Source organism: Melozone crissalis, unplaced genomic scaffold (genome assembly GCF_028551555.1).
Source record: "Melozone crissalis strain CALT ecotype California unplaced genomic scaffold, PUWL_Pcris_2 ptg000061l_1, whole genome shotgun sequence".
Lineage (NCBI taxonomy): Eukaryota > Metazoa > Chordata > Aves > Passeriformes > Passerellidae > Melozone > Melozone crissalis.
Genome location: NW_026535839.1, coordinates 2,682,333 through 2,753,302, shown reverse-complemented (window position 1 = coordinate 2,753,302; position 70,970 = coordinate 2,682,333). Strand labels below are relative to the sequence as shown.

Below are 70,970 nucleotides of genomic sequence, written 5' to 3'. Positions count from 1 at the left end.
GAGGCTGAAAAGGCAGGAGGGGACTGAAAGGGAGGGAAGGAAATCTGGGGGAAAAGGATTGAGAAATGCAGAAATGCTGCTCAGAGCAGGGCATGCTGCTGCTCCTCAGGCTGTCCCATGTGGGGCTGGTCACAGGGGTCCCAGGACAAGGGAAGAGATGAGAATGTTGATTCCATGTTTCAGAAGGCTGATTTATTATTTTATGATATATATTATATTAAAAGAAAATTATATATTAAAACTACACTTAAAGAATAAAAGAAGGGATTTCATCAGAAGGCTAGAAAGGAATAGAAAGGAATGATAATAAAATCTTGTGACTGCTCACAGCCTCAACACAGGTGGCTGTCGTTGGTCATCAAGCAAAAACAATTTCACATGCTGGGTAAACAATTCTACAGATCACATTCCAAAGCAGCAGAACATGGAGAAGCTGAAGCTTCTCAGCTTCTGAGGAGAAACGATGCTAATGAAAGGATTTTTCATAAAATATATCTGTGCCATTCCCACAGGGACACGGGGCTCAGGGGACAGCTGTGTGACAGGAAGGGACAGCAAACACCCCGAGTCCTGCCACTGTGCAGAGGGATCTGTACAGGAGCCTAGCTCTGCACTCTGGAAGGAAATGAAAAATGAGATTGTGTGGAGCACACGCAGTCCCTGCACGCTCTGAGGAGGTGCAGAGTTTATTAGCTTGGCACTCTGCGATTCCTGGGTCAGGCCAGTGAGATTTTCCCCAGCATCACCCCTCTCACAAGTGCCATAAGTGCATAACAGCCATCCTACAAGCACAGGAGCATCTCAGCAGCAATCTGCTCTGGAGCTTGCTTGAAAATTGCTGTTTGCTGTAACGGGGCCCAGGGGAGCACTGCTCTCTAATATTTGTTTAAAGCAGACTGGTAAAAGTAAAGTAATGCCCTGACTCACTTCTCAAGGCAGGCTGTTCCCCATAACATTGGGCAAAATTGAATTGCTGAGAGAGAGCAGCAAATGGCTCTGCTCTGAGTGAGGGCTCCTCATCCAACCCAAACGCGCAGGTGGAGGAGCAGAGCTCTGGAGGAGGCAAACATTGATGCTGATAGTGAGGTTCCCTGCCTAAATATGAGCCCAATCTCAGCTGGTTTTGTGCCTGGTTGGGATTTGGGCTTTCAAACACACTCGTGGGTTTATGAGAACCTCAGGAGAGGGTGGAGGGTGAGCAGGGGAGCCTCAGGCTGTAAATGCCAGTGGGAAAGGCCAGGGTGAGGGCACTGGGCTTGCAGGGATTTCTGTGATGAAGGGGCAGGAGAAACAGGAATGGAATTTCCTGAGCAGAGCCAGAGGCACTGAGCTCCCCATACCCAGAGCAGTGAGTTCCCATTTCACTGAGAGGGTGAGGGGATGGAGGGGCTGCTCCACCACTCACAGCTCCCAGGGAAGGGTTGGGAAGCCTGAGGCAGTGAGGAGTCCTTGATTGCCAGGCCTGGAGAGGAATTGTGTCTGCCCAAAATGGGAAAGCAGCAGCTCACACTGTGTATGTAAACTCCATCAACAACTATTTCATATTAACTATATTTGATATTGACTATTTCCTTAACTATTTCACTAGTTATACCCTAAAGAATCACAGGATTACAAATAGATGGAAAATACAGAAGCTAAAATCCTGAGGCATCAACAGTTCGGCCTGGGGAGATTTCCCCTCTCTGATATCATGTCCCTGTCTGATATCACATCCACACTCACTGATATCAAGTCCCCCATCTCTGATATCATGCCCACCCTCTCTCCTGTCATGTTCACCCTCTCTGATCCCAGTGCTGCCCTCACCAGGCCCCTGAGCCCCTCTCTGCCCCTGGAACATCAGCAGAGCTCATCCCTGGCAATTCCCCACCACCCCTGTGCCTCTCAGCATTAATGTTCGCCAAGTGCACCGAGATCCCAGCAGGGAAATTGCATTCCAGTGAAATATTAACCTACACAGATCCAAGTACAACCTTGCTGGTAATCACTCAGTGACCTGAGAGGTTTAGTCCCTCCCCAGCCTCCTGGTTTCTCTGTACAAGCCACGCTTCACTGGGCCAGGATCATCTGCAGTTCAGGTGTAAGGAATATCTCCCCGCCACTTCCAGGCAGGGAGAGGGCAGATAATAGAATGTAATGCAAAATCTTTTCATTGCTCTGGTTGTATTTATCATCAATTCAACTCCCATTTGCAGATGCAAAGAGAGAGCTAAAATGGCTCTCTTTTAAAAACAGATATTGGTGGAAACAATTCTGGGCATTGTTATTGCCATTGCTGTCTGCTGTGTTCTTGTTCCCAAATGTTTCTGTGGAACTGCTGTGGCTGTTCACGGCCATTTCCATAATTCACTTTTGACACACTGCTGCTTTTGCAGAGGGTTTTCCTCCTTTGGGTGGTGCATTGCTGTCTTGGATTAAACAGAAGGTGTCTGCTAAGGAAGGCAGGAGCCCCGCTTGAAATGGAGATGTAAACACCCTCCCTCTGAATTGTTATAATTTTGAAATAAAGGGGCTCTCAGGCAAAAATATGGGAGCAGGAATAACAGTTCTTTATTAGGGAAAAAATAAAAGTAAAATAAAAATGCAGTAATACAAAATAACCCAGATAGAGTCAGAACAGGCCCTGGCACCCTGTGGGTCAGGGTGGTGGCAGCAATGCCATTAAATGGTGGCTCAGCCCTCCTGCAGAATAGGAAAACCAGTTTTTATTAGGAAAATTAAAAATACAAATTCAATACTACAAAAAACAAAAACAAACCACTGTCAGAGTCAGAATAGACCTGGCTCCCTGTGGGAGGTGGCAGCAATGCCATTAAATGGCGGCTCACCCTCCTGCAGTGCCAGCTGTGGTTCCAGGCAGCTGTGGGCTCAGGAATTCTCAAGGAACACTGAGTCACCCCAAAAATGGTTCTCTCATGCACTTAGTGAGATGTGAATGCTGTGTCTGTGCTGCCCTGAGGTCTCTGAGAGCTGGGGTACCTGCTCAGGTAACCCCAGAGCTCTCCTCTGAACCCCTCAGAGCTGAGATTTGTTTGTGTCCCCACAGCCGGAGTCAATCAGGGCTCTTTAATTCCAGAGCTGCTCCTTTTGTGTCCACCCCTTCCTAACCTTCAATTATGTCTTCATGCTCCCTCTGTAATTGCCCACAAATTCAGTTGTGTGGCCCAAATCAAAGGCAGAGGCACGGAGCTGTGCTAGGGTCAATTATCTCCTGCAAAGTGAGCAGCTTCTGGTGAACTCTGTTATTAAACAGGAGCTCATTCCACACCAAGCTCGCCCTGGCTGTGCTTTCCCCTCCAAGGAGCACTGACAGGTCACCAGGATGCCAGAGCATCTCAGCCTTGGAGGCACCAAGGCAGCCCAAGCCCATTGCTCAGGGCTGGGAGTTCATTAGGAAGGAATAACTGATGTTTTATCTGCTGATGTTTTTATCTGCTTTACAACCCCTTCTTCTGGAGGGTCTCACATCTGAGCCCATCAAAGGGCTGCAATATTAATTAAGCCATTAATACCCTGCTAAATTAGTGAGCATTTCCCAAATGGAAATGGAGCCCTCAAAGTCCAGCGTGTCCAAAGCCACTCTGAACATCAGTGGGCAAAGATCATAAAAGCCAAGGGAGGGGAAAAGCCTGTGAGAGCATCCAGTCACTTCCCTTTTAATGTAGGATTATGCTCCAAGAATAATGGGCTGCACTGCAGGCAGCAGAGGTTTTAAAATCTCCTTTTAAAAAACAAATTAAAACCCTTTGGGTGATTTTTCTGTGCTGTTAAGTGAGAAATCAATGTGGATCCTTATTTTATATCTAAAAAAATGCCCTAGAAACAAAACCTAACCATAAATTTGGGGGACTGTTGGGTGGTTAGGGAACTTCTAGATCTGTGAGAGGTAAATTTTCCCTTCTAGACAGCAGCAGGGGATTTCTGCATGGCATTTCTGAATTGCACCAAGATTCCCAAGGGAGACCCAAACTGAGAGTTCCTCATGTTGGACACCACATGACAGCCCCAAACCCCCTGGGCTGGTGCTTTCCATCCCCAGGCAGGAGGAGGTTTGTGTGCACACTGGATTTTAGAGGCGCTGGAGCAGCCAAGGGATGGTTTCTGTCTGAGCTGGGATCAGTTTGCACCTATTCCAGGCATTCCTCATCTCTCCTGTGTGTTCCCAGCCTGGTATTTGGAGTTCCAGATGATTCTCCTGCATGTTAAAGCCTCTTGCTGTGTGTGACCAAGCATTGGGGTTCATTTATCAGCTGGGAGCACCTGCAGGGAGCAGCTGCATTTCCCATTCTGCTGTGCTGGAAGTGTCCCTCGGATTGATTCTTTTTAATAAACATCACACAGATGGGGGAAAATCCACATGGAAAATGCTGCTGTTTTCATTTGCACAGCCCAGTGCAGCAACTTTTAAGAGAGAGATAAGGAAATTGTACCACTGTGTCAAAATCCACTCAGAAACGGAATCAGAAAATAATCACAGTTTAAGGGAGAACTGCATCCAATTCCAGGAATAAAGGGCACCTTTTTATGAGCTGGAGGTTTCTGAATAATCCATTATCTGGAATCTGCAGAGGATTCAATAGGAGAGCCATTGCTGTATTGCCTTTATACTTACTGGAATTCAATTTCATTCTGTATTCTTCTTTGACATTAAAATATTGATGTTTACATCACTGCTGCACCTCAGTGCCAAAGCTGGGAGAGGGAAGGCAGTGGACTGCAGATAAGATGTAAATTAGGGGGTAATAAGTTCCCTTCTGGGAGATTTATGGCTCCCAGTGGTTTAGAAAAGGAATCTCCTGTTTTTACAGCTCAGGATGGGAATCTGGTTAGGATTTCAGACCTTGGCTGAAAGACTCTTGCACTTTCTTTTTAATTTCCTTGCAGTCAGTGTTTCTGGTCAGGATAATCCTTGAATTGACAGGGCTGGAGAGTGTTATCCCTCTGACAGAACAATTCAGGTTCTGTGTGATGCACATCAAACCTCCCACCAGCTCCCCCAGGCTCCTCAGGGTGAGCCTGGATTCAGGATTCAGTCCCACCTTTCCAAGGGACACCCTGGGACAGTGGAAGGTGTCCCTGCCCAAGGGGGGATATTTGGGGTCCCTCCCCACCCAAACCACTCTGGGATTCCATGTCCCAGCACTTCCCAACCCTGACCCTGAGCAGCTCTGGGAACGCAGCACAGCACTCACCTCATCCTGACCTAAATCAGGATTTCCTGACTGTCTTAATCACTTGTTACAATGGTAAAGTGCCCTAGTTAAAAAAAAAAAAAAAAAAAATTATTTCTAATTTAATTTTGCTAAATTCAGCTGGTAACTCAATGGCTTTGCTTGTTAAAGGATGCTCTTGTATCAAATGTTCTCCCTGTGTAGGTACTCACAAACTGGGATTAAATTGTCTCTTAATCTCCTTTCAATGAGCTTAATTGAACATTGTGATATCAGTTGAATCTCCCCCAAAAAAGCCACCTCTTGATAACTGATTTTCCAAAGAACCTTAAAGCCACAAGAGCAAGGAAAGTGTCCCAATTCCTCCCTCTATTTTTTTATTTCTGGCCGCTACTAAATAAAACCAAAATATTTGGCAAAGAATTTCTCTCATTTTCAGGGCAGGTTGATGATGTGAGGAGTCAAAACATTGGAAATCCCCCATGGAGCCAAGGCTGGCACTGAATCCAGAATTAATGGGAATAATGAAACAAATAGAATAAATTCTGAGAAATGTGGATAGGAGAGATCCTCAAAGATCTCTGGGAAGAGCCATTGAATGCTGGCTGGTTCTCTATTAGCACTTTCACACTTTGTAATTGCTTTTCCCTCTTTGGGGCTGTTTGAGGGATCTCTGGCTCCCATCCCTGGTGGCAGCAGAGCTCCTGCCAGGTTCTCTCTCCTCTCAGAGTGGGAAAATCCTTCCTGAGCACCTCTGAGTGCCTGCCCTGGGATTTCCTGGGGCAGGAATTGCTGTCCTGGCTGTGCCAGAGCCGGGCTCAGTCTGGAATCACAGTTTAATCAGAGCTTTGTGCTGTGGCAGGAGCCTGGTCCTTCACGTTCCACTTCCTCAGGGACTCACAGGGGCTTTTTCTTCTTTTTTTTCCCCTCTTTTTCCTTTATCGATCTTTGCAAAGTCTCTCTTTTTTTCTGTTTGCACTTGTAAGAGACTCCAAGGCATCAAATGCTGGGTGTTGCTGCCTCTGTGATTCCAGGTTAAACACGTGAAGGGACGGGATGTGAACATCAGGAGAGGCTTCATTCCCCAGAGAGGTTTCATTCCCAAAGCTCAGCAGAACTCAGCTCCCAGGCAGCTTTGTCAGGTGTTTTATTGGCACCTGCCAGAGAGGAGAGCCTGCTGACCCCTTCCACTGCTCAAAGCACAGAATCCCAGCATCAGTGAGGTTGGAAAAGAGCTCCAAGGCTCTGTGTTCATCTCCACCTTGTCCTCAGCCCTTCCTTGAGTGCAGCCATGATATTTTCTGAAAAATCCTTTCCTTAGGATTTTTGTTCCTTAGAAGCTGAGAGGCCTCAGGAACAAAATGTAAACATTGATTAACTGCTGCTGTGGAACGCAACAGTGGATCTGTGATTGGTCTCATGTGGTTGTTTTTAATTAATGGCCAATCACAGTCAGCTGGCTCAGACTGTCTTGGTCAGTCACAAGTCTTTATCATTCTTTTTCTATTCTTAGCTGGCCTTCTGATGAAATCCTTTCTTCTATTCTTTTAGTATAGTTTTAATATAGTATATATCATAAAATAATAAATCAAGCCTTCTGAAACATGGAGTCAGATCCTCATCCCTTCTCTCATCCTCAGACCCCTGAGAACGCGGTCACACCTGGGCACCCCCAGGGATGGGCACCCCAAACCTCCCTGGGCAGCCCCTGCCAACCCTTTTCCATGAAAGAAATTCTTCCTGAGGAGGAATGAAGCCTTCAGGGAAGCCCCCCGTGCTGGCATGAACAGACGTCTTCCTGCCCTCTTAAAAGAATTTTTTAGTTTTAAATTTTCCCTCGTTTTGGGAGGTGGCAGGGCTGGTTTTGGAAGCTGACAGGGGTCATTTTTTGGGAGATGACAGGGCTCATTTTGGGGTCTGGCAGAGCTCAGGTCAGCAGCACAAGGTGAGTGGGCAGTGCCTTGTGGAAGGAGGGCTCTTGATGATGCTGGAGGATGCAGGTGGTGGAGCAGCAGGGGAGCCAAGGCCATCCTGCCCTCCTGCAGCATCCTGCAGCTCTCAGGCTAAGGCAGGCAAGGACACAGGGACACTGGGACAGAAGGACACAGGGACACAGCCAGCAGCAGGGACCTTCCCTCCAACACCAACCTGATCCTCCTGGACACCAAAACACAGCAAACAAAGTATGAGGAGCTGATCCAGAACTCTGAAGCTCTACACAGGACAGACAAACTCCCATCTACTCTTTGCCCTGGGGAAAGGAGCAGGGAAGGACAAGGAAAATGTTCCTCTCAGCCAAGAATTTAATTACATGCCATCTTTTGAGCCTGTCCTGTGCCCTGCACCCTCAGGGGCTTTGCTGGTTTCTTTCCTCATTGAAAATAATCCAAATCACTTTGTTTGCATGGTTGAACTCCTTGCCTGGCCCAGATGCCTCCTGCTCCTGCCAAGAGGCTGCTGCATCCTAAAATTCATGTTCATGGCAGGAGAATCCTGGTGTACAGAGGATTTTTCTCAATAAACCAGAGCAATTGGGAAATAAGGAGGAGCCAGCAACAGAAAAGAGCAGTGCCAGATGGTTTGGAGGGTGGCCTGGCCATGGATGTCTCTTTTTCCAGAGGGCAAATACTGTTGTAAAGCAGAAAGTGATGTCCAGGGTGTTTCCTTTCCTTTTCTGGGGGTTTGTTCTTGTCCTTGCACAGCTGAGAAGCTGATCCCTTGTGGCTCAGAGAGAATCACACAGAATCACAGAATTACAGAATTCACAGAATCACAGAATCACACACAGAATCACACACAGAATCACAGAATCACAGAATCACAGAGAATTCACAGAATCACAGAATTCACAGAATCACAGAATCACACAGAATTCACAGAATCACAGAATTCACAGAATCACAGAATCACAGAGAATTCACAGAATCACAGAATTCACAGAATTCACAGAATCACAGAATCACAGAATCACACAGAATTCACAGAATCACAGAATCACAATTCTCACTGCAGCTTTGTCCTTGCTTTGGGTTCAAATTGGGTTAAAATGCAAAAACTTCAGCTCTGCCCTAAGAAAGGGGGATTTTTCTTTGGGATCCATTAGGGATCTCTGTGGGAATTTTCCTTTGGGATCCTTTAGGGATCTCTTTGGGAATTTTTTCTTTGGGATCCATTAGGGATCACTTTCCAAGGGATGCTTTGGGTGGGTTATTCCCAGCTAATGTTCTCATTAGTATGAACTGGCTCCCTCTGACCCTCCCAGCTCTGTCCTGGCTGTGCCCACACTCATCCCTGCCCAGTCAGAGCAGAGCTCTCATTCCAGCTCTGGCTTGGGCTCTGGATTTTGCTGGAATATGAGAAGGGAGACCCCAAAACTGATATCCATGGGCCAGGGAGCATCTGTGAGCTCTGCATTTGTCACAGCTGCTTGGAGAAGGGGCTGCTGTTTGCTCCAGAGCTGTGGCAATCTCCTGCACAGGTGGCCAAAGCCTTCCACCAGCACAGGGAAGAGTAATTGGATAGTCCCTTTTTTAAACTGTATGTAACCAACCATATCAAATTTATCACTAAATGTCACATTTTATCATAATCTAATCACCAGAGAGCAAGAAAAATGAGCAGACTTGTCTCCATCCATAAACAAATGATTACCCAGACAATAACCAGGTTTATTTTCTTTATTTCTGCAAATGTTTGAAGTCTTATGAAGATGCTCTGGAGAAAGGAGTATTATTTATTTTGGCATCCAGACAGTTCAGTGATGGGAGGCTTAGAAAAGCAGAAGATGTTGATTTAGAAAGAATCCTAAAAGTCTTACTCATTTTCATTCTGCAGGAGGAATCTGGGACATGAGATTATTTATCAGATTAAAAATGCTCTGCCTGTTCCATCTTGCATCACGCAAGTCCTGTGCAGAATGGCATCTCTGGAAAGCCAAAATTTCTGCTTTTGCTTTTATTTTTAAGCTCACCCAGCTGTTCTCCAGCCAACTGGCCCTTCTTCCACCTCCCATTTTTGGGACGTAAAATGCTGATGTTGCCAAAGGCAACCCCAACAGGAAAAATAGATTTGATCAGCATCAGGAAAAAAAAAAAAAAACCAAACCACAAATTATAAAATATATGGCTGTGGGAAATGGATTTGTAGGGAATTTTTAAAGCTCAATAGAAGGTTTACATGGTATGTGTTTGTATTTGTGAGCCTTCTATCGAGCTTTGAAAATTTTCAAATCAAATTTGAAATTCTCCACAAATCCATTTCCCCCATTTGGCTGCAGGTGCTGAGGATGCTCTGGCAGGAGGGAAGCCCTGAATTCCCAATGATCTGTGTGCCTTCAAAAGATCAATGAAATAATTAAAAACATGAAACCTCCTCAACCTAAACTTCCTTCTTTGTCAATAATCCCAAAGCCCTCTAATTTTAACAACTCCCACACCCTCAGGGCCATTTCTCACATCTCAGGGAGCCCCTGAGGGCATCAGGAGGCTCTGAGGGCGTCTGGGGAAGGATTTTTGTGGCCAAAAGAGGAATTGGCCAAAAAAGAGGAGCTGGGATGAGTGATGGAAGAGAAGGACTCGTTTTTCTGGCTCAGGTAGAGCCAGCAGTGAGAGCAGCCCAGGGAAAATTGGCCAAATTCAGCTCCCACAGTGCTGGGAGGGCATTGCTGGTTAATCACAGAGTCAGGGCATGGCTGGGCTTGGAAGGGACCTTAAATCTGAGAGCATTTCCCCTCAATTTCCTGGGAAATCCCAGGATCCAGGAGCTCCTCAGCCCTTTCCACTGTGAGTTCAGGGTGAAAACCCTTCCATGTTTCCTTCTCCCTTCCCAAGTTTTCTCCCTCCTGCCCTGAATTTTGAAGCCTCTCTGGACTCAAGATCCCAGCTCAGTGATGGGGAAGAACCAAAATTACTCCTCCCTGTCCCTGCTCCATTTTTTTCTTATTTCAAATCTAAGGAGTTCTTAGTAACAACAACAAAAAATGTTCTTTTCAGTGCTGCTCTGACATGACAAGACTCTTCTGTGTATCTCCTCCTGAGTTTTTCTGCAATTTTCTGTGACTCTGGTTTTCCTGGAAGCACTTGAGCTGGAAAATAGAGGCATTAGTCCTTAGAAAAAGTTAATTTAGAACTGAGAGAAGGTGAAATCTGGGTCTAGATTCATGGCTTGGGTCTGTAGCTGCTGGGGATCTTTGAAAATGACCTTTAACTCCTCTAAAACATTAATTTTAAAGCTTCTGCTACCTGACATTTCTGTGATAACATCACTGCAAAATTTCTCCTAAACAGCTGCTGGCTGCTCAAGGGGGTCTTGGTGACCCAAAAGTTGTTTTTGTGCAGCACTGAGCTGCAAGCAGCAAATTCTCTGGGTTATTTTACACTTCCTAAAGTAAAATAAGGTAAAATAAGCTGGTGGGAAGAGGGGAAATGGTGACAGAAGAGGGGACAGGAGGCATTTCTGCCCCAAAAAGCAGAGTCTGCCCCTCACCTGGGCCAGCAGAACAAAGACCAGGAGGTTTCTGCTTTCCTCTTTTTAATTCCTTCATGCAAAATGAGCTGAATGTCCATTTGATCTTGCCGGGGAACAATGCTTTTCAAAAAGGCACACGGTGCTTTCTTCTTGCCTTTTTCAATTAAGTTTACAACTATTTTCTGCTGCATTTACAAACTACTTCAAAAGCTTGGAATTCATTCACCCCAGAGTCGTTTGGCTGTGGTACAAACCAAGAAATGGAGAGGAAAAAAAAAAAAGTGCAGTGAAAAAATAATTAAAAACCCCTCGACAACTTGCAGGTTAATAAGATTTCAGATGGTAGAAAAAAGCAATAGCTCAGAGCTGCTGTGTGAGAGACTTTGGGCCTCTTTATTTCTGTTCTTTCCCTATTTATTTTAATGCAGCAGGGCTGAATTAGCCTTGGCAGAATGCAAAGCCCTTTTGGTTTGCTGGGTCTGTAATGGTTCTGTGATCTGTTCCTCACCTCGGGGCAGGCAGAGCCCTCTGGGGCTGCTTCCCTGCAAGAATTGTTGGATCTGGGGTCCCCTTTTCTGTGGGGTGTTGATATTTGCTTTTACAAATAAACTTTAGGGTTGCTGATAAACGAAATTAGACATTGAGAGATGAAAGGAACAATGGGGAAGAAAAACGCCGAAATTGCATAAGAATTAAAATTAAAGAATTCAAGAATTCAATTTAATTCAAGAATTAAAGGGAGGGTTGTACATTAGAGGGGAATCTTTGGGATCAGGGCATTTTGGGAAGTCTGAACCTCTCAGGTAGCTCAGAAATGGGGAAAGAGAGAAGGGAAATGTGGCTGGGAATTGGGATAAAAAGGAAGCTGAGTCCTCCAAAACTTTGAGAGATCCCAGGGCAATGCCCCATGGGATTACTCTCCATTTATTGGAATAAAGTAAAAGGATTCTTCTGTCTCCTTTTTGGACATCAGCCTCTGGTGTTTGTGGATTAATTTTCCTGACAAGGAGGGAACGGCCTGAGGCTGGGCCAGGGCAGGCTCAGGGTGGGCACAGCAGGAATTTCCCCAGGGAAAGGGGGCTCAGGGCAGGCTCAGGGTGGGCACAGCAGGAATTTCCCCAGGGAAAGGGGGCTCAGGCCCTGGCACTGCCCAGGGAGGGTTGGATCCCCATCCCTGATGTCCCAGGAAGGATCTCCCACCCCAGTCCAAGCCCAGGATGTTCCTGCCCATCCCTCTCCATCAATGGGGTTAAATGGGAGGGACCAGAGGATGTCTGGGGCATCCCCCATTGAAGAGAAGCACAAATGCTTTTTAAATCTCCTGGAGCTCATCCTGATATTTATCAGGGCTCACACAAGGCAGAACAGGCTGGAACAAAAGAAACCACAAAAAAAAAAACTCTCAAAAAACCCCCAAAAAACCCAAAAAAGTCTCTCTTTTTCCTAACCCCCCTCTGGGAGTGGGTGGAAGCGCTAAACTTTCCAGCACTGGGAGAAAAGGGAGAAGGGTGATGTGAAAAGGGAAGTGTCAGAGAAACATCCTCCATCCCCAGCTCCTCCCCCGGCTCTGTACCCCCTTCCACCGCCTCCTCCCGCTGTGGAATCGCTGGGAACTTTCAGACTTTAAAAAAAAAAAATAAAAATGAGCTGTTCTAAAAAAGGAGGGAAAAAAAAAAAAAAAAAAAAAAGGTGTGGGAGGTTTTCCTGCAGAATTTCCCAAAGTGCTGGGACTGCACATCCTGGTTTGCCGTGGCAAAGAGGAGGGAGAGATCCCATACAATTCCATAAACTTGGAATTTTCTCAACTCACTTGGAGACTGCAGCAAACAGAGCAAGGTCAGAGGAAATGTGTCATTTCATCAGAAATCCTTTCAGCTTTTTCCCTCTGGAATGCCAGAGGTTTAACCTTGAGCATTAATGAAATTAATATGGGATCAACGTGTTTGCTCTGCTACCTTGTGTTGGTATTTCCACAAAATGCAGGTGCTGAGAGCAGAGAATAAAAAGACTTTAATGAACAGGAGGAATAATTGCTCTTTATTGTAAACCTCTCCAAGTTAAATCATTTCCTTTCAGTTTCCTCTGCTCTCGAGCAGGAAGATTGCAGAAAATGGACAAAACTATTAAAGAGAGTTATGGGTGGCATAAAGGGACCTTGGAGGGCAGAAATGATGGGGCTGTATTAGGAAAATAGATCTGAGTGCAGCCCAGTTTGGGTTTACATTGTAATTTGCAAAAGCTGCAGGTGACTGCAGGAATACAGACAGGGGGGAAAAATCAATGGTGTGAATTATTAAAAACCAGAGGGCCTGTGCCTCTGTTAATGTGAATTCACCTGGTCCTCAGCATTGCTAGGATACACAGAGAGCTACAAGGGGATTTAGCAAGCCAATGTTGAAGGGGGATACAGGAATGAGTAAAAAACCTGGCTCGTTGTGTTTGGGGTGAGCACAGAATTCATTAGCAGGGAAGTTGGGAGTAAATCACCCTGACTCTTACAAGGAGCTGAAAATTTCCTTCAGCCACTCTGCTTCATCACAGGCATTGTGTGTGGCACCAAAAACAAACCTGAAAAATGTTTTGTAAAACTAAAAATAAATCCTTTGTGCAGTTTGCCACCGAAGCCTGCAGCAAGGTTTCTCAGCATCAGGCAGAAGCAAAAGAGAAGCATTTGAAACACCTGGAATTACTTAAAAATAATAATTCTATACCTGAAAATCAGGCAGGAGGAGATCTGGGGGGCTTCAGTCAATGGAGGATTTTCTGCTGATCTCAAAACATCCAAGAGCTGCCTCTCTGTCTTAGAGTAGGACAAAAGCTCCCCTAAACTTCTCTCTCCTCTTGCCAGCCAGTGTGAAATTATGGGGGTTAAATGGGATTTTTTTTCCTTTTTTTTTCAATTCTGGAGCCAAACCTTGTTTTTATGGCATTCCTAGTCCAGGTGGATGAGATCCTGGGATGAAAGAGAAAGGAAAAGAAAAAGGAAAAGGAAAAGGAAAAGGAAAAGGAAAAGGAAAAGGAAAAGGAAAAGGAAGGGATGCCTCTCCTTCAGCTTCCTGCTGTGAGCAGCCCAGAACTAAAGGGGTGCATCTGGTGGCGTGGGGTTAAATGGGGATGGAAATGGTCATTCTGTGTCTCACAAATATTAAAAAGTTCAGCCAAAATGAAGAAAATCCAGTGTCAGGTGAGAGCTTTCAGCAGGCTGGGCCTGGTTTTCAGCAGGGAAAGGAAAAGTGAGGCTGTGCCTGGTTTAGGAAATCCCTGCTCAGGGCACCCAGCCCAGAGGGAATGGGTCTGGGGCGGACACAGAGTTTGTGATTTCTCATCCCCCTGTGTCTAAAGGAATTAGGATTGGGACCAAAAGGGGCTCTTTGCCTTCTATTCCTCGGGATGTTTTTAAATCCTGATCCCAGGAGAGGAGGAAGAGCAGACCTACAGAACAAGGTAGAAATTATTTCTGTCAGGGCAAGTGGAACCGTGCAGCAGCAGGGAAGGAAAATCAACTGGAAAGATAAGGAAGGGAAAGAAAACAAACCAAAACAGATGGAGAATTTAATCTCAATTCCAGTGCTCTTCTTTCCAGTGCAAGCTGAAGTGAGTGGTCTTCAAACAGCCCAGAGAAATAGAATTGAAAATGAAATTTTCCATGCCCTGCAGGCAGGGTGCTGTGGGTGCAGGGGCTGCGCCAGACACCCTCTCCTGCTCCTGCTCCTGCTCCCAACCAACCCTTCCCAGGCTCCTTCAGCCCCTGGGAGCCACAATCCCTCCGGCATCGAGCCCCAAACTTTCCCTTTAACCTGGAGTTGTGACCCGAGGCTGCTTTCCCAAAATCGGGTTTATTCTCCGAGCAGGCAATTCCCAGCACAGGGAGCATCCCGGGCAATCAGGGATGCAGGGGCAGCAGCATCCCGGGCAATCAGGGATGCGGGGGCAGCAGCATCCCCGCACCAGCTCCCCCCTGCCACCCCCTGCCCAGTTACAGCCTGTGAAATGCTCTCCCCGAAGGTAATTAGCTTGTCTTGTGTAGTCCCTGCTCAAGTGATTACAGCGAGATCCTCCCTCCTGCGAGCGCTGAAATTACCCTCGGCACAGCCAGATGAAAGCCTTGGCGCGTTTGGAGGGTTTATTGGCGCTGTTTGATTTTAAATAGGCACCAAAGCTCGGGCTGGTGGCACTTCAGTGCACTCACTGTCCCCAGGGACCCCTCCCTGCCTTTCAGAGGAATAAAAGGAGTAAAAGGGGGAAAAAGCCAGCAAAAATGAGTACAACATCATTTAAATGTCTCTAATTCCAGGGGAGCCAGCAAACCTGTCCCCAAGGGCCATCCAGCAGATTCTGTGGGGTCAGCAGCGTTGCTGGTGTCTCACTCACAGATTGACCCTTTTTACCTTTCTGTCTCCATTTCAGGCCAAGGGGGCAGATCGTGGGGTGGGCTGCAGGGAGGGGTGGCACAGATTAATGCAATTTGTACCAGCCAAAGACTTCAACGTATTAATTACTCATCTGAAGGTCTCAGTGATTTGATTGTGCCGATTGATCAAATCCACCAGAAAAATCCCTTCCCAAGGGATGGGATGGAGCAGGGAGGGAATGCTGCATCTTTAAACGTGAGGTGGCTGCAGCAGCTCAATGAACCGAGCCTGACTCAGCTGAGCTGGAGCCCCTCCGGTGCTGGCAGAGCCTTTTCCTCTGCAAAACCCCAGACCTGCCTCTCTGCCCCTGCTGGGCTCCTCCAGACCTCCAGGCCGAGGAGGAGATGGGGAAAAGGAATCTGTAAAGCAATATTCTTCACTCCAGGCACTAAAAATCTGCTTTGTGCCACCTGAAACCTGCCCAGAGCCTTTGGGCCCTGCCAGTGCAGGCTGTGATTGAGTCCTTGTCCCCAAATCGCTGCTCAAGGGTCCCCAAGGATCCACCCCAGGGCAGAAGGGCAGCGACAGCCCTGGCACCCCCAGGCTCAGTCACCAGCAGCAGCTGCGGGCACCTGGCTCAGTGCCCTGGGTTGGCTATGTGATGGTTTTATATGGTATAAAATAAAATAAAATAAAATAAAATAAAATAAAATAATAAAAAATAAAATAAGAGAATAGAATAGAAAATTAAATTAAATTAAATTTAAAATAAAATAAATTAAATACGATAATATAATATAATATAATATAATATAATATAATATAATATAATATAATATTATGTTATATTATATTATATTATATATTAAAGAAAATAATATAAAATAAAATAGAATAAAAAATTAAAATTAAAGAAAATAAAATAAATAGAATAATAGAATATAAAAGAAAATAATAGAAAATGAAATTAAATTAAATAAAAATAAAATCTTTTTATTCATAAAATAAATATATTTATTTTTTTAATTTAAATAAATACATCATATAGTCAACCCAGGACATTCATTTACACCTCTGGCTGGGTGAGGCAGCTGGAATTTGCTGAAGTAAAGAGGGAAAAGTGTTAGGAATGTTGGTGCTTCAAATGTTTTTGGGAAAAGCCAGGTTCAGCTTTCCCTTCATATATGAATTTATGAAAACATATCTGAAAAAAAGGTGCATTTTTTCTCACTATTTAGGTACGTTCATTGCTACCACTATCATTTCAAAATTCCCTTCATCTTTTATTTTTTTCCTCAGCATTTATACTTGTAAATTCCCAAAGATTTTTTGGCTCTACCACAAAAATCCTATTTTTAGCAGGAGAAATCTTCTTCCTCCCCACGGCAACAATTCCTTTTTTTGTTTTATTGATGGTAGGCAGAACCTGTTTTTCCAGTGAGCCAAAACTCCATAATTCACCCAGTAATTCTGCTATAAAAGCAGAGCCAGGCTGTCAGGACCTGTCCCTGTCACCTGGGTGGCAGCAGCAGCAGCTCAGGGCTCTGCTGGGCCCTCCCTGCCAGCCCCACCAGCCGTGGCCACATTTCAGTGCTGGGCAAATTGATTTCTGTGTATATTTTCTATGCCAGGTTATTACAATTACTCTTCAGGATCCTTTGGGATGAAAGGCTATTACAGAGATGAAAGCTCATTAACAATAAATATAAAGGGTCACAACTCCCCATAAAAATGTATTAGAAACAGATTTTAGTTTGGAAATGTAAATACAGCATTTGGCAGCAGGCAGGACTGGCTGGTCTGGTGCGCAAGAGAGCTCAGTCCATGGGGAAGATGGGATTGGGACTGGGACTGGGATTGGGATTGGGATTGGGATTGGGACTGGGATTGGGACTGGGACTGGGATTGGGACTGGGATTGGGATTGGGACTGGGACTGGGATTGGGACTGGGACTGGGACAAGGCCATCCCACTGAGGCAGGGCAGGGCACTGGCTGTGCCAGGATGAACTGTGTGCCCTGTTGCTAAGAGGATTTTCCATGTCCTGTCTCTTTGTTTTTCCCCCGTCACCATCTGCCTGCTGCAGGACAAATCCTGCCCTAATCCTGCCCAGCCTTCCCCAGCAACAGCAGCTCAGCCACAGTGGGGCTGCACTTCCCACCCTCCTGGGCTTCCCAGGGATTATTTCCTGTGAGGAAGCAACCCACAGCCTCTCAAATGCTTGTCATCCACCTCCCCAGTGAAAAAATCATTTTATCATTTTAAATCAAAAGGATTTTTTTTTTTTTTTTTTTTTTTGCCTCTCAAAGGGCAGCAGTGCAGGTGAGAAGGAGAACTGAGTGCCAGAGACCCAGCCCTGCCCCAGTGCCCCCAGTGGGATCCCTGCAGAGCCCCTGCCACTGCTGGCATTTTAAAAAACCAAAGGCCAAAGGGATGGAAGCAAAGAGCCTTTCCTTCCCCCATCTCCTCCAGTAAGTCATTTTCCCTGGCCTATTTTACAGGAACTGAAAATCTATTAGAGGAATGGCTTAATCCGGTCTGACTGTAATAATTAGGGTGCTTTAAAACCCCTGACTAATCGTATAAAATGTGATTGTAGACAGCTCAGTGCACGACCCTTACACTTATCACTGGAGGTATTATTACAAACCAGAAACAGCTGGCAAGCACGGGGGAGGATAAAGGGAATAAAAAATCACATGCAAAGGGACAGGGCCTGCTCCTTCTCTGATCTCAGGCAGCGCCTTGAGCTGTCTCTGGAGCCCAGAGCACAAAGTCACCTCCAGCTCAGCTGTTTGTGCCACTGTGCCCTGCCAGCCCTGGGGGCTCCTCTTTCCCTCTTTGCCCTGGTTTTGCAGGAGGACTGGAGTCAGCCATTCCCCTCAGGGCACTGCAGATGTCTGGAGAGGCTTTTCCAGCAGGGAGGAGGATGCAGAGGCTCAGGGTCATGGGGTTGCAGCACTAAAGCAGCTCTGCTTCCACGCCTTGCCTGATGCCAATCTCCTTTTCTCTTGCTCTCCATCTTCCTCAACTCCAGCAGTTTCTCCCTTCCCTTCTCTTTCTGGGCTCAGCTGCGTTCCCACCACGCCACCACCACGCCTTTGGAGTTATTTTCCAGCCTGCCAGCTGTTCCCAGGATTTCTGCCTGCCCAGGGCGCCCCGTCCTGCCAGCTGAGCTCAGCCCTGTGCTGCCAGTTCTCCTTGCAGCCTTCCCCCTGCTCCAGGGGGCAGACACAGCCCAGCACCCACCCTGCAGCACTGACAGCTCTCCCAGGCCAGGGGAATTTTGGGGAGAGTTCAAACTCTGCCATAAGGGAGGAAATCACCCAAAGAGATCCCTGCTGCAGCAGGGGCAGGTACAGGGTGGGAAGCTGGGGCTGGTGGACTTGGCCAGCACAGAGAGGCACAGGGAGGGCTCTTGTCACAGACACTTTTTATGAAAAATCCTTTCCTTCGGGTTTTTCCTCCTGAGAAGCTGAGAAGCCTCAGGAACCAAATGTAAACAATGGTTATCTGCTGCTGTGGAATGCAACAGGTGCATCTGTGATTGGTCTCATGTGGTTGTTCCTAATTAATGGCCAATCACAGTCAGCTGGCTCAGACTCTCTGTCCAAGCCACAAACCTTTGCAATCATTCTTTCTTTTTCTATTCTTAGCTAGCCTTCTGATGAAATCCTTTCTTCTATTCTTTTAGTATAGTTTTAATATAATATATTTCATAAAATAATAAATCAAGCCTTCTGAAACATGGAGTCAGGTCCTCGTCTCTTCCCTCATCCTCAGACCCCAGTGAACATCATCACAGGGTCTCATTCCTCAGATCAGCCAGGCTGAGGCTGAGCCCTCCCTCAGGCACAGCTCAGGAGAACATTGCTCTCCAGAGCCCCTCAAGGCTGCTCAGAGAGCCCACAGCCCTGATGAGCCCGGGCTGTCACCAACACGCTCCTTAATCAGAGCTGAAAACTCACTATCAGCCTTGAAGGAGGCTTTTAAAGACTGAAATAATAAGATGATGCACTACAATTCCAATTTTCTCGCTGTTCCTGTGATTAAAATACGTGGCTGAATCTTGGAAGCTGAACTGCAGCTTGCACAGGAGCTGGAATAACAATATTCACAGTGGTGGCACTTGCAGCAGGGGTTTGGTTTCTTTTACTTTCCCCCTGATTCCTTCTTGGTTGTTTTTATTTATTCTGCTCTACACAGATTTTGATCTTTCCCTTATTAAATAGGAATGGTTATCCCCACTGACTCACTTATCTAGTAATAGCTAGCACCCTTTTAATTCAAGTGATTTGATTCCTGGGTTTTTCTGATTCAAGTAAACACACAGAGCATTACTGGGAGACTGGCAATAGAATTGCATGGTTAAATTATCCCCTGACTCAATCCTGCACAGCACTGGATCCTTTCAATATATTTCACAAGTCCTCGGTGCTGACCTCTAACACCAGAGTGGTTTCTCTCCTGTGGTAGCTCAATTTCACAACTCTGAATACACTTTTTTTTTTTTTTTTTTTTTTGAAGGAAAGCTATCCGAAGGTTTTACAAAATGTTCTTTAGCCTTTAGGGAATGAGTCAATTTAATGCCAGGCTATCATTCCATTTCAAAGAGCCCAAGGATTTGAGGCAACACAATCTGCTTGCTGAAGCGTGTGAGATGAATACAGCTGTGGGTTTGTTACAAATCAAGCTGTGGAGTTTGGGTACAGAGCTCAACTTTCCCAAAGTTCAGCTGTGGCCCTTGGGTTGCCAGCTGGATTTCCTTTAACCCCCCATTCCAAGGAATGCCTGCAGCAGGAAAAGATGGAAAGGGGGACATTGCTGCCAGGAAAAGCTCCTGGAATCCATTGGTTTTAAAATGGGAAGGAATTCCCATTAAAATGGAATGGAGCTACACTGTAAAGCAGTAGATGAGCTGAAATTTAATTACGATTTTCCTATTGGAAATGGGTGAGAATATAGGGAATAAAATCCAGGCATTAAAATGGGAAAATGGGAATCTCTGGAAATGCCTCCTAAATCCAGAGTCACCTTGGGGCTGGTGCAAGGTGCAGCCTGTGCCACACAAATCCCACACACCACCTGCAAGGAAACCCACGGGAGCCACTCTCAGTCACATCGAACTTTATTTTAATCCCGTCAGAAAAGTTCAAGAATTACACCAAAAAATACTTCAGTCTCTGCTACCTACTGACAAAAAATACACCACAAAATTATAAACTGTTCGGTGGTTTTGCTGGAGTTGGGGTTGTGGGTGGAGGGGGTGGTTTGTACATTTTGAGTGAGAAATGAATTTACAGGTGGAAAGGGAAGGGAGGAGAGGGAGTCAGACAATGGCGTTTGGCACTACAGTTTTAGCTACACTATACAGTTTTTTATCATGATGCCTGCAGGACTGAGGAGTTCTGCCCTCACACACTGCCCAGGGGCTCTGACATGGAGGACACAACTGCCCAATGCGAGGGAAGAAGGGGTCAGTTCCTAATTTCCATCCCAGCCCAGCCAAAAATCTGAAAAAGCAGCTGAGACAAGGTGAGCCTCGCCCTGCCTGTGCACTCTGCTCTTGCAGCTCTGGGAAAAGAGAATCCTTGGGGGTTTTTAAATCCCACCAGCCTGCACTGATCTCAAGTGCCATTTGTGGGGAGAGGATGTGTTACTCTGGTCAGGACTGGATTAAATTTGGGGTCTGCTCTGGGTTTGCAAACAGAGATTTGATTTTTACCTCTCTCTAGTGACCTGGAATGATGGGAAATGCTGAAGGAGCTGAAGCTGAAGGAGGGAAGCAGGAGCATCCCATTTCATGGGAAAATCAGGGGCTGAAAATTAGAGGTTCAATACTATCAGAACTTTTGAGATGCTCTTCTGATCACAATGGCATTTCTTTGAGTTGTGGTGACCCTCAGGAGAGAGGTCCCCAAGGATGAAGCCTCATGGAAATTGCCAAAGCTCATGCAGGGAATCAATGCCAGAAGCAGAGTCCTGAACTCCTGAGTCCTGTGCTCAAAAGTTCATTCAAGATTTCACTTCAGCAGCCTCTGCCTGCTCCCATCCTGCTCCATCTCCATCAGCAGCCTGGATTTGAGCCTCAGAGCCTGGCCAGGACCAGCAGCACTCTGGTGGCTCATTAGGAACACCAGGAACTTTCTAGATTTCTTTGGGGCACTGTGCAGGGTTTGTGTTTGCACGTGAGCATGTCTGGGGAAGGAAGGGATGCCTGTATTTCTCTAGCAGTGAATGAACACTGACACTGGATTCAATCTGACAGCAAAATATCTCCCCTTTGGCAAATCAAACAGCACCACAATGTCTTTGTACCAGGTTCTCTCTACCCCTCCTGAAAGGATTCCAGCTCTTCCTTCACTGCATGTGGAGCCTCTGACAAAACTTGGTGGCATTCTCTTTGCTGCTTTTATCCTCTCTGGCTGTTTACCTAACTTGCTTTTTTTGTTTTTTAATTTATTTTTCTAACAAATAGTTAAGCAATGATTTAAAAATATTTTTACATCGTTAAGGTACAGTCAACATCAAACATGCCTTTGTACAAGAGCTCGACTCGGTTACAAATCAACGAGAACAACGCACAAAAAAAGAAAAATACCCACGAAGCTGCTCCTGCCCTGGCTCGGATCCCTCCAACACCCCGCTCAGGTGTTGTCCCCCCGCCCTCCCGCTCCAGCTCGTCGCCTTTAGTGCCCCTCTGTCTTGGCAGCCTTGTTGTCGTGGCTGGCGGAGCCCGAGGGCAGCCAGGGGGACACGGCCCGGGAGCTGGTCTGCTTGGCCATGCTGTAGTGGCTGATGACGGTGTAGAACCGGCCCCGCGAGTTGGAGTCCTGCGCCGAGTAGTAGGCGTCCAGCGAGGCGGGGATGCAGCGCTTGTGCTGGGGGGGAGAGCAGAGAGAGAAACACGGGGATGGCACCGGGGATGGCACCAGGGATGGTACTGGTGATGAGGTGATGGCACCAGTGATGGCACCGGTGATGAGGTGATGGCACCAGGGATGGCACCTGTGATGGTACTGGTGATGGCACCAGTGATGCTCTCAGGGCACCAGTGATTGTTGGGAATTTAGCTGACTAGAGACTGGAAAAGTACAAGGCCGTGGCTAATTCCAAGTCCTGCACCTGCAAGATAGCGTGTCCTTGGGCCTAGCTGGGTGTGATAACAAGTGGACAGAGAGACGTGGGAAATAGAGAATGTAGGCCCAAAGGAATGAGGAAGAGTTGATGGTATAGTTTAACCAATAGATCGCTTGGCTTACAGAATATTCATAAGCTTATTATTTGCTGTATAGGTGTCTGATGCTCTCTGCAATAAACAGAACTTAATTATCACTCATATTGAGTGTCCGAGTCTCCCCTGACCCACAAATGGCTCATCCCCGACAGAGGCCTCATTCTGCAACAAGTGATGGCACCACTGATGGCACCAGGGATGGCACCAGGGACGGCACCACTGATGGCACTGGATCACACCACTGATGGCACCAGGGATGGCACCAGGGATGGCACCAGGGATGCTCTCAGGGTCCTGTTTGCACCCACACTGCTGCAGTGCCCTGCAGAGCACCTGCTGGGCCTGGCATTCCAGAACTGTTGCTATTGGTAACAGATGGCAGCAATCTCAGAGATCCGGGCTGGGAATGAGGGAGGGACCGAACTGGGCAGACTGGGCTGGGCAGCTCTGCTCACCTGCGGGTCCCAGGCCAGAATTCATCCCCAGACAGGCAGAGGCAGCAAAAGCTGCTTTGTGCTGCTCTGTTAGGGAGGGTCACCCTGAGCTGTGGGGTGAGCACCTGGCTGGGGATGGCAGGAATCACAGCCCAATGGGGCAGCTCTTTTCACAGGTTCAGGTTTGGATTTGATTCTGAAATTCTGAAATATGAAGGGAACTCAAAGCTCATTTCATTCCAAGCCTCTGCCATGGCAGGGACACCTCCCACTGTCCCAGGCTCCAAGCCCTGTCCAGCCTGGCCTTGGGCAGTGCCAGGGATCCAGGGGCAGCCACAGCTGCTCTGGGTACCCTGTGCCAGGGCCTGCCACCCTCACAGAAAAGGATTTCTTCCCAGTATCCAACTAAACCTTCTCTGTCATTTTGAAGCCATTCCCCCTTGTCCCCCCCCTTGTAAAGAGTCCCTCTCCATCTTTCTTGTAGCTCCTTCAGGTTCTGGAGGCCACAATTAGGTAACCCCAAAGCCTTTTCTTTTCCAGTCTGAACAATCCCCATTCTCCCTTTTTATATAACCTAAGAGAATAATTCACAATGATTAATACACCAACTTCTTACTTGATTTTCCAGCTCACATATTATCCCCAGTGTGGTCAAGACTCCTGTGAATTTATGAGTTTATTCACAGTGAGAAGTCAGTGCAAAATGTATTTTTTTATCTCAGCAGACCAGGCAAACAGTCTGTGAATATTCAGTACAAAATCACTGGGTTTTAGCAATTGTTACATGGGTTTGCTCTTGATAAAGGCTCAAGAGCACCTAGAAGTGAACTACTTGGGCAAATCTGGATTTCTTTGACAGAGGACAGAGTGTCAGCACTGCAGCAGTTTGCTTCGCATTACAATGTATGCCAGCAAGCATCAGTTACTGGGGAGTGTGGGAAGCAAATGCAGGATCTCAGCTGCAATAAATCCATTCACAAATATGAGGGATTGTTGCTGAACATCTGTCTGTAGTGTTCACCAAATGCTAATCCCAACAATTACACTGTAACAGTAGCTGATGGGGGCAGATGCATGTCCACATTTCCCAGAACACTTTTTCCATTTCAACACATTCCTGCCAAATGTTCTGTTTGGCCTGGTCAAAATACAAAAAAAAAAAAAGCAGCCTGGGCTGTAACCATGCAGGCAATTAGAGCCTGTCATTAGCTCAGGCAATCCATCCTTCTGAAGTTCCTTACCTTATAAACAAATCCATCTGGGCAACTGTGGTCGTAAGTGAAGGCTTTGTACACCACAAGGAACACTATGCAGGCAAGGAATGCAAGAGCCAGGCTTATGAGGATGGTGACCTAGAAAAGAGGGATAATGTTACTGTACATATGTTAAAATGGCATATGAGCAGCCTCATAATTAAATGACTTATAGGAACAGACATTCTAACAGACTGCAGCCTTCACTCCACCGTGCAGTACTTAACTAAGCATGGTAATTGACTGAATGCTGGATCCAATATCCTGGATTCCCACATCATTCCCATCCCCCCCACAGACTTTCAACATTCCTGTGTTTAACCCATTGCCAATGCATAGATTTTGCTGTAGTATTTGGTGCTCTCTGACCCAGCAGGACCCTGCAGCAGCCAGAATTCCCATTCCAGGTCTGATGTGGTGGATGAAGTGCCCTGTGGGCAGATCCCTCTTTCCTGGGAGCAGAGCAGTGAGCAGGGAGGAGCAATGAGGTCTTTGCAGCTCACATCCCTTTGTGCCTCCTGGGAAACTCCTCCAGGATAAATTGTGCCCTGCAGGACAAAGGGATCCTCCTCTGTACAAGGAAAATATCCTGACTACTGACAAAACCCCACAGCATGCCCAAGAGCAGGTGCTGGGGCTGGAGGTACAAGACACAATTCCCTCTTGGGGGTTCAAATATTCCCCCTCTCCTCAGTGCCCAGCAGGTCACCCTGTCTGTTCCTTTGCTGGAGCTCCCTTCTCTCCAGGTCCCTCCTAAATAGTTCATCCAACAGCAAGTTTTCCATCCCTACTCCATGTCCTGATCACTGATTTTTGTTCAGCTGTCTGTTCCTCAGGGACTGAGCAGGGAGCTGTCAAACACTCCCATCCTCCCCTTTCCCAGAGCTTTCTTGGTCCCATAATTCCACAAAAACCCATCACATCCAAAACCCAGGCAAGAGAGAGCTGTGGAGACTTATCAAGCAGGAGAGATTCCTGAATTCATTGTTAAATCAGAATATTTTAGAATAAAAGGTAAAAAGGTGAGACTGGGGCTAAGAGGCTTTGCCAAGGACAAAGAGCTCACTGAAGCCCAGAGCTGCCTTTTAATGTTCCTGCTTGGATTAACCTCTCCTTGGGGCCTCATCTGCTGCAAAATGGGTCAGTTAAGCCAAAGGCAGCAACAAAGGGAGCAGAATTTAATGCTGGAGCTAGGAGAACTGTGTTAGGGATTCCTGGAGGGCTGCAGAGGGATCTGGTACTAAAGGGGTGCAGTTGTATGAATTGCACCAATCCAACCAAGAAAATTTGGGATTCTCCTCCTCTCAGAGCTCCCTCAGAGAGGTGGACAGAAATATTTCAGAGCAGCTTCATGGCAGCCCTTGGGTTCCCAGCCCGGGGGAATCTGTCCCTTTGTCCCTTTTCATGGTGAGAAAGGCTCAGCTGGATTCAAGGCAGATGCAAATGGAATTTGACATTATTTGTGTCCCCAAAAGAAGGTGTATTACACATGAAAATAAAATTAATTCCCTTTGGTATGGTAAAAAAAGAGAGATTTCCTGAATTAAATCTACTCTACTTTTTCCAACAGGAGACCTGGGAAGAACAGATCCCTCCCCATGAAGAGCCACCACAATCCTGCTGGCAGGTCAGTGTGGAGGAACATTTCCCCTGTAGAACACAGATCCACCACCTCCTCCCCATTTAAAGGGGAGCCTGATGGGCCTGGAATTCCCTCTAATTCCAGTGTAGGTACTCAGCCACAATGACAATGGCACAAATGTCCTTTGAGGTTAATTTGAAGGCACTAGAGCAAGATGTTCATCTTGTTCTACCAAAGCCAATGCTGAGGGGCAGCCCTGGCTAGCAGTTTAGAAATAAGAAATGCTCAGCTCTCCAGTCTGGCTACTGTGCCCCAAATTAAATGTACAATGAGAAAAGAAATGTTGCTTGAAACTCAGCCTCCAGAAGCAGAAAGAACTGAGCTGTCTGCAGTGAGAATTAATGTTTCTTCATGGCTCTTCTGCTAAATCCCACGTGCACGCACAGCCTATGGAAATAACCATTAGAACTGCAATTTGAGGGGTTCTTTCCTCTTGTCCTCCCACTGAGTCCCTAAAAATAACAAATTCCCCTCTGTTCTGGCCAAGTGCTGACACCCAGTTGATCATGGCCCTGCAGGCTGCAACTGAGCCCATTTTCACCCTCCTGCCTTTCCTGCACTCACAGAGTTGCTGTGACAATATTACACCTGCTGATAAATGGTGGAAAATTGCTCCAGATGAAATGTCATGTAAGATGTTAAAACCCAAAGGAAAGGGAAGAGAAATCCACCCCCAGATATTCCTGGCATGCCAGAGCTAAGATCCAGCTCTCCAACTATTCCAGAGCATACAAAACTTCATTAACATTCAAACACCAAAGAATCACAGAGCTGCAATACCTAATAAACCTCCACTTTTTTTTTTATGATTAACACGAACCTTGGCAGTCTCTAAGCAATATAAACACTCACAGAGGGGAAATAAAATTTAGTGAGCAGATAAAACCTAGAAGTGCTGCAGGCATGAATCTGTCACACGTGACTGCTCGAGTGGGTGAAAGAAGGCGGGGATTTGCCTGCCCTCTCCTCAAAATCTCACATGATTCCCAAAGGTTCCCTTAAGAGGGAACAGAGAACATCATCACCACACCAAAACATTCCCCTCATCCTCCAAAAAATGTGGGAGAGGCCCTTAACATCCATGAAGGATCAAGCTCCCCTCAACAGCAGCACACTTGGGGTGTTTCTCCCTTTTCCCACAGATAAAGAACATTTTTTGCATTTTCACACAAGCACAGATGAATAAAAGGCTCCATCCTCATCAGGCAGCAGGAGATCAGGTGCCAGCAGGTTTTGTGCCAGGCAGAGGATGCCTAATTGCAGTGGTGTTCCAGCTAACCTGGCTTTCATGCAGCCCATGGATGCATCCTCCCTGCTCTCTTTGATTTATCAGCTGCCCAGGATCTCCTTTTTCATCAAAAATTCCTTTTTTCCCTCTCTCACTCCAGTACAAAACCTTATTTAAAAGGCAGCCAGAGAACAATGGCACATCCAAACAGCAGGGCATTTATTTAACAGCTTTTTTCCATTGCAAGGTTTTTACAGTTTTAATCCTTATTCATATAGTATATCATCATGGAATGGCTTGGCTTGGAAGGGACCTCAAAGATCAGCTCATTCCATGGGCAGGGACCCTTCCACTGCCAGCCCAATGTCCATCCCAGCCTTGGGCACTGCCAGGGATCCAGGGGCAGCCACAGCTTCTCTGGGCACCCTGTGCCAGGGCCTGCCCACCCTCAAAAAGAAGAATTTCTTGTCAATATCCAACCTAAATTTCCCCTCTTTTAGAGTGGGTGGCACTTCTTAGATACCAGGCACGATTTTATTTCTAAATTTCTGGTAAATCAGTGTTTGACTCTGGACACTCTTCTCCCTGCTTATACACTTAAAGCAGGAGCAGAGCCAAGAAGATGCCAACCAAGAAAAGCCTTGCTGCCTACAGGAAAAGCAGCCAGGCTCAGAGGAGAGATAAAAATCATTTATCACAGAAAAATTCCTACAAAATTCTGCACCATTTTCCTACTCTCTACAGCTGTAATGTGAATTAGGGATCTCAGAAGCTTCTGCTGCCTATTTTTGTTCCTGCACTCTTGTCGGCCTCTTCACAAAATTCCAGTTTCTCTGGAAAGGATCCTTCTGCTGCTGCCATGTCTGGTTCTATAAGATACCTTCAGTGTTGCTGGGTATTGGGAAATTTTGTGACCTTTAATAGGCAATTCAGCTGAAGAAGTTCTCTGGGTTTTAATTTTTCTCTTTGTAGAAGAAGAAAGGCAAAGAACAAGGCAAAATTTGTTATGAACAAAACTGGCAGAAATTCTGTCAAGGTTATTTCAGAGAGGAGCTTAAGAGCTGTGCCTGGAGAGGCAGCAAAGCTTTTCTGTAGTTTATGGCAATTCCATTACACCTAAAAACCCATCAGTCCCTGACAACCCAGTTAACTTGCAGAAAAAAAAATCACAAAATCATCTAAGGGCATCCAAACACATCCATGCACTCCTGAATCCATTATAAGGATTTCTGCTTGACAATGAAAAATTCAGGAGGGCAATTTTTTCCCCTTCATGCCATAACTTGTTCAGCTGATAATGAGATGGAAGACTGATACCATCACATTTCCACATGGAAGGCACAGTTAAAGGATCAGGAGCTCCTGGATCCAGCCAGCCTGGTGGCTTCTGTGTATTCCAGGATGGAATCAAAGTACAAACACTCAAATCCAGGTTGACACTGAGATGGATCAGGCATGATGAGGCACCTCCCAAACTCACCCCACTGTTCAAACTCTGTCAAAGAACTCTTGGTGCCTTGCCCAGCACCCAGACACCCTGATCTACCCTGGCAGTGAAAATGATCTGAATGCGCTTCTTCAAAAATGTCATTTCGCTTCCCACTGTTAAAAATATTTCTGTAATAAGTTGCTGATTTTGCTGATCTTCTGGCAACAGCTTCGCCTCTGAAATTTTGAAAGGCTAACTGCAAAAAAAAGTGACACAATTGGGTCTTCAGATTTGCTTAGTCCTGCTCAAGGAGATGTAGGATTTGTTCTTTATTATTACAGCACAGCTTTACTCCAGATGGTGTCCAGATTCTTAAGAAGAATTGTTTAGGAGATGCTTTGTAAGAGGAAAATGTCCTTAGTCATGTCTCTACATTTTCAGGGCTACAGGAAAATACTCCTTAGTGCTGTGAGGTTTCTTAATGAAGTTTTAAGGTGGATGGGATTTTTTTGGTCCTTTAACTTACATTTCATAACCATTAACCAATCTGGCCCCAGTTCTCATAAGAACAGATGAGGATGGGATCATCCTGAGGGCCAGGAACTTCTCCCATCTGCTCCTGGGCTGATCCCATGGGCAGCAGGAGGGGCTGGGATTGTGTCTCCTCAGGTGAGACCCCACCTGCAGAGCTGCTGAGACCCCAGCCAGGACCTGGAGCTGCTGCAGAGATCCAGAGAGGCACCAGGGCTCAGAGGGATGGAGCTGGCAGAGCTGGGGTTGTTCAGCTGCACAGGAGAAGCTTTGGGGTGACACAGTTGTGGCCTTTTTGTACCTGGAGAGGCTACAAGGAAGATGGAAAGAGACTTTACAAGAGCCTGGAGTGACAGGACAAGGGGGAATGGCTTCACACTGACAGAAAGCAAGGTTAGATTGGATATTAGGAAAAAAAAATTATTGTGAGGGTAGGGAGGCCCTGGCACAGGTGCCCAGAGCAGCTGTGGCTGCCCCTGGATCCCTGGCACTGCCCAAGGCCAGGCTGGACAGGGCTGGGAGCACCTGGGACAGTGGAAGGTGTCTCTGGTGGCACTGGATGATTTTTAAGGTCCCTTCCAAGCCAAACCATTCTGTGAGTCTCTGCTCCACTATTCCTTGGGTTCCTTTCAGCCCACACAGCCCGGCAATGCAATCCCAAAGCACTCACAGAGAGCCTCATTTATCCAAATACCCCAAAGCCTCAGAAGAGTGCACCTGAGAGAGCACTGGCTGTCTCTGAGCCAATTTCCCCTCCCAGCCGTGTCCCCCTGGGCTCTGCCCATCCCTGCACACACCAGCCCACCGCGACAACACCACAGAACCTCTCCAAGTCTGCAAATCTTAAAAAGAAACATCACTTTTGCAGGATAGGCAGCAGCAATTCCTCTGCTCTGCACCTCCTAAAGCTGTGAGAGCAGCATGAGTGTGGAAGGAGCACACCGTGTTTCTAAGCAATTTGTCAAATAATTAAATTATGCACACAATAACTAGCTGGCTCAATTATATTAGCCAGTCTCCATCATGTAATATAATTTCTAGTGGCTGTTTAGGCACTAATAGCCTCAGATCTTTTTAACAGTGTCTGGTGCCAGCTGTGGGCTGCGTGACATCTCCCTGTGCCAAGTCAAACCCCTTGGATGGAAAATTCATGGCTCTGTTTCCAAGCCCCCGTTCCTTATGCAAGTTCTAAATGCCATTTTAAATAAAGCTGCTTCAGCAATGAGTATCAGTGAATTTCCATTTAGGTAAATAAAAAGCTCTGTTGGGTTTTTCTTTTCTGCTATTTAATGAAATAAAAAATTCCTTCATGATATAGGTATAGTGAGATGGGGTGATTTTGTTTCTAGGAACACCAAATAAAGACATGGCCATTTGGCAGACCAGACAGGTTTTTAAAGGTGTTTTTCCCCTCCTCCTATAAGAATATTTTCTTTCTTTTTCAATTGTCAGAAGCATTCCCACTGGAACTGGGTGATATTTCAGCTCCTGGCCAGCCCATGCCATTCAAGGATTCTGTGTCTGTTAACCTCCAAAAGAAATGCAGCAGAGCCCCCAAATTAAACAAAGGGGTGACTCAAGAACTGCTCAGAAAGGAGCTTTTCTTCCCAGAGCCACATCCTGAGAACACCTGGCAGCCCATGTCAGGAGCAATGCTGGAAGAGGCTTCCTTCCAGATCCCTAATTTGAGGTGTTTTTTCAATTAGTGGGACTGCAGCAGACAGAAACATCCTCTGCAAGGCTTCCTGACGTGCAGCCCTCCCCTGCTGCCCTGGCACAGCCTTGGCTGTGACATTTCCTCTGGTCACTCCACGTGGGACATGGCAATGGATGCCTCAGTTCATCCCAGGCCCTTTCTAAATGCTTTAACAGGAGCACAAGATAAATCAAGTCATCAATAAACTGTCTCCTTGCCTGCCCTTTGCCTGCCAAGACCCAACCTCTGCACAGTCTCATGAATGCAAAATCGTCCCTGTCACTCCTCCCTGGTGCTGGATTTGGTGCAGGGCAAGCTTTGGGAGCCCTGAGCAAGAATGGATTCAGGGATCAGCTCATGGAACACACCTGGAACTGCAGTTGTGTTCCCTGCTCTGCCACTGCCTTTTCCTGACTCCTGACATCCCTCCAAACCCAGGTCCAGAGCTCACTCCCCACCCAGACACCCCCAGCCAGAGCCACCCACAGCTGCAAACATCCAAATTCCCCAAATCTTGGCTTTTTCTGAGGCAAAACCACCCAAGGACCATCACCACACCACAGCCAAGGATCAGGCTGGCTCCAGGGAAAAGCTGAGGTGCATTTCTTTTGTGAAATAACCTTCTGCCAAAGGTCAGGCTTGCATGAATTACAGCACCTCTGTTCAGTGCAGTCTTGTGCTTGAAGAAAACAAGCACTTGGAAGTTTGTTCCTTCAAGAAGGGAAACAAATTCACCTGTATTTCAACATTTATGTCTCCCATCATGAGCAGGAAATAATATTTCTGCATTCATGGTTCAGTACACCCATTTCTCCTTAAAAACTTATTATGTGGGTGCTTTATAGGAGAACAAAGTGAGGACTTGGTGAGCAAAGTGTCCCCTGGGTAACTTAAGAATTAAAAGCCTTTCCATTTTGAATTAGAAAGATGAGGCTTTATTGCTGCAAATGACTTACAAGAGCTACTCTTTTAAAGGCAAACAAGAGAAATGAGTAATCGAGGTGATTATGCTGCCTCCAAAGGCACCAGGCCAGTTCCATTAGCTGTGGATCCCACCCAACCGGCTTTAATACATCTGCAAGTACCAACAAGAGGCAGCTCAGCTCTGCTTAACATTCAATCACAGCCTGTGCTGCTTTGGAGAGGGTGAAACATTGCATGGAGAAATTTGTGTCACTGAAGCTTTGCACTTCCTTGATTATTATATTTTTTTCAGCATTCAGTGGTCTGGCTACAAGACTCCAAATGCACTTCCCAACAGGTAATAAACTTTGCTCTGGTTTCACTCAGCTGAAAATTCTTTCCTGCTCCTCCATCCTGCTACAGTGGCCACACCAGCATTAAATATCTTTCATTTCACCTCAAATGCTGACAGGAAAATTGCCCAACACTCAGATTTCCTGTGGGGTGCCAGAGGTAAGTGCAGAGTGGTGCTGGAGACAGAGGTGCAGTGTAAGAAATCCTCCAGGCCCAGTGGGAACTGCAATTACACCCTGGAATTAGCACCAGGGGTATCTCCATGTGGTCACTTATGGAAATATTTTCAAGCATTTTGCTCCAAAGCCAAGAATCAGTTTAGGTTTCTGCTCTGTAAATAATTTTCCTGCAATATATTCCGGTTTGAAGAATGAACTTTCAGCAAGTGTACCCCACAAAAATGTAGGCATGTGAATATTCTCTGTGACTTCCACTTTTAGAGATTTTCTGCAGAACAATTCACTTTCTTCTTCTCTCCAAAAATCAATTAAATGGAAAAAACCCAAACCAAGACTGAACAAGTCTATTCAGCTGACTATTCTGTTAATGCTTACAGATGGCAAAAATAAATAGAGTCAAGGCTTTTCCTGGCTTTGTAAAAGAGTATCTGTGTGTGTAAAACTAACATAAAACAAGAATGCACTGTAAGGAATGGTCCATTTCCTATTAAAAAATTGTATTTGGGGTTTTTTTCTTTGGTTTGTTAAATGGTCCCTGAGCCAGTAGAGAGCATTCCAGTTAAATCAAAATAGATTTTTCTTCTGTGTTTTAGACACAGACATGACATTTTTGGGCCCTTGCCTGTACAAAACAATTAAGGAATTAGCTGGGAGTTCTTACAAAACCCCCAGACTCCTACCCAGACAGAGAAAACCTGCAGGGTTTATAGCAGTACCTGGGGCTGTGATCAGACAGATCTGTTCCCTGGCAGCTGAGCCACAAATCCCCACTCAGCTCATCCTCACAGCTCCTGCTTGTCACTGATGATCACAAACGGCTCCATCAATCTGCCTCCTGCAGCCTGGGAGAGCCACTGGGACAGATGTGACCTGTCCTGTTCCCAGAAATCCTCAGAAGAAGGATTGCTGAGCTCAGACAGGAAGATGAGGAGCACCATTTCTCACCTGCACACCATGAGAGCCTGGAACCACTCAGGTGAGACTTTGCGTCAAGGGAAAAGAGACCCTGTGACCTTCTGAATGCACTGGAAATATTCAGCCTCCACAGAGGCAGCTTTGGCTCCACTCTCAGATCATCCACCACAGTCTGGACAACTTAGGAGCAGTGAGAGCTGCCTGGAACCCCTGCAGGAACTCACCCACTGCATCCTCAGGGAGAGGAGATTGCCTGGAGACAGCTGGGAGCTCCCAAAGGGAGGGAAAATTCCTCCAAATCCATCCCTTCCTACTGACCCTCTCTGAGTGCAAGGTCCCAGAGCAAACCCAGTGCCTGCTCCTTGCCCCATCTCTGCTTTATCCCTGGTTCTCCTGGATCCTGAAAGCACCAGCAGCAATTCCCAGCAGAGGGAGGAATCCCTGCGTTCAGCCCCGGGCACCGCTGCCATCAGCAGGGTAATGGGATCCTCCAGGGCCGCTCCAGCTCTGATAAGCGATGGGATGTGGCAGCTGCCATGGCAACGCTGGTACTGATAGCATTGAGAAGCAGAGGGAGTCCTTTCACCAGGAGTCACTCCTGCGCCGTGGGGACTCAACAATTAAAGGAGAGTTTAAATTTATTTACCTATGAATGGGGACAATGAAAAGCCCCAGCCAGTTTTTCTGGGATTTCCTTGCAGGTTAGAGGAAGAACTGTCAGCACAAAGCAACAGTCAACAGGACATTCCAGGAGGAGTCTGAAGGATCCATGGCATGGATGGGAAGTTTGGGAAGGAGAAGCAGGAATGGCACATTTGGGACTCTGTGTGTGCAGCAAAGTGTGAATTCCCTGGGGATTTGATGGCTCACCTTCCAGTGAGGGCACCAGGGGAGCATCTTCCATTTAGCAAAGCTGTTACCAACAGGAAATTATTCCCTGGCCCAGAAAAATCTTTGTTAATCAGGAGTCAAACATTTCAGGTATTGGCTTGGGTTTGATCATGAACAATTCTTGCATCATTGTTTTGTGGGGTGCAGTTGGAGACAAAGACATTTTGTTCTAAATCTTTCACATTAAGTCAGAGGAAAAGAATTGTTCCAGTATGAGCATTTCAACAACAGAAGCACTTGAATGGATTCCACTACATTTTAAGGACCTGATGAAAAGTGTGGGCAAGAATTACATCCACTGGTCCCTGGATCTGTGTGTGCCAGAGCAGTTTCAGGGTGGAGGGAGGAGAGGGTGATCTAATGATAAGAAATAATTGTCATTGCACACTCAACAGGGACAGATGACACAGCCAGTGACTCTGAAAATGCTTCTTGCCAAATTGCAGCAAGAAGAATGAAGTTCTCAGTCTCCATCAATACTGGCAGATGATTTCTCCAGGTAGATAAATTGCTAGCAAAAAAACATCTTAAATATATCGACTTCTCCCCCGTACACCCACTCCCAGCTTGTTCTGTTAAAGACAAGTACTGAGCTTAATTATTCCAACTCTGAAAACATAAACTTTTTAAAGAAACTGATCCATGAAGAGGAAAGAACTGTAGAAGATTTGAGAAGTCAGATAACTATGGGAGGTAACTATCACCCAGCTAACAGTCAATAAATCATTACCTTCCTGAAAATATTTAATAGTTCTGTGGCAGTGGTGAGGAAGGGCTCAGATGGTGTAACGAAGAGACCAGTTTGTGTAAAACCAGTAGGGGACCAGCAGTTCCAGGTGTCACCCAATGCTCTGTAGGCCTACACAGAAAGGCCACTCCAGACCTATTCTGGTGCTATCCAAATAAATCAATGCTGGATGGTTTCTGGGCTATCTGGACTGGTTGGAAAAGGAGTCAGTGGAAACCCTGTTCTCCAGAAGTAACAAGACTTCATTTGGTGGGGAACCTGCCTAAAAAGCAAAAGGGATTCAATCTCTTCTCAGTACTGATAGAAATAAGGGCAGAATGATTACTCATATATGAGAGATTGTTCTTTAAAGATGCACAATGGGGCATCACTGGTGAGAAGGAGCAGGAACCCTGAGAGGCAGAGGGTTAGAGCTGTCACCCCACAGAGCAATCACAGCCACATTTACCAACCCTCTCTGAGGCACCTCGGTGTTGTCACGGGATGGCAAAGGCCAGGAACAGGAGCTCCCTTCAAAGCACTGCAAATGAAAGGCAAAGAGCAGCCACCCTTCCCCCTCAGCCTGGGAAACCTCAGCTCACAGAGCTGCTGCAGAACGAGATCTCTGCAGCTCAAAAACCTCCTGGAGGAACACACTCCAAAGGAAGAACAGTCTGGAGAAGGCAAGGTCTATAAATCACTGCCTGTCAGCTTAGAAAAATGTTCCCTTTGCTTCACTGTGGAGGAGTAAAATGAAAAAAGAAATTTCTTTTCTGTATAGATGGCTCAGCCATGAGGTTATTTTAGCATCATTTTCTCGTAACCCATCTACACACAACTATTTAAACAGTGTTATAAAGGAGGTATGGGCTGACTCATGCAGCTGAAGAATCAGCCTAATTGGTCAAACTTCCAGGACAGTGTGTGCTGAGCTGGAGAGAATGATAATCTCATCTATTAGGAGATGTGACAAGAGGCAGGAGCTAGCTCAGATTCCTGGAAGAGCTGGTGTGAAATAAGAACCGTTGCCTAGGGACAGTCTCTTCTTTATGATAATTAAAGAGCTCAGATCTGGGCTATTCTGCATGGATGAAAAATATGCAAGCATAAGCTTAAATTCTGGCTTGGGCTTGTTCATGTGAGAAAGTTGTCTAATTATTCATTAGTTTCTTCAATAAAAGATACCCCAAAGGCAGGGAAAAGGGCATCTGTGGACTTGGCTGGCAGGTTCACGTGGTCTCAAAACTTTTTTTAGATATCTTGATCTTCTGTAGCACAAAACCACAGAATTGCAGCCTCTTTTAACAGGCAGCCAGCCCCAGGACAGGAGGAAATGGCCTCAGGTTGGGTCAGGGCAGGCTCAGGGTGGGCACAGCAGGAATTTCCCCATGGAAAGGGGCTCAGGCACTGGAACTGCCCAGGGAGGTTTGGATCCCCATCCCTGGAGGTGGCACTTGGTGCTCTGGGCTGGGGACAAGGTGGGGATGGGGCACAGCTTGGACTCCATTGTCTTGGAGGGCTTTTCCACCCTCAAAAGGACAACAGAGAATATGATGATCACAGTTATATCATCTTTTTTAAAGCTTTTAAAAACATAGCCAAAGTGAGATCATAAAAGTTAAGTATTTACTGTGATTTGCTCTTACAAAAAAACAAATGTAAGATGATTTCATCAGTAGCAGATAACAGGGCAGCTTATAACCAGAGGGCAGGGTTTTTAATAACTTCACTAAAAATATGCACTGAGACAAAAATGTGGTGCAATAAAAAGTACAAAAGGTAATAAATATTAGCTATTATCTCAGCTCATTTTGGCAGGAAATAATACTACAAATTTAATGGGATACATGGAAGCCTTATGAAAAGCAGGCAGGGAGAGGCTTAGAGTCTTATCCAGTATTAGGGCAGAGACTGCCTGATGAATAAGTTGACATTGAAGAGCAGAGAATGAAAATCATACGGATTTGAGGGAAAGGAAATAGCTCAAAGATGAAACTGAGATGCTGCCAGGCTCTATAGGAAGAGGCCCAACTCCCATCTCTGCCAGGGCTCCCAGCTGAAGCTGTGAAATGAGAAAACTGCACCAAAAACAGGATGGGAAGAGGAAAAATGCATGAAAGGAAAGGTTTGAATGCAACAGCAAGTTGGGAATTTGAATAGGAAAAACAAGATACGCAGTAGAAGGAGCAGATGAAATAGGATTTATCCATGAGCTATAGGTGTGCAAGGAGATGTTCTTGAGTGCTTTTTTAAACTAACAAAGCCAGATCTTTCCTGGTTTTACTCTGCCTTTCACACCCTTCAGGGCTGCAGGATTGAGAGTTAAATACCCAGTGAGGCAGCAGAATTTACAACACCAACAAGGCCATTTACTGCGGGTTAAAGCCAACACATCAGTGCAGGAGACTCAATTTATTGCTGGTTCTCAGGCACATCAGGTCCTGTTCTGGTTTGTGTGGGACACTGGAAATGTTTCCAAGACTGGGATTTAACGTGGTTAATTCACTTTACTCTGATACAATAGAGAGTTACCACTGGTGGTAAATAGTTACTACACACAATAAGCTCAGGGAAGAATTCAGTAAGTACCAACAGCAGGTATGAAATTTTAGATCAAACTGTGATGTTCATGGAAAAATAAAACAGCCAAGAATCATAAACATTTATTCCCACAACTCTTACGAGTACGTGATGCTTTGGAAGGAGCAGGAATGTCACTGGGCACTGCTCACTTTCTCTGTTTTCTACTCAACATCATTGCTATTTCCTCTGACTTTGAAAATGAGCAATCAGAGCTCCCATTTCTACCACTGCCATGCTCTGTGGTTTAGAAAAAGCACCAGGTCTTCCCAGTGCAGAGGGAGGAAAAACTGGCAGCTACACATTTGGAGTCTAATTTTAGGAGGAACTGAGCCATTCTAATGTGCTGCAGTCAACAGGAACCGACAGCACTCAATAATTCATGAGTTTCTTGCCATGTTTGAGTAGAGCCTGTTGAAAATTTCCCAAGGAAACATTTTCCATCAGAAAATTCCAATTCCTGTGCAGCAAAACTGCTCGCAGAACAGGATATGCTTGGATTCTTCTCTAATACCTTTTTTCCTATGCATTTTGAAGTAGTTTTTAACTGTAGTAATATAATAATTATAACAAAGTATTTTAAATATGAAAAGGGTTGACTGGCTATGAGACAAAAGGCATATTAAAAGGCTAAACAAAATGTTTCAATCACTCTTCACTTGGTTTTTTTTAATTTATTTTTAAACACCAGTGTTTGAGAAGAAAGAGGATTCAAATTTGGTTTATTTTCAGTTTGGGCTGGAATATATTTTCATCATTTTCTCAGGAAAGAAAAGCATTTTCTACTTAAGATATAGCTAAGAAGGTATTTTCATGCCTGTCCTAAAAAAACTCTTTACACTCATGCAGATAAACCTCTCTTTGACCCTGATGAGTGAAGTGTTAAATTTGTTATGTCTTTCCTGTCACTTTGATTCAGTTATTTTAAAACGAATGGAATTTGCATCAGAAGGCAGCAGAACAACCATTTCTTACCTTTAGTCTTTCTGTTACCCCATCAGTGAAACTGACTGTGAATTCAGCAATTTTGGGCACTCTGAGTTTTCCTTTGTTCTTCTGGTCAGGCTGATATTCTGTTCTTGTTTTCACAATTACCTGGAAAATAACAACACTTTTGAGGCTTCTGCCCACAGCAGAGATTTTTTGAGTTGTTATCACAGCTTTTCTATAGAAAATCTCCTGGACCTACACAAGCACCATAAATGAACACAAGGCATCACCCCCTCAGGAATAAGAGAGGCAGATAAATCAGCAGATACACAGAACTAGGACAGTGAGCTTATCACACTGAGCCCTAAAATAGCTGACAGCAAAATGTTTGACACCCACTTTTGTTTAGGAGTATTTAATTTTTATATCCTGCTCAACAGGCAGAACAACAGCCCATCCTAAAGAAGAGCCTCACTAATTAAAAGCTCTGTCCAAACAATTGGCTGAAGCCAATTTAAATTTAGGCCATTTGGAGTCTCATTCATTCAGCTCCAGATTATCGATATTTATCTTGTTATTATCACCTTGGCTTTTCCCCTAAAATCTGTGTCTGATTAATCCAGGTCCTACTAATCTTATAAAATGAGGTGGTTTACAGCAGTGCAGAGAACCCTTCCACTTCCTGGCTCTCCCTTCTGAGCTGCAGCCTGGTGGAAATGAAAAATTCCAGGAGTGGAGGCTGCTCCAGATGAGAGTGACAAGAGTGATCCTAAAGCTCTTAGTGAGAAACAAAACCGTGGAGAAGGATTGGAACAGATTAAGGGATGCACAAGGTTGAGTTCCCAGCTAATCAAGGACTTATTTCCAAATGGAGACAGCAAAGTCTGCTTTGGACCAAAGAGAACCCCAGGTATTTAATCCTCCTGCATTTAATGCATGTGGAAATCAGAGGGAGAGAAAAGCACTGAGGAGTCATAAGCCAATTTTCTGGATTCAAATGCAAATCATTAAAGACTGATGAATATTTACATCCTCCAGCAAATCCCTCTCAATAGTATTTATCACAGGAGCATTTGCAATATTAATATTTGGTGAGAAGAAGGGATAAAAAGCCACACAAATGTGTTTCTGTGAGCAGCTGGGAGCTCAGGATTTGTGATGACACAATGTTAGAGTTCTAGATACTAAAAAATTTGAACTTTCTGTACTGACAGACTCTGACTCCCAAGAGAACATTACATTTAACCTGAGGCTGTAAAAAAACTTCCAAAATTGATTGATAACACTAAGATTACAAATGTGTAGTTAATTAGAAGTGTGTAATACCACAAGGTGAAAAATGCGGAATTTGAAGTTTTAGAATACAGTAATATAAATTGTTAAAAATAGGCTAGAAACTGTTGTAAAATAGTTGATAGATTTTAACATATATGAAACAAGGTAGAAATTATAGGGTGGAGGCAAGTTGTTCTTCTCTACCTTCTTCCTTCTTCGTCATAAGTTTAAGTAATATTTTGTAACTAGACAGAAAAGTCTGCAGCGCAGACTTCAAGTAATTAGTTACTGAGCTAAAAGAAAAAAATAATTTAAATGTCATTTCTTAATTAGACAGTTTAGCCTTAAAAAACCTTGTAACAAAAAACAGTTAACCATTTTATACCTTATTAATGAAAAACTGTAACAACACAGAGGAGGGGAAATGACCAACAGGGAGAGGTTTGGGGTGAATCCTGACCCTGCTCTGAACCCACTGGTGAATCAAACCCCATTTTGCCCACCCTGCTCAGCACATTGTGGGCAGAATAAAGCAAAGCTTCCTGAGCAGCCAGGACAGAGTGGCCCAGGTCAGCCCTGAGCTCCAAACAAGAAATTACCTCATTTTCTCCCTCCAAAGGAGGAAATGCACCCAGGGCAGCTGGCCAGCCCTCAGTGCTCCCTGGCCTTTTGTACACCCAGGACAGTAAATTACAGAGCATCAGCCAGCAGCACCTGCCAGCCTGTGTTCAGAAATTGCTCTCTTTCTCTTTTCAGACAATATCCAATTCTCCCAAATTCAAGCTTCCTGCTCGATATAAATCTTAGCTGCAGACAATTTTTAAAATTTATATAGGAGCTTTTCCACAAATTGTAACGCTGGGTCTTAATGAAAGGCAGAATATAAGAAAAAAAATAAAATTAAAACTTTCATTGCTTCTAGCTATAATTTGTTTTTCTTCTTCACCAATTTTGTTATGGCTATTTTTTAATTGTTCCATTTCTCCAATGAGCAGGAAAGTTTGAATCATGCTGTAGGGATACAGAGTCTGAAATGAATCCACACAGCCCTTCCTTCAGCAGGCATCAGATTCAGGTCCTGCAGCAATTCTATCACATCTGGGAATAAATAAGCAAGCTCAGGCCCCAGCCAGATCAGAAGGTACTTGAAACACAATTTGCTGACTGTGCCAGCAGTGAAATGAGTGTGCACAGAGCCAGAGCCACCCTGGGCAGTGTTTTGCAAAGGTATCAAAAAGCTTTGCTGGAAGAGGGAAGAAGAAGCACCTTTGCTAAAGGGCTTTTAGCAGGCACAAGCTAAAAACCTGCTCTCCAGAAGTGTCTTTGTCAGACACCCACTGGAATTACTCAGCAGCAGAAAGGGCAGGCAGTGAAGTCTCCTTTTTAGAGGAGAGCACAGAAATCAAATGATAAAGGTCAAACAGAAAACTGAAAACCTGCAGTGGGGGGGACCATTCAGTATCGTGGCAGCAACGATAAAAATGCAATTTTGCTGAGGGCACGGGGTGTACATTGAGAAGAACAGAGCTCCTTCTTGCTCAGTCCCCCACAGGCTAAATAAATCAGCCTGAGCATGGATCCCACTCTTGCAGAGTTAAAAGTGCAAATTTAGAAAAGGAATAATCAATCTTCTAAAGAAACCTTTCTACATTTTTAGCCTTTTTTTTTTGCTTTGTACGTTTTCATTTTCCAGCCTTCTGATTTGAGTTGGGTGGGAAAGATTTGCCTTCCCCCATTCCCTGCCATCACTCCTTTTCCACCTTCTTTTTCCACTTTGTCAGCGAGGAAAAAAAAAAATAAAAATCCTGGCAGTGAAGTGTTGAAGAAATCCTACCCAAATCGCTGCTGAAGGTGGAGCAACCAAAGCCTCCAGTTTTGGCAGTCGGGGCGATGATCAGCGCTCGTTTATCAGCAGCTGCCCCGAGCAACTGCAGCCAGTCCGGATCCCACTGCTCCCGTGGAACAGGGAACATCCATCCCACACCAGGACAGCTTTCCTGGGAGAGCTGCTGCCCCTCATGCAGCCCACAGCACCAGAAGCATCCCCAGCCCCTCTCGTCGGCTGCTCTCTGCTGGCTTGGGAATTGCTCTGGGTTGAAATCAGGGAAAGAAAGGGGAAAATTGGGGTCCTGGAAAGAAATGTCATCTCCTTCCATCCTCTGGGATGTTGGAAAAGAGCTGCTCTAAGGGGGAACTTCCAGATGGATTTAGCTCAGGGAATCTCCCTGCAGATTATCTTGCTCCTGTGATCTGTTCCTAAAGTTTTCACACCATTTCCCAGAGATACAGCACCTTCAAGTTGCAGGAACTGAGCTGTTCTTGCATATGCAGTTAAGGGGACACCAATAAATTACCTGGGACTTTCTTCATCTTACATCCAAAATAAAGCTGTTCAAAGTTGCTTCCTAGATGGGGTTTGCAGATTGTGAGAGTATGAGCAGAGAAAAAAGGGTTGTGGACCAGCAAAAAGTCACATCTAATTATGGAAACCCTCACTGCAGTCCTTGCAGCTTCCTCCTTAACCAGGTTTGTTTAGAATTTGAGCTAATTAACCAGCAATTCAGCAAAGCACTTAAGCATGCAAGTAGTCCTATTAACATCAGCAGGATGAGCCGGATATTTCAAGTTAAGTGTGCATTTAAGGGCTTTGGCCTATGGAGCTGGCTCCAGGCTCCTTCCCACAGCCACTTCCAGCAGGATGCTTGGGGATCCTGGGGAATTCTTCATCGATGGCTCAGGGCTCTGCACACAGCACGACCCCAGCATCCCACATTACTCATGGCGGAGGAGGGAAAAAAAGACAAAAAAAGAATCTCGGTGATGTGCTGGGTCCCACTTGGTGGCTGAGTCAGGAGTTCACACCAGGCTTGGTTCACTGCTCACAATGCACTGTTTTCTTAGACCTTCATTGAGGAGAGAGAATGGCAGCTCCAGCAGATTCTCCATATAAATGTGACGGTTTTGGGATTAGGGGCTAGCAAGGGATGATGGGGTGGGAAGGCAGTCAGACAACCTATGGAAAATGGCAGCTCTGCAGAATTGTCCCCCTCAGCCATCCCAGGCCAGCAGATGCAGCAACATTCCATGTCTGGAAAGGTTTTGACATTCTGTTCTCTTCCTTGGATCTTCTGGTTCCTCACTGCAGTCCCTCAAACTCTTCTGAAGAGCTGAGAGCAGCCTGCAGGGAATGGCCTGGAAATTGTGAAACCCCACCACAACAGGACCACGAGCCACATCCATCACCCTGCTCCACACAAGATGTTCCTAATGATGCTGTTTGCTAATACATTTATTGAGTTGCAAACTTAAATGCTCTTATTATTCCAGGCTTAATGCCAGTGCCACGACTGGGATCAATAGGAAATCTTTCCTCAGCTTTAATGGATGCAGGACCATGCACCCTCTCTGTAGTGATGCTTTGGAAAATTATAGGTGTGCTGAGGTGAGAAACAACAGATGAGAGTCTGCCTACACCAGCAGGAAATCCATCATCCACAACCTTGAGAAGGTAAACAGTGGGAGAGTGCTGGGAAATCCAGGGATTTGGGCTGCTGAAAGGGAAAAGAAAGCAAGCTCCTAACCAAGTGGGCTATATTAAAAGCATTTGCTGTAAGGAGGAAAGAGCAGAGTAGATGTGAAATGTGACAAATTGAAAAATATCCCATTAAGCATGGAACCTTGAAAAGGATTTTCCAGCAAAGGGATGAAGTAAGTGTTTCAGAAAATGAACTGATATGAATTCTGAGCCTTGTCTCCAACTGGCTAAATGTAACATCATTTATTGCCACTTTATATTTGCATTTGAGCTCTATGGTTTTCCCTGAAGAAATGAGTAATAATATTTAACATAACTGGCATTGTGAAAACTTTAAATTATTCATTTGGAAAAGGACATGCAGCCCTGCTGTAATTCCCACTCCACTGCCTCGGTGCATGTAATATATTGTGGTTCAGGTGCTGCAAAGCACAAACCATAAAAATTTAAAATACTACTTCCTGGGATTATTAATAATGAAGAGTCTCTCAGTCAGAGTAGCTGTCAGATTGACAGAAGTGATAAACAAAATGTGTTGCTGCTACCAAGGAGAAAGGTTCCCCCCAAGTTCAAAGCTGGACTTTGTAATCCCACAAAATGGTTGTAACACCCCCCACCCGTTTCCAGGCGGATTAGTCAGGCTCACTTTTAAATGAAAATGAGACTCAGCTTCCTTCCCTTCCACATCTTTCTCCATTCCTTGCAGAAACAGAAGGGGAAACATCAACTTCTCACTGGCACCAATGTCATGGTTTCCTTTGTAACCCAACAAAGCACCAGCAGCTGAGCAGGACCTCAGGGTGCAGCAGGGGCCAGGTGACAGCAAAAGGTGTCCCCAACCTAAAGCTGGCACTAAACGTGCTGGGACTGGGGCAGGTTCTCCCCTGTGTGCTCCAACCCAAGCAATGGCCAGAATCCACCACCTGCACACACAACTCTGCAGCCTAATCCTCACCCAGAGCCAGCTCCAAAGAGCAAATGAGATGTGCACATTGCCAACAGCAGCTGAGTTAAAATACTTAGCACTACAAGAATAGAGGACAAGAGATGGGAAAATCATGTTCCAGGGCTTAAAACAATCTCTGGCCTTGCAGGCTTAGGATGAAACATTGATAGGCATGAGCAGCTCCCTGCAGCACCTCCTGTACCTCCTCCTGACTGTTGCCCTGGCTACTGCCAGAAAATGGATAAAGGGGACAGATCTCAGATTACCTGGCAATCCCCATGCTGCAAATTCCCAGATTTTTAGAGAATTTAGTCTTTAAAGCTTCCTGAAATGATTATGGCTATGTCCCATCCTACAGGAATGGCAGCTATGCTTCCAAATCTACAGGATGGACACATCTCAGCAGGCAGGCTTCCCAAAGGCTGCTATTAAAATTGGCATTTGGGGTATAGGTAATGGCATCCTAGTCATTATTTGAATACATAAAGTGCCTGAAATATCAAGCAACAAACAAAGTTAAAAAAAAAAAAATTAAGAAAAAGATGCCTTGGATCAAATCCATAGTCCCTGGAGAAAGCCAGGGTCAGTACTCTGCTATTTTTTTACCTCTATCAGCTCATTTAATGGGTGTTGTGCTGGAAATGAGTTTCACAGAGGGTGGTAGGAAAAAAGTGCTCTCCTGACTCAGTGCCAGGAGGATATTCCAGGCATAAGGAACATCGCAAAAGGACAAAGACAGCAAATGTAATCAGCCGTGGCATCACCAGTGAAAGGCAGCACAGAATGCAAAGGCTGCACTGGGAGCTGAAAGCAGCTGAGAAGGGCAAGGCACAGCCCCAAGAACAAAAGTGGCTCAGAATTTATTCAGCCAAGTCTCCCTACAAATCCACCAGGAACCCACAGGAGGTGGGGTGAGAAAAACTGATTTCAGTAGGTTCATCCAGGAGAGGGTTTAGCAAAGCAGACAAAAGAATCAATCACAAATTGGCCAGGCTGAATTAGCAGAGCTCCACTGATTTCCCTTCACTGATTTCCAGCAGCCAAGATTCCTGCCCAGTTCTTTCCACACCAGTAAGGAACTGGTATGTGGGGTTCCTTTGACAGCCTTGCTGAAATCACTTCCACCCTCAGTAGTGGGCTTTCATGGTAGAAAAAAGAACAGCTTCAGCCAAGCCTCCATAGCCCAAGAGCCATTCCTGAGTCCATTCCTGCTGTTTCTGCAGGATGCAGCTCCAGGAATTGCAGTGCAGACAGAGCTGGGCTTAAGGGAGGTAATGGAGCTCACACACCCAGGCAGCTTTAAAGCCCCTAATTCAGGCACTGACGGCAGAGCAGTTAAGGAGGGAGATTTCTGCCCAGGCTACACAAATCCTGGGATGTTCAGAGTGAAGCTCTGCTGCAGCAGCACGTTCTCTGAATGATGGGAGGCTGCTGCAAGCTGCTCCAGGTCCCTGTGAACAGCCCTAGTGGAGGGGTTGGTGTGTGAGAGGAACGCCAGCCCGGAGTGACATCCAAACAGGAGCAGGAACTGCCAAGGACACGAGCAGGGCTGTGCAAAACGTGCAAACAACATCAAGGAGGTTCCCCAAATGCTGCCCTGCCCGAGTGGGATGCTGCAAGGATTTACTGCAGCCTAATGAGCAGGGGTGGTGCTCAGTTCTAATTCACATCCAGAGGACAAAGGAATTTGCACAGTGTAGGAGGGGGACATGAGAAGAAGGCTCAGACTTTGCTATTTTTGGGGATGAGGCAGAGTATCCCAAGCGGAGAGAAAAAAGGATGGGGAAAGGCAAGACAGCCTGTTCATTTTTATTTGTTCTTCCCTTCCTTTGCTTTATCCATGTTTTCTTTCCCTTTGCATCCTTCTCCTCCCTCTTCTTTTCTCTCCCTGCCTCATCACTATCCCAGCCTTTTGTGGCATCCCACCAGCCTCACCAGCAGAGGAGCAGGACCCTCCTGTCCCCGGCTCCTGCAGAGCTCCTGCAGCTTCCCAGGAATGCTCAGCTGGGAATGCTGAGCTGCCTGCAGCCCCAGCAGGAGCAGCAGCCCCCCAAAAGCAGCCCCAGCTCCCCAAAAGCAGCCCCACGCTGCCCTGGTACCTCATGCCTTCAGGCTGCACAGAGGGCAGGCTGACACTGCTACCCAGGACTGAGCTCTGAGCAGTCCCCGAGGTACCGGAGCACTCATCCAGCTACTCTGAATTATTCCTGCTCAGCTGGCCAGGACCAAACGTTATTTTCTGTTAAACCAACAGGGACAGGCTGTGAACACCAGGGAGCCTCCCGATCTCCAGGAACTCTGTGTAAATGAATGGCCTCAGCCACTCCGAGAGGGATGTGGCCAGGGGCAGGAGCAGAGGGTGGGGAGAGCATTTGAAGAGAGCTGCTACATCTATTTTCTTTTTGTTTTCCTGGGCTTGTGGCAGGAATTTGCCACTAGAGAAATTAATTCTCGAGCCTCCTGATGCATTCAAAATAAAGAACAATGGATCACATGATAAGCCTTCTGCAGCTTTCACCACAAAAGAGGTGCTGGATGTTTTTTACAGCCTGACAAGAGCTTTCATGCACTTTTGTGTTATGTAAAATTAGGATTTTACTGCCAGAGCAGAGGTATTTCCTGATGGATTACACTGAAGCGAGCCAAGAGACCAAGGGGTCCCCAGTTGTTGGTTTCATTTCACATTTCAGTGAACAGAATGGTCCCTGAAAAGCTGCACATCTTTCAGCATTATCATTGCCAGGATACAATCACAGCTGAAGCTGTTTGTCTGTGCCTTGGAAAACAAGGCAACAGCTCCTCTTTTTCCCTTTGGTCCTAAAAGATAAAAGATTTCTGTTGGGTGTGGGGTTTTTTTTTGTTTTTTTTGCTTTTTGAATCAGAAGAAATGAAATTCAGAGACATAAAAAGCCAGGTCAAGGGCTTGTCATTGTTGATGGGGCTATTATTGCTGTTACATGGATGGATCTCACCTAAAAGGCCATGCAAAACTGATTTAGGAGCACCTGACTTTGCCTTCTGCCCCAGTAAGGGAACAGGGGCAAGGGAAATGCTTGAAGATTGTCAATAAATATAAATGCACAGCAGGCTTAGCACCTGAGGGGGACAATTCCCCGTTTGTCTCCCTGCAGCCACGCAAGTTCTGACAGAAGGGTGAGAATGCTGATGCTGCTGGAGGAGCAGCACAAGGAGGTGACATCCTCCTTTGGTGGGAGAAAAAGACATTCCAGTGGCCTGCAATTTTAAAAAAGAAGAATTTTGCCAAACTGAAGCCTCCTGAAATCCTGCCTGCATTTTTCCAACAGCAGCGAGGCGGGAGTCAGAGGGAGCTGCTCAGCTCTCAGTGCTTTGGAGAACAAGCCTGTTAGGAAAGCACCCTCAAAAGGACAGACAGGAAATTGAGGCACACCTTTAAGAGTTTTCCTTTCTCACCTCCCATATGATTTCTTCAAGGAACTACCTGAAAAGAGCTGGATTTCAGGGTTTACATCACATCAGTAAAAGCCTCATTCCTATCTTCTATCTCTGTATCCTTTCTGTGACAGAGGAACCAGACACAAAAAACAGTTGGCAAGAGATGATGGAAGCTCTGGTGAAACACCTACATAGGTTAATGCTGAGAGTCACTTTGAGTGACTCTCGAAGTGATTCAGCTACAAAAATGTCCCTAAAATAAAGAAAAAAAATCAAGAATTCAAGGTTCTTAAACCACAATTTTCAGTCTGTAGATTCCACAGGCTTTATGGGGTGCTTTTAGGGATCCAACAAACAACAGGTTTGATGTTCTTCCTACCTTGCATGCAGGTATCTAAGACTCAACTGAAACAAAAAGGAACAGAACTTGCAAATACACACCAGGTGAGGGCATTATTGTAGAGACAGCAGCTGAGCTGCTCAGCACAAGCCCTTGTACACTCTTGGATCACTCTCCAAAGCTGTTACTACTCCTCCTCTAGACAGAGCCCTGAGCTGCACCCAAACCTCCCTGCCCTGGTTTTGACGCACCCTGGATTGCCGTGACCCCAGGGTGAGATGCAGGTCAAAAACTCAGAATTTCCTAAATGAAAATCTCTTCTGACAGCGAAGAGAAGCCCAGAAAGGGGAAGGAATACTTAGCAGGGTTGGATTTTTTTTTTTTTTTTAATGTTTCTCTTACAGGGGCTGCCAGGACAATGCAGGCTGTCTGTGCAGTGTGAGGATGCGATGCAGGAGAGCCCCGCGGAGCTGTCCCTCCACAGGGGACACCGGAGCTGTCCCTTCACGGGAGACACCGGAGCTGTCCCTTCACGGGAGACACCGGAGCTGTCCCTCACAGGGGACACCGGAGCTGTCCCTTCACGGGAGACACCGGAGCTGTCCCTCCACAGGGGACACCGGAGCTGTCCCTTCACGGGAGACACCGGAGCTGTCCCTCACGGGGGACACCGGAGCTGTCCCTCACGGGAGACACCGGAGCTGTCCCTCACGGGGGACACCGGAGCTGTCCCTCACAGCCGTAGAGCTCTGCTGGCTCCTGCAGCATCCCATGCACCAGGCACAGGAACCCTCATGGTCTCATTCTCCCGGGCTAAAAATCAACTCCTCGACGAGAAAAGTCAATTTTAGGTGTTTTCTTAACCCAGTCTCCTGACAGCAAGGCAAGTCCAAACAAGAATATACCCTGAAAGCCTTGAAGTCCATGTCCACTCCTCCTCAAGGGGACAGCCTGCCTGAATCCAGCAGCAGCTTTGCTTTCTCAAGAACAAAGCTGCAATTTGCCCCTCTCACTTAACCTCTGCCCAAGCTTTTCACCTGAGGCTCAGCTCCTTATTAGCAGCTCTTTACACAGCCCCTCTGCCCCGGGGTGAGCTCACCCCACCAGAACCCCTTCTACAGAGAGCAAAGGAAACAGGTCGTGAATTATTTTGCTTTTATCATAAATAACCTCTCCTCTTGGTGAAGGGATTTCCAGCCCGTTAACTGCGGGCCTGCTGCAGGAGGAGATGAACCACAGCCTGCAGAAATCAATAGCTCTGACTCTAATGAGTTCTGAATCACGCTCAGCACGCCCGGAGATACATCCCACACTTCCAGCAAAGAAAAATATGGATGTTGGTAGATGCATTGGCAGTAATATATGCTAATGAAGGTAATGTAACCTAACAACACGTGAATTATTGATGTGGGCATGTTTGAGCAGAAAAATCAGCAAGGAATCACACCACACTGATCCACGCCAGTGTTTGCTCACCATCAGGCAACTGGAACACACTCTTAGCACTCGATCAGCTTGGAAATATCTTTGTTGGGCAATCCATGGCTCACCTGCTCCACAAGCCATTCAGATTCCACATTGCCATGTGACACTGGGTGATCTCAACGAGCCCTTTGTATTGGCATCAAAGGTTTTACATACCTACGGTTCCCCTAAACTTTTCAGACATTTGTGACAAATCATATTGCTTTGCCCGAATTATTTTGATTGATCTCATTTATCAGAGTCACAGATAAGGGCTGGCTTAGCCTGTGTTTCACAACAATTCATAGAAGTCCAACTCTCCTGAATGCAGCCAAGTTGCTCCTGATTGCCATGAGGCACGTGGAGAATGGGACCAGTTCCTTTGTCTGGCACAGCTCTGGCTCCCAGGACGTCAAGGAAGTTGACTCAGCTCTATCCTAAAATAAACATGGTTTGTCTACCTAGACAGGTTTATCTCATCCATCACCATGTTCTCCTAATGTATTTAGGGAAAATTCATTTTGTACCACGGTACAAAAGCAGGATATATGTTCAATAACCATCAGTGTTAATTTTGCTGTTATTCCATTATCCTGCAAGATCTAATCATTCTGTCTGTACTTTGGGGTGGGCTGGCTCCACCTCTGTGGTATCTGGGAACTACATTGCAGACTGGCTTTGTTTTGGTGAGCGCTGTTGGGGAATACGGATTTTTACAGTCTCATCATGTCCTCACCAGGTTATACTGATATGCATCATCCCCACGGGGATGTAGACAAAAGATTTCCTAGTTCACGCTGCAGCCAAAAAATCCCAACACAACCCGCAGCCAATCGCACATTCCTGGGGGTTTAGTGCTGCATTCAGGTGTGAGAGACTTGAGAGGGTAAGGGAGAACAATGTCCCCTGCCCGGGGCCAAACGAGTCCCTGGGCTGTCCCTCAGGAACTCAGCCACCGTCCCCAGAGAAATCAGCATCCTCAGTGCCCAAATCAGCTTTTCAAAGCCACAGAGAAGAAAACGGAGCTTAACTGAGATAATTAAAACAGCTGCTTATTTCGGCAGAGTTATCACATTACCTCCTCTCAAAGCAGGCCATTAGTCTTACTGATAATAACATATTGCACGCTGCTCCTCAGTTTCCCCAGCTTTGCAAGAGAAACACACCAAGGTTTTTTCTCCCGTTGTATTTAGGAATATTTGGGGTTCTTTTTTGAGGACGGAATGCACTGGGGGATATCTGCGTGCTTATTTGCCGCGTTTAAACAGATAAACACACAGTGAAAGATAACCCCTATTTATTTATTGAATAAACGTGCCTTAATTCCCATCACCAGAGCCCAGTGACAAGCAAGGGGCACGTCCGTGTGCGCAACCATGCAGGAGCACATTGTGATTTTGTTTTACCTTTTCCGGAGCCGGGAACTGCAGGTGATTTACTTCCAAAGGCGTGATCAAAGGAACTGTCTGAAAACCATCTTCGTTGGATGGTGGTTTGTTGTTCTTGTCGTTCAAATTACTCCCCAGCTTCACCATCCTTGCAGCCGGCTTTCCAGACCTGAAACCGGGGGAGATGAGCAATGTCACCGGGGCAGGGGAAGGGGACAATTCCCTGCTCGCTTTGGGTTCAGGTGTCGGTGCCTGGGTTACAGGGAATGTCACTTCACTACACCAAAGCATTTGCCTTACACAGGCACCCCACAAACACCCTCTAAACCCCACAAACATCCTCTAAAACCCAAAAGCACCTTCTAAACGCCACAAACACCCTCTGAACACCAGAAAAAGCCTTTAAATCCCACAAACAGCTTTTAAACCCCACAATCAGCCTTTAAAACCCTCGCTGTCAGCCCAAGCACGGCGCATCCCGAAGCGCCGGGAGAGCCACCGGCACTGGTGGGAATGCCACCAACACGACTGGGAATGTCACCAGCACCACCGGGAATGACACCAGCATCACCGGGAATGTCATTAGCACAACGGGGAGAGCCACCAGCATCACCGGGAATATCACCGGTGCTGGCAGAAGAGCCACCAGCACCACTGGGAATGTCACCAGCATCACCGGGAGTGTCACCAGCACCGCCACGACCGCGGACACGCAGCGGGACACGGGGACACGGCGCGTCTCCCACTGACCCCAGGAGGGTTTTTAATGCTCCTCTCCCATTTTTGCAGCCCCCTTGGGCGCTCGGAGCCCCCTCCCCTGCGCATCCCGGAGCGCTCGGGGGTCCCCCATCCCATCTCCCCGGGAGCGGCAGCGCCGGCGGTCAGGGCGGGGGTTCTGCGGGCACGGCTGCGTTACTTACTGCCAAGCAGGCGGCGAGAGGCGGCGGCGGGGCCGGTGTGGAGCCCGCGGTGTCCGCGGGGGGAGCGGTGCTGAAGGGACAGCGCTGCGCTCGCTGCGGCTCCGCCGGTGACTGAGGCGGGCGGGGCGGCGGCTCCTTCCCCCCCCCTCCCCCCCCACACCGCCCCTCCGCCCTCAGCGCCATGGCCGCGGCCCCGCGCGCCCCCTGGCGGCCGCGCCGCGAGCACAGCGCACAGCGCCCCCTGCAGGCAGCACGCGTGAGGGAGCGGCCGCGCCGCCATGGCCGGGGAGGGGACACCGGCACCCGCCACGCTTCCATGGCACTGTCCGGGCACGGAGAGCTGCATGGCACTGCCCGGGCACCGACAGCTCCACAGCACTGCCCGGCCATGGACAGCACCGCGGCGGAGGGGATCCTGGGCGGCGTCACGGTGACAGGAGCCCTGCTGTCACCGTCTGGTCATTGAGCGCTGTGTCCTTCACAATAGGAGTGTGTCCCGTTGTGTCTGGGTGTCACACAATGATGTGGGATTGTGGAATGGTTTGGGTTGGAAGGGACCTTAAAGATCACCTGGTTCAAGCCCCGGTGTCCAGCCTGGCCTTGGGCACTGCCAGGGATCCAGGGGCGGCCCCAGCTTCTCTGGGCACCCTTTGCCAGGGAGAAGCACCCTCACAGGGAACAATTTCTGCCCAAAATTCGAACCTAAATTTCCCCTCTCTTGGTGTGAAGCCATCCCTCCAGTTCCTGGTGCAGAGCCCCTCTCCTGCTTCCTTGCAGCCCCTTCAGACCCTGGAAGGTGCTCTGGGCTCTCCGCACAACCTTCTCCAGGCTGAACATCCCTAATTTTCTCACTCTGTCCCCCTAGGGAAGGTTTCCCAATCCCTTTTTCAGCTTCCTGGCCCTCAGGCACTCTCCCTGGTGCTCACTCATTACCTGAGAGGAGGTTGGAGCCAGCTGGGGTCAGTCACTTCTCCCAGCCAGCAAGGATAACAGGAAACAGCCTCAGGTTGCAGCAATGCAGGTTGAGATGAGATATTAGGAAGAGATTGGATATTAGGAAGAATTTCTTCACTGAAAGGGTGGCCAGGGAGAGGCTGCTCAGAGCAGCAGTGGAATCACCATCCCTGGAGGTGTTCAAAAGCCATTTGACGTGGCATTTAGAGTTTAACAGACCTGGCAGTGCTGAGTTGATGGTTGGACTCAACGATCTTGGAGGTCTTTTTCAGCCTTAGGCATTCTGTGATTCTCAAATGCTGGGATGGCAGGACAGCACCAAAGCCAGCATCTCCTGCAGCAGGAGGCTGAGCACTCCTCTTGGAGACGCAGGATACTTTGGGATGACTTCAGCCTGATTTGTTTATAAATTTAGAATTTGCCTCCAGAGCTCGCAACTTGGCATTTTTCACGAGACCTAAATATACTCCTTGAAGGCGTGAACTGTTTCCATAATAAAGCCTTTTAGAATTGACTTGTGAAAACTCATTTCAAGCTGTATTTTGGCAGAGTGAGGGGAAGTGCTGACTGCAGTGGTAGAGCTTGTTCACAGTACAGAGGGAAGAGCTGAGAGGAAGGGAGTAGACAAGGGCAGCTAAAACTACCTGCTACTAACATCACCTTACATGGCCCATTAAAGATCCTATTTCCAACAGTTTCACCAGTTTTTCATGCTTGGGTTGGAATTTTCTCTATCACATTTCTGGATCAGGCCAAACTTCTACAGTAAATTTCACCCAAAAGGTTTTTTTCTGGGTTCCACAAATACAACTTTACCTTGAACAACTTTTGCTTGGAGTGTTACAAATTTTTGGCAAAGGAAACATTGCATTGCAACTCCATGAAAATGGCATTGGGGTTTTCCACCTTTATCTGGTAATTACCAACTTGAGGGCTCTGTTGAAAAGCAAATTGATGTCTTTCATAGCTTTCAAATGCATCCTGTGATCTAAAAGCCAAATCATTTTCATTCACGTCAACACTGGCAATGAATATCCTGCTTAGCCAAAATATTACATTAACGACACCTAAGCTGGTGCTCTGACTTCAGAGAGGTCTTAAGCAACACTTCACAAACACTGTGATGTGAAATCTCCAGAGGCACCTGTGCAAACCCATGGAAACTGGGCTTGCATCATGAAAAAATAAGATTGCAAATAAGGTTACCTGCTTGTTCCACACCTCTACTCAGTTGAACTCACAGAGTTTAATATAATAACTTTTTTTGGTTATGCCTGAATACTCTTCATGGTAACAAACCTAAGGGGTGAGACGAATCCCTTTTCTTCTTGTGTATTGCCCCCACTGACAAACACCTTTCCTGTAGCTGCAAATCTCCTGAAAACTAAAACCAGAGCTCAGCTCAGCTGGAGATATTCCATGTGACCCAGAGAACCCAGCTCAGCATGGCCAGCACTGGCACCAGGAACCACTTTTCCCCCAAAGCCTTCTACTTCTGAGTGCCAGCAGCAAGAACCTGTGAAAAATGAGCAGATGCTGCTTTTACCTTTTGACTTTTCAGGGTGGAAGCACATTTTAAGCAAGCTTTTTCACTGGCACCATCTGAGAATTTTGGCAGCATGATGGAGGGAGATGAGCAGAGAGATCTCCAAAGCCTCCCTTGGAATTACATCCAGTAACTTCCATTTCCTTCATGAGACTGAACAGCCCTGTGACTACTTTGGGTCAGTGTGACCCATTTCAGTTTGAAAATACTTCTTTGCAAAATCCCTCTCTCACAAAAAACAAACAAACAAACAAACAACCAAACAAAGACACTACCAGGAGTACATTTCCTTAGCAGGATGCTTCATGGCAGAAATAGATGTCTGAAGTTGCCAGCAAGAAGCTAAAAGTGAACATTCTGTAGGGACAACATTAAAGCAAGCCCAAGTGAGTATGAGAAATCAGAGTAACACACAGATTTTCTTACAGAGCCAATTCAGAGCCTGACATTTCCGCCCACACAGCACAGCTCAGTGACAGGCAATAAGACACAGCAGCAATATGAGCAACAGGAGACTCCAGAGGAATAAACAATATATTTCTTCTGTCAACAAAAATATATGCCTCTCTTTATTCCTTTCATAAGTCTCCCACAATTATTAATGCTCTGGGTTTGTGTGGCAGGGGGGCTGCAGGGGTGGCTGCTGGGAGAAGCTGCTGGAAGCTTCCCCCATGTCCCACAGAGTGGGTCCAAGGGGGCAACATCTCTGGAAAACAGATTTAAGAATGGGGGTAGAACTGCACAGCTGCAGGCAGGAGAGAGGAGTGAGAATGTGAGAGAGGAACAGCTCTGCAGACACCCAGCACGAGGGGAAGGAGATGCTCCAGGTGCCAAAGCTGAGATTCCCCTGAAGCCCAAGGTGAAGCCCAAGTGAAGCTGAGCCCAGGAAGAAAGGAGGGTAACAGGGCTTGAGTATAAACATTTAATTTCATTGCAGCTTGTAAACAAAACATCAGTCACAGCACAGTTCAGCCTCTCCCCACTTCAAGCCTGAACACATAAATTAACTCCTCTTCAATGTTAATGAATATTATTCTACTCACTTGCTCCTTGATCTATGAAACACTTATTGTCTCACTTCATAAAATACATTTCCTGCACACCAAGAATTTTTCTCCATAATGTTCCTGCTCATTAGTAGAAGGAACAATATTTTATCTGGTTTCATGTATTAAAAATCTGGGGCCAGGCTTTCAATGAAAGCACTGGAAAATGTGTGAACAGGAAGTAGAGGTTACTAAGAAAAGAAACTACAAAACTTAAAGGCACTGAGTGAGGACAAGTTTTCAGGAAGTCACAATAGTCATGACAGGGCAATCCTAGGAGTAACATCATCCACCTCAGACTGTTCTACCAAAAGATTCTTTGTTTCTCAAACTTCCACCTGAGTTCATGTCAAAATGAGTCCAATACAGCACTGAAAACCAGTGCAGTGTTCTTCTCCTTGGGAGATCACAGACAACTTAGCATCATACTCAAATTTTTCACCCTTTCTGTAGCTGAAGGAATTTAAATACAAAGAGGTGTAAAAAGTGACCACGTCTTTCTGAGCTGGGTTTAACTACTCCTAGTCACTGCTGTGAGGAGTTCATCCATTCCACAGAGCTCCACCAGCACCATTGAGTTCCTGTCACACACAGTAGGAACCAGAAAACAATCATACAGAACAGGGGAAAAGCTAAAAGCCATGTTAGTTTATTACTCATTTCAAAATCCAGGAGATTACAAAGATTCTGGAAGAGAGGGAACATTTGTCAGTGCCACCCTGAGCCTTCCTGCACATTTCTTTCAATCTGCCTCTGTTCCTCCTCAAGCAGGAATGCAATAAATCTCACACATTCCCAGCATGGAGGGATTCTGTCCTGACCCCTGGGAGATGACACAGATCAGATTTGTTCACAGCCCAGCCCAGCAACATCCACAGCTCAGCTGAGCGCCTTGGGTGAGACACAAATGTGGAGTCCAAATTTAGAGAAAGAAGAAGAAGAGATCCTCTCTTAATCTGCTCCACATATTCAGCTCAAGAAACAGATAAAAGAGGTGCCACAGTCACTGGGAGGTCAAAGCACTCAGCATCTTCCAGGAGGTGATCACCTCCCTGGGTCAAGGCATATTCCTTTTTCCCCTACGGGCCTCCCAAGGGAAACTTTCCCCCAATAAAATGAAACTGCAGCTACCCACATTAATTTTCCCTAGGCTGAACCTTTCAAATGTGAATTTTTCTGCCTCAGATCAGAGGGTCCTGATGCTGTCACTAATGAGTGAGAAACTTCCAGTGAGTATTTATTAAGAATCCACTGTGGCTTAATATACTTCAATAAAACTACTTCTTTTCCTCCAAAAGTAAAATTCCTCTTAAACCATAGGTTCTCCTGCTGCTTCAGTTTGCTGGAAAGCCCATGATGCTAAACCCATCCATGGCTGCTTTGGTTTTTATGCAAATTCCAACAATCAGAGTTATGTAAGTGCTTATGCAATGAAAAGAAACATAATACACAAACCTGCCCATGTCACTGAGAGTTATTTACAAGAGCTATAAATCAAAGTTCTGTTCTGCTTTATATTTAAGGGCCTACAGCACAGGCAAAATGTCATATATGCCCAAAATTTGCTTTCACTCACTTCCTCCTCCCAAAGAAAAAGAAAACTACAATTCAGCTGCCTGCTGAAGGCTATTCCTTAGTCAGAGTCCATGCAAAATTGTATTAGAAGCTTTGAAGTTAAAACATGAACATTGACTACAAGGGAGGGCCCTAAAGACAAAGACATTTACTGGATGCAAATGTTCAGTGAAGATAAAGGTCACCTTCTACTTTCCCAAAATCAAACCATGTTGGAAACTCCACATCCTGCTCTCAAGTTTTGCTTCAGAGCTGAAATCTTTTCATGGAAGGAATCAGCAGTGAAATACTATTAACCTTGGTGATTGATTATGTTGTAATGGCCAAGTTCTGATAACCTCAGAGGCCATGGGAGTCTCAGCAGAGCCTCAGCTGGTGGGACACAGGAATCTGATTCATCTCAGAGAATCAGATTCATCCAGAGCAGATGCATGAGCAGAGGAGCTGCTGGGCAAGGCAAGCCTCCAGCCTGTAGGAAATGAGGTTTTATCTCAACTGGTGGCTTCGGGCCAAATCAAGCAGGAAACAAACCCTTTTGAAAATGCCCACAAACTGGAGATTCCCAGAAGGGTCACTTCAGAAACATCACCACACCATTCCCAAGTTCCCAAGGCTGCAGCTGATCGGTGACATCATCCCCAGCAGCAGCACAGAGCAGCTGAGGGAGCTCCCAAAGCTCCCTGGCTCCTGTGCAGAGGGTGCTGAGGACACCCTGGCAAGGCTGCCCAGAGCCACAGCCCCACTGTGCAGGAGGGCAGGAGCTGCAGCAGTCTGGCCTCAGCCAAGCTCTCAGTGCTTGCAGCCATGGAGATCACTGTGGAGCTCAGGCTCCCAGCACGTCCCAGCTTTCAGCTTCACAGCCTTGGAAGGGGCAGCCCAGAGCCAGCAGCTGGAGTTTGGAGCCTCCAGGCCCTGGACAGAGCACTGCCAGGCAGAGTTGCCTGGGTTGAGCTGCTCCAGGAACCAGGCAAGAACTCCTCAAATGGGATAACTTCAACCAAAACATGTCAGGATGTTTTGTGGTATTTCCAGCTGAACTTGGACCAATTAATCTCCAGCTAGCATGGAACAGTGACACAAACCCCAAAGGCTTTACTCTCCACTGCTTACCTTCATCCAAAGTCTTTTGTATTTATGGCACACAGGGAAAAGAGATTATCCAGACCAGCTTTTGGATCATGAGATAAGTGTCTGAAACCATTTACAAATAACAAATTCAGCAGCAATGCCTTTGGCTACTCTGTGTGCCTTGGCTGTTCCCTTCCAGTTCTGCATCCCAAGGAGCCTCCTCAGATCTCCTGGCAACTGTTCACAGAGTTGAGATGAAGAAATGTCAAACTTTGGGAACAAGCTGCAGTTTCTGTTCTCTATAGAAAGGTAAATTATGCACCGAGAGCAAGGCAAAGCAAAGACAAAGTGTGACCTCTGTATTTGCACATCTGCTTCAGTTCACACTCCAAGGGAGATTTGTTATTAAAAACTTCAGGTAACTGATCTGCATTTTGAAGAATGTGAAGGAGAAGCAGTGGTGCCCAGGAGTCACAGCAGGACAGTGTGACACTTGTTCTTGGCTCTGCAGTGAAGATCAAAGTCCTCAAAGAAGAATCAGTTTTTTCCTGAATCTCTACTCTGTGATCCAGTGCCCCTGAAGGTTCCTTATTTACTTCTCACCCCTTTTAACAGAGAGGGTTTCAATGAATTTTTTAATGTTTATCCAACCCTTTTTCTCCTTGTTGAGCACATTACTTACTTGGAGATATTTTAATGCAACACTGCAATTACATTTATTTTGCATTTTACACTTAAAGGATCACATGAATTAAAAAGGAATGCACAGAGGTCTGAGTGGATTGGGATGGTGATCTGGTTTGCGGGCCCTTTTTTCAGCACTTTAACTGCTCTGATGACCTTTGTTCCCAACTGTACCTTTGAAATCTGGCCACTACAGCAGAAAGCCAGACTTCCTTACCCAAAAAGTCAAAAATTGAACCTGAATCAGCAGTTTCTCCCCAATGCAACAGCTGTTCTGGCCCAAAGTGATTTGAAAAAAAGTAAGAACCTTTCAAAGTACTGCCAAATGAAAGTTCTGGATTAGTAGATCCCAACCAATTAATTTTCTCATCACCACACAGAGCCTTTAGACTGAAGGAGGTACACAGGGATGATTTAAGGCCATACTTATCTTTTATAATTTCTTTTAAAACAGCCCCACAGACAGAGGTCTGTATTTATCCAAAGAATCTTAATGTGTTGGCTAAACTTCAGGCAGAGATTTAGGTTAATGCACCTCATCTATCCTGTTAAAGTAGCAATTATGCATCTGGAATAAAAGTGTTTCCAGGGCCCCTGAAGTCTGTGCCAGTAAAGCACCAACTGCAGCTGCAATTTACAGGAAAAGAAAAGTTAGAGAAACAACTCTACAATTTACAAACCAGGATTATAAACTAAATATTCCCAATGTAAACAATTCATTGATAGAACTGTGGGGACAGGGAGATCATCTCATTTAGTAAAAAAAAAAACCTCAAACCCCCCCCCCCCAAAATCCCACGTGTGACTCTAAACATGTGTTTTGAAAATACCAAAGAACTATGACATTTTTGTTCTGCCAGAAAAATGATCACATCTTGATTGGATACTTTGCCTTCTCATTTCCTTTTCCAAGCTGAAATGTCAACTATTTTAAGTAAAATCCAAATATTACCCAACCACAAACCAGAAGAAAACCTTGAACCTGCAGCTGTCCCTGCAAAGGTGCATTCCAGTTCCACACTTGCAGTTTTACCATGAAGAAAACAGAGATGAAACCTTTCCAAGTGCTTTGCTGCCTAATGACACCATCACCAGCATGTTATTAAAGCTCAGCACTCTGACACTGCAGTCATTTTATCTGCAAACACCAAGACATTATGGCAGGAGGAAACAATCCTTTTATTGAAAGCAAGGAGGTCTCATTGTGACAGGTGAATGTTTTACTCCTCAGATGAACCCCATATACATAACTATTTTTATGCAGTTTTCATGTTCCATTTACACAATTTGCTGGCTTAAAAGGCTTTAACAGTCAATCAAGGGTTCAAGTATTAAGCTGCAGAACAGAAGGAAATTATATTGTGTTATTGAAGTCAGGTAGATAAACAACACCTCCCGATTGTGATGGTACCATTATGTGCCTCAGGATGAACAGAGAGAGAAAACATTCACCTGGTTTCATATTCCAAATACTTGCTGAGATTCATGTATAAATGGATGAAAGAACAGAGAGGGTTATTGTGTAATATTTTAATATCATAAAGGCAAATTTATGCAAACCAGGAAAAAAGGAAAGTGGGGTTTATGTCTTGTGTGGAGTTTTGCCTTACTGAATTTGTGTTTATTATTCTGACAGGCTACAAAAATAAAAGATATAAATATGGAGACAACAGTAAATGTGTATCTATTCTTTTGCAAGAAAATTGTCACAATATTATGCTCATTAAAAAGCTTTCTAAAACTAATAGCTCAGTGAAACACTAGACTTAATGGCTTGAGATAAATATCTTGCAACAGAACTGTTTAAGCCACTGTAAAAACAAACCTCCTAAACAGCAGAAGCACAAACACCAAGGAAACAACAGAGAACCTGTGTTCCCTGAAGTCACTTTGCAGTCTTGCACTGACTCCAGGAAGAACTAGAGCAAAATAAAAGCTTTCACTTTGCTTATATTTCCTTTGGGGCTGAATCTTCCTTTATTTCCTTGCTACACCCAGCCAAAGATGGATTCATCCTAGAGGAAAAAAGTGATAAAAGTGAGTTGGTACATTACCATTAATATTAAAAAAAAAGGTCTCGATATCAAGTGGGGCAAATAAAGACTGTTCAGATTCTTCAGATTGTACTTTAGACCACCAGGGAAGGATTTAGCTCAAGAAGAAGGCACAAACCTCCCTTTGCCTTGGCAAAGCACAGAGCCCTCCCTGTGAGGATGGAGCTTCTCTGGCCCCAAATCTGAAACCTTGAAAATATTTGAGCTCCATGTCAGTAATACTTTAAAAAATAATTGCCACTTATTATAGTAACACTAAACAAGATCAGTGCATGCTTTTAATATTATTAATTTAATATTTTAGGGGTTTTTTGGCCTTTAATAGACTGTCTACATACCCTGTCCAGTCTGGCCCCATTCTGTGACCTCTGGGTCCTGTCAGAGCCTGCAGGAGAACATCAGGTGGAGGAAAATCATCATTTGCAGTCACATGAAATCTAATCTTAATTGCAACAGTCCAAGGAGTAAATAGGTAGCATTAAAATTCAAGTAGGCTTTTGTTCTCTCAAAAAAACCTATTTATAGAGGCAATAAAATGCAGCATTAGTTTTCTAGATTTATTAATCTAGGGAAAATAAAAAAGAAGATAAAAATGAACCCAGTTTATTCAGACTTGTTGATCCCTATCTAAATAACTTCTAGAATTATTCCATTTGCTTCTTGATTAATGAAAAATTCAGATCAATAGGAGACTTATCTCCTAGATTTGATGTTGTGCAAAATCTGCTAATTAGAAAGAAGATATTAGAATTGATGGCTTTCACTGAAATAGGACTTAATAGGAGATTCTCAGTTAAAGCTCCTGAGAAAGGGGGTAAAATTACAATTAAGGATAGAGTAAGAGGGGAGGAGGGATTGGTTGGTTGGTGAGGTTTTTCAAGTCACTGCAATTATATATAAAGAAAATGCTCTTTCTCTAAAAGAAATGAGTGGCTGAAAAGGGGACAGGCCCTGTCCAGAAATGCAAGGTTAAACAGCACATGGTGATCCATCACAAACAGAAAAGCAGCCATTAGGGTAAGATGGCAAATCCACCCAGGAAATCATATATAAGCAGAATTTGGGTTTTTTTTCCTTACAATAACTTGAAATCTAATAATCTGTTAAATATTTCTCCTCTTTTTTTCTTGATACTTGTTCTTCTTTTTCTTGAAATCAAACAGACAAATCCAGGAAGATTTTTTTTAAAGAATTCACTATCCTACATATCCATGAATGTGTGTGTCTTACACATGGATATGTGTCCAACATATAAATTAAGAGCTTTGCACACACACTTCTGCAATGATCTCAGCTCTGGGAGAAAGCACATGGAACAGCTTCCATGGGAGAAGAGATTTATTACATTGGAACTTAGCACAGAAATATGACAGAGGCCAATGGAACCTTGAATATGAATAGCACATGATGAATAATTAATATCATGTCATAATTCCAGAATTAATCAGGAATTGGGCTTAAAGCCAACACAAGAAGTGTTTTTGCACACAATGCAGAATATTTGCACAATAATTGCAGAAGAAGTTGTTGAAGCATATTTCAGTGGAATTTCTCCTCCTATTCAATAACATCCACTGGAGTAGAGATTTCTGTTCTGAACCAGAATTGGACCTCTTTTCTCATGAAGAAGATTTTTGAGGGTGTATTTTCTTGTCATGTGTGTGGAAATCTAATCCAACATTTACCAAGTAAGACACTGCCTGGAATGGTCCTACATTTTGGGATTCACCCCAACATGCCCCGATGTGGAAAATTACCATCAGAACCAGTGCAAGGGAAGAAAAAGTGCTGTGCCTGAAAGTGGCATTTTAAACTTGCCTGGTAGCTCTCCATGGATTAGTATATTCTTTTTCCTAATAATTCATCCAACTGTGAAGCCAGAAATTCCAATTCCATTTGTAAGCATACACTGTATTATCTTAAATTGCGCAGCAGCTACAATGCCTCTAATTGAAATTGGCTGAATGCAGAACACCAGTTTTAATTCCCAAGTCATTTTCCAGTAATGAAAGAGCTGCATTCAGGGCACAGAGTGAGAACATGTTCCATGGTTTTGTTAAATTGTGTTACAGCAACCTTTGGGGAGCATCTAATTTATTTATTGTATGTATGAAATCAACCACTATTTTCCTACGTGAAAAAATAAATTATTATTCATACAACTACTGCCTTGGACCCATCTGTGAATAAGTTTAATTACGTATTTCACATGTTCAGAAAAACTTGCAGATGTTTGATGTGCATATCTTTAATGTCAGGCTGTAGCAAACACTTCCACCATCCTTCCTCCAAATTAACACGTACAAGACCCTCCATGAAACAAAAGGGTTTTTTATGAAAAAGCTGGAAGTGCCTAAAGCATGGAATGAATTCCATTTGTGAGTTGTAGAACCTACGACCAAAAAAACAGCTGAATGGACCTTAAACCTTGGGATCTGCACTTGTATTAATAATTTGTTTTCTCTAGTAAAATAAAACATCAGCAGTTCATTTCCTACCTTCTCCATCCAACTGGCTGCAGGTCAACAGTCGACTTCGGAACCTTTCATTTTCCTCAAGCATTTTTGAAATCACTTTCCAGACCTTGTGCCAGACTTTGGACTGAAAGATAAAATGTGAAACATATAAAAAGTTTTCACTAAAACATCTATAGGGCAGAACTTTGAATTCCCCACAACGACTATGAAGTGCAGCTGGGTTTTTCTGTTGAGGTATGGGAAAGAAGGGAAGAAGGGATGTGGGATATATGGAACAATCATCTCTATTTAAAAGTCAAAACCATAAATTCCTCCATGATTTTTCACATGAAATCTCCACCTCCTTTCTTGCCTAGAACTCTTGTGTTTATCCAGGACTTGAGAAGTGCCCTTCTAGATGAGCAAAGCTCATGAAAACATGTGTAGAGCCATTAAGCTTTTTCAAAGTCATCCAAAATGGGGGGCAAGAAAAGATTGTGTAGTTTTCCAGGAGCAACAAGTTTCCCATGTGAGAAACAGGTGTCCCTGCACATAGCAGGGAATGGAACTAGATGGTGTTTAAGGTTTCTTCCAACCCAAGCAGCAGCAAAACTGGGGTCCAAACTCAGATTCCAGAATAGCAATGCTCTTGCCTATCTCATATGAAATCCACATTAATTTGTTTATAGATGTTGAAAACCTTTATTTTAGAGGCATAAAGCTCTGTCTATAGTGGACACATTTCAAACTCGTGCATTGGAAAGATTAAATTGGAATTGTGGGCAAAAGCATTCAGGCAGAGGTGGCCTAACAAATAGAAATGGCTGTTGACACGCTGATATTTGGACTTTTGCTGGACCTCATCTGAGAAACTTGTTTAAATCTAAAGAAAATTCCTTTCTCGAGGACATTTATTGCTAAAACATTCTATATATTCCTCATGTTTTTGAAGACTATTCAATGCACCAGGAGAGCCATATTCCAGGATGTTATTAGCTGTTCCTCTGCAGTTGGTAGCATTTTGCTGTTTTTAAATCAAGTATCTACGACATGGCTCTGTTCTAGTCCAGCTGATTACTTGTACTTCACACATTACAGGATCTCATAATGAGTTACTGCTTAACAAATGTTCCTGTTAAAATTTCAGGCATTTGTCGAACTACTGAACAGGAACAGAAACACATTTGTGAAGCAGAAAGTAATTCTGCATTGCTCCAAGGATGGCATTAATAGCTCAGGTTCCTGCCTTCGCTTATTTGTAACTCATGGGATTTCTTTGTTTAAAACATGAGAGGAAGAGGAGCTGCAGAGCTTTTCCCTGCTGGGTTTCACCCCAAGGTGTGCTGCACCCTGGCCCAAATCCAGCAAAGCATTTCAGTACAGGCTTTTTAAGTCAACAGCACACTCTCATTTTTCAAGGTAAGCACATACTTAAGTGCTTTATTGAATAAAAGCCAGAATTTTAAAGCCTCCAGAGAGGGAAGATAATACCATTTTTTCTTTTCTGTAAGTAAGGTTTTCAGTAACAGGCTACCAATTCCATCTTTTAATCTCCCTCATGCTCTCACACACAGAGAACAAGCAGCTTTCTCAAATGCCAAGGCAGCTAATTGAGCTGCCACACTTTATACCTTTTTCTTCTTTCGTTTAATGACTTTATCAACGTTTCTTGAAGGGATGGGAAAGTCAAAGGCGTCAGCCTTAGCCTCTCGAGGGTCACCTAGAAAGAGTTTAGAAAGCATTTTTTGAGTATTTAGAATATGTTCATAAGGAAGGTGTTGATCACTGGCACAGGTTGTCCGGAAAAGCTGTGGAAGTGTGCAAGACAGGCAGGATGGAGCTCTGGACAGCCTGGTCTAGCAGAAGGTATGCCTAGAAAGGAGGTGGAACTGGATGATCTTTAAGGTCCCTCCCAGCCCAAACCACTCTATGATTCCACAGAGATCCTTATTTCTGGTCACCTTACAGGGTATCAATCCTTACATCCTGCAGCTTGTTCCCTTCTTCTTGACTCCATTATAACCATGGGGCAGGTGAGCATCTTTCAAACACCACAAAACAGATTGCAAAACTACACAGCACCCACACAGACAACAGGCTTCTGGGAGCTTTTAATTCCCTCTCTTTCCCAGAACTGGGCACGGCAATCGAGGTGTGCCAGTGCCCAGAACTGGGGAAGAATCACCCCCCACCCCGGGTTTTGCTGTTCCCGCTATTCCTGGTACAATTTAGACAACGCTTGAGCCACCTCCAGCCCTCGGAGAACCAAGGGGGCTGTCCCGGGGTCTCACGTACCGCGGCTGGTGCGGCTGCCGGCTCTCGCCTCGCCGCCGCTCCCCTCTCTCCTCCCGCTGCCGCTCGGCCTGGGACTGCGCCCGGCCCGCGGCTCCGGGGCGGCCATCGCGGCCCCAGCCCGGCCCGGGGGGCTCTGCCCGCGGCTCTGCCGCCAGCCCCGGCCCAGGCGGATCACGGTGCCGCAGCGGTGCGAGCCGAAGCTGTTCACGTACACCAGCGGCACGGGCGGGCGGGCGCGGCGGCCGCGCTCCATCTGCGGCGGGGCCGCGGGCATGAGGAGAACAGGGGCTGGGGGCTGTGAGGGTAACCGGGGATTGAGGCTTAGTGAGGAGAGGCGAGGGTCGGTGAGGGGAGCGGGAGCTGAGGGGAACCGGGGTCTGAGACGAGCCGGGCTGGAGGCCTGTGAGGGGAACGGGGAATAGCTCAGTGAAAGGAGCCCAGGGCTGTGAGACAGCCGGGATTGGGAGGGCAGTGAGGGATTGATGAGAGGAGCTGGGGACTGAGGGGCTGCATGTCCCCCTGTCCCTGGGTCAGTGCTAGAGTTTAGCACACATTGCTGCTGCCCGAAGCCATGTGTTGATATATTTCATGCAAGTTATTGATCTGTTTATACCAGTGGTAAGGGGGCTCCGGGCTGAAGGTTGTTTGATGTTTTGTCTCCACAGCAGGGGAACCCTGGGCATCCCTTTGGTGTGGGTGCTGCTGCAGTACCTGCACTGATACAGGGATTTCCTCTCCAAGCAGTATATCTGCTCCAGCCACGTGCCACGTGCAGAACAGTAATGAAACATCAAATACCTTTTTGTCCTTTAGGCAGCAACAGATGTGTGACGCTGACAGGATGCCTGGCGGGTCAGTCCAGCCCATGCAGATCCTCATGGTCCCATTGCAGCCGTGGGTTTGTTAGGTATGGATGGTGACAACTGGCATTCTCAAACCACTGAAGAACTCAAGTCATAGAATCATGGAATGGTTTGTGTTGAAAGAAACCTTAAACACCATCAAGTTCCATTCCCTGCCATGAGCAGGGACACCTTCCACTGTCCCAGGTTGCTTCAAGCCCCATCCAGCCTGGCCTTGAACACTTCCAGGGATGGGACAGCCACAGCTTCTCTGGGTACCCTGTGCCAGGGCCTCAGAGAGAAGAATTTACGTCAAATCCCACTGATGTTTTCTTTGTCAGTAAAATATTGCTCCAGATTACTTCCCAGACTTCAGTTTGCACAGGGTTGCAAATTAGAAATAATAAATTCTATGAAAATACCTATTTTTCCTAATTATTTCAGCAGCACTGGCAGCATGAATGGCAGCACGAATGTTACCCTCTGGAATGGATGCAAAGCAAACCGTGGTCATTCCCCAGGCTTTGAAGAGGCTGAGGGTCCTCTGTGTGTCCACAGAAGGGAACAGAGCTGGGGGAGCTGGGAAATGGACTCAGCCTGAAGAAAAGGAGGCTCGGGGGGAACTTCTGGCTCTGCACAACTCCCTGACAGGAGCCAGGTGGGCATCCAGGATGAGAGGGAACGGCCTCAGGCTGGGCCAGGGCAGGCTCAGGATGGACATCAGCAGGAACTTCCCCATGGGAAGGGTGCTCAGGCACTGGAGCCCATCCCTGGAGGTAGCACTCGGTGCTCTGGGCTGGGGACACGGTGGGGATGTGGCACGGCTGGACTCGGTGGTCCCGGAGCTCCTTGTCCCCTCAGCGGTTCCCGGCCGGGCCCGGCGGGCGCAGTGCGGGCGGGCCCCGCCAGGTGGCGGCCGCTCCCGCGGAACCGGCGCTGCCCGGGGCCGCCGCTCCGGCCGGCAGCGAGCGCGGCCTGCCCAGCATCCCTGGATCGCCGGCCCTTGTACACACTGCCCGCTAAAGGCATGCCGCGTATGCAGCCGCAAACGAGGGAAAACAACTCGCAGAGGCTCGGCCTGACAGAGTAATTCGTTGTTTCCTAGTTATAAAAGGGCATCTCCTGCAGGGTCCAAAGGGTATGGACTGAAAAGGAGGTTGTAGGTGTGACACAACCACCGGGTCAGGAGGCTTGAGATCAACTGTGACCTCAAATATCAACTGTGACCTCAAATATCAACTGTGATCTCCTATATTTGGGAAAGGTTCTTCCCCCAGAGGTGCTGGCACTGCCCAGGCTCCCCAGGGAATGGGCACGGCCCCGAGGCTGCCAGAGCTCCAGGAGGGCTTGGACAGCACTCCAGGGATGGACAGGGTGGGATTCTGGGGAGCTGGGCAGGGACAGGAGCTGGATCAATGATCCCTGTGGGTCCCTTCCACACTCAGGATACTCTGTGATTCTACAATTCTCAATTCCACTCCTCCACAAACCCAAACTCCCTCCTCTGTCAAAACCTGCACTAACCAACTGTACCAGTAAGGCAGCAGCCAGTGAGTTCAGTTTGGGATATTAAACCCAAAAGCTTCATTAAATACTGGTCCTGGCATACAGACTTCCCCAGGTGCATCCATCCCAAAGGCCTGGTAAAGAAATCCCTTCTTTAGCTGCAGTGCTGCCCACACCACAGCCCCCCAGTGAATGCTGGCACACAAGGCCAAAGAGCCCCGTGTTCATTCCATGACTGTCTCGGCATTGTGCAGGAACACTCGCTGCTGTATCTGCCAGGGCAGGAGCTGCCGGTGCCAGCTGGCAGCTGCTTCCTTCCTCCGGCCTCCTCGGGGCACCACGGCTGCCAAGGCAGTGGTTTCTCAGCACCTGTACTCACAGAAATGCTTCCACCCTGCTAATGCAAACACACAGACCTCGTGGGGCACATTTTGTCCACTTTTCCCAACAGCACGTTGCCAGCACTTTGATCTCAAATGCAAATTCAGCTCGGATCCTTTTTAGGATCTGCTGCTACACAGAAAAATCAGTGCCACCTAAAATCTCTCTGCAGATCTGTCAAGTTCAGCTATTTTAGCTGCACGCTGCTCTTCACCCACCTTTCCACATGTGTGAACTGACTACCAGCTGGCCACTATCTCTGTATTAATCACCCTGAGCAAACATCTCAACTTTTCACCACAGCTGCAACTGTCTGGTTAAAAATAGCCCAGATTCCAGCTTTCAGCCTGCACCTCATTGTGTGTGTGCTGTGTGCTCCCATGGCAGCTCTTCCATCTCACAACTTGGTTCCTGAATTCCATTGTTTCAGTTTTGCTGTGGCCAAGGATGTGTCACCATCCATGAGCTCTGACAGTCCTTTTAAAATGAGGCAGCTTTTGGTGCCTACAGCTGATGCCAAGGAGGAGGAAGGAAGGAGCCATTGGCACATTGCTGCATGCATGGTCAGAGATTCTCTGAAAAAACCCACCCTTCTGCTGCTGGGGGAGATTTGGGTTTCTCTGAGCATCCTTTGCAGTGGAAAGTACTCACATGATTCCACAGAATTCATGGAATCACAGAATGGCTTGGGTGGGACCTTTAAAGATCATCACAGTCTGGCTCTGCCATGGGCAAGGACACTTTCCTCTGTCCCAGGGTGCTCCAGCCCTGTCCAGCCTGGCCTTGGGCACTGCCAGGGATCCAGGGGCAGCCACAGCTGCTCTGGGCACCTGTGCCAGGGCCTCCCCACCCACAGGGAACAATTCCTTCCATACATCTCACCTAAACTTATCCTAAAATTCAGCATAACTCAGGCAAAGCCAATGCTCATTAAGTGTAACATTACCTTGATGAACTGCAAAGGGTGAATATATCTGAGGTAGGACTCTGACACTGAACAGGGAAAAGTGTGCTCATTCTGACAACAGCTACACTCAAACCTTGTTAATTATACCCTCAGCAGTAGCACAAACAATTATTCTATCACCTTCATTTTCACAGAATATTTAATAAGTCACTGGAGTGAGGGATTTCATTAGTATGTGGTTACTGCACAAAAGGCACTGGGGACCATTTATTAATGTAACCAGGAATCATTATAAAAACAAAAGTCACGACTTCTGCTAAGTCAAAGCAATGAATTTGCTTTCAGCTTCTTCTTACTTCTTTCATCATTTAGCCTGGCTCTCAGTTAATTGTGTGAGCAGTAATGGGGCAGCAGAGAGAGAAAATGGAACAGCACCTGCATTTCACAGCAGTGAACCTGCCCAGATCCCACTGTTTTACAAACCACACATGGGGATCCCTTCCTCCACACCACTCAAAAGGAGAAGCCAGTTCTCCCATCTCTTCATGCTGTGCATAAAAATATTTAGCAGAGTATAAACTGTGTTGCATAAAAGCCTGAGCCTCCCCTGGAGAGATTTCCAAATCACTGAGAAGATCCATGGGCTTTACAACAAAACCCACGTCAAGGAGATCAAAACCCCTGGCTTAGCAGAACTTTGTGTTACAGCATTTCAACAGATTGCCAATTGGAAATAAAACTATGGGGAAAACAAGGAGACCAAATGAGCCCTGAGATTACACCAGAATGCACAGCCTGATTTGCAGGAAAGGCTGGTGGCCAAGTGCATGAAGCAGAAGGCAGGTGAGGACTTCACTTGCTCTGATTTCATTTTCCAAATGAAAAATGAACTAAATGTGCAAGTTCTCGGTATTTGTTCCCAAATCAGAGACAGGGAAACTTTTCCAAGTTTTAGGCTGCAGAGACTATGATATTAAAGATTAAAAGTCTCCTATTCAGAGAAATGTGCAGTTAGATCCTGAGAGAACACATAGCTGAGAAAGTTCAGCCCTACCTGCCATAACCCTCCAGATGCTGAAAGAATCCTGGCTCATGCAGGATGTAAAATGCAAAAATCACTAAATCATCCCCAGATTCAGCACGATTGTAGATAACGCAAGACCAGGCACAGAAGGCTCACTATTTCTTACTTCTCTTCTGAAATCCAACAGGATCCCAGGCCAAAGTGTGGCCACCAGCACACCTGGCTGCAGGAGTGCCCATCCCTGGAGGTGGCACTCAGTGCTCTGGGCTGGGGACAAGGTGGGGATGGGGCACAGCTGGGACTCAATGGACACTGAGGTCTTTTCCAACCCAAAGGGTTCTGGGATTCTCAGCAGCAAGGCCACCCCATAATGGCACTGAGCATTCCCTCCTCCCTCCCTCCCCCAGAGACATCAGGATGCTGCCAGGAGAGGGGCAGAGCAGGGCTCTGTCTCCATGGATTGCTCCTCTGCAGAGAAAATGGAAGCAGTCACTGCTTTGTTCTGCCCTCTGTTCCTCCACAGACACCCCCTGCCAAAGCAACGCCTGAGCAAATTCCCTTTGCACTGAGTGGAGAGCTGGGCTGATCTTGCCAGTGTGTACAGAGCAACATCTGTCCATGCACAGCTGGCCCACTGCAGCAGAGCTGGGGCTGCTGCTGCTGCTGCTTCCAGGAGAATGCCTCAGAAACGTCAGGAATCCCATTTAAACTCAGAAACACTTGGCATGAACGTGCTGCCAACCCAGCCCAGCACTGGGCAGCAGCTTCAAGCCACAAGCATTGCCTTGCAAAGTGACACTTGGCCAAAGTGACAACTTAATGCACAGCAAGGCCTGAACAATCCCTGAGCAAACTGATCCTGGGCTGTGAGTCAGCAGCGATGTCAGATGGTGATTTACACCATGCAAACATTCTTTTCAAGCCTTGGGCAGAGATTTTTTTTAATGCATTGCTTTCCTTCCATGGATTTCAGATCTGGTCTGAGTTATTGAGGCACACAGTATGTGTCCACTGCATCTACCCCATCACTGCCATTTAAAAGCAATGTTCTTCACTCCCATGAAAAGCAAAGCAACTCAAAGTTTTGGGATAAAAAAATACCCCACGACTGACAGCAATAAAACAACGTCCATTTTAAACATTAAGATTAATACAAACCCAAAAATGTGTCCTCACAGTCATCCTTGACCTGCGCTGTGCTCAGAGGATTTAATCTCAGCTTTCATGACTCACCAAATTAAATTCAGGGAGGAAAAATGCAATCAAGCACTGACTTAATACATCTCTATATTTTATGTATACCAGGAGGACTGAGAACTTTGGACCAGCAAATTTCATGGAGGAACCTTAACAGAACACGGTCTCTCCCACGCTCCATAAACAAAGTGACAGAGGCAGCTTCCCTTAGGGAGGGATGCATTCAAACAAA

General features: G+C 46.1%; 2 protein-coding genes across 2 annotated transcripts; both read right to left on the bottom strand.

Moving 5' to 3' along the window:
* Positions 1–20,104: 20,104 nt before the first annotated feature.
* NSG2 (neuronal vesicle trafficking associated 2) lies at positions 20,105–51,337 on the bottom strand. Its single transcript, XM_054287941.1, has 5 exons — positions 51,204–51,337; positions 50,302–50,452; positions 37,967–38,086; positions 23,905–24,015; positions 20,105–21,873 (listed from the first exon to the last, which is right to left on the bottom strand). Exons 2-5 carry the CDS (start codon positions 50,428–50,430, stop codon positions 21,682–21,684), a joined length of 552 nt encoding a protein of 183 aa, XP_054143916.1. The 5' UTR covers positions 50,431–50,452; positions 51,204–51,337; the 3' UTR covers positions 20,105–21,681.
* Positions 51,338–60,026: 8,689 nt separating this feature from the next.
* Positions 60,027–65,155, bottom strand: CUNH5orf47 (chromosome unknown C5orf47 homolog). The gene is made up of 5 exons (XM_054287942.1): positions 64,882–65,155; positions 64,218–64,306; positions 62,629–62,731; positions 60,469–60,515; positions 60,027–60,091 (listed from the first exon to the last, which is right to left on the bottom strand). The coding sequence occupies exons 1-5, from the start codon at positions 65,153–65,155 to the stop codon at positions 60,065–60,067; spliced, it is 540 nt and encodes a 179-aa protein (XP_054143917.1). The 3' UTR covers positions 60,027–60,064.
* Between the last annotated feature and the right edge of the window lie 5,815 nt (positions 65,156–70,970).

Excerpts from the sequence above, each read along its gene's own strand:
- CUNH5orf47 (XM_054287942.1), bottom strand. The coding sequence starts at position 65,155 with ATGCCCGCGGCCCCGCCGCAGATGGAGCGCGGCCGCCGCGCCCGCCCG. Across the intron at positions 64,307-64,881 it reads CGGCAGCCGCACCAGCCGCG|GTGACCCTCGAGAGGCTAAG; the intron begins GTACGTGAGACC and ends AACTCTTTCTAG. Across the intron at positions 62,732-64,217 it reads TTAAACGAAAGAAGAAAAAG|TCCAAAGTCTGGCACAAGGT; the intron begins GTATAAAGTGTG and ends TTTATCTTTCAG.
- NSG2 (XM_054287941.1), bottom strand. The coding sequence starts at position 50,430 with ATGGTGAAGCTGGGGAGTAATTTGAACGACAAGAACAACAAACCACCA. Across the intron at positions 24,016-37,966 it reads GGGTAACAGAAAGACTAAAG|GTCACCATCCTCATAAGCCT; the intron begins GTAAGAAATGGT and ends CCTCTTTTCTAG. Across the intron at positions 21,874-23,904 it reads CAGATGGATTTGTTTATAAG|CACAAGCGCTGCATCCCCGC; the intron begins GTAAGGAACTTC and ends TCTCCCCCCCAG.